General features: G+C 44.0%; 4 protein-coding genes and 1 pseudogene across 4 annotated transcripts; 4 read left to right on the top strand and 1 right to left on the bottom strand.

Annotated features, from left to right (window-relative positions):
* Positions 1 to 6,715: 6,715 nt before the first annotated feature.
* LOC106970168 (olfactory receptor 2A12-like) lies at positions 6,716 to 7,818 on the top strand. Its single transcript, XM_053204220.1, is given in 2 exon segments — positions 6,716 to 7,784; positions 7,787 to 7,818. Coding segments are annotated over 2 exon segments (975 nt in total). The 5' UTR covers positions 6,716 to 6,841.
* Positions 7,819 to 24,122: 16,304 nt separating this feature from the next.
* LOC106970166 (olfactory receptor 2B6-like) lies at positions 24,123 to 25,180 on the top strand (annotated as a pseudogene).
* A 12,622-nt stretch (positions 25,181 to 37,802) lies between these two features.
* On the top strand, positions 37,803 to 39,037 carry LOC106970183 (putative olfactory receptor 2B3). The gene has a single exon (XM_015066759.3). It carries the CDS (start codon positions 37,803 to 37,805, stop codon positions 38,748 to 38,750), a length of 948 nt encoding a protein of 315 aa, XP_014922245.1. The 3' UTR covers positions 38,751 to 39,037.
* A 5,602-nt stretch (positions 39,038 to 44,639) lies between these two features.
* On the bottom strand, positions 44,640 to 46,025 carry LOC106970165 (olfactory receptor 2A12-like). Its single transcript, XM_015066743.3, has one exon. The coding sequence runs from the start codon at positions 45,585 to 45,587 to the stop codon at positions 44,640 to 44,642; it is 948 nt and encodes a 315-aa protein (XP_014922229.1). The 5' UTR covers positions 45,588 to 46,025.
* An 18,428-nt stretch (positions 46,026 to 64,453) lies between these two features.
* LOC106970164 (L-amino-acid oxidase-like) lies at positions 64,454 to 70,485 on the top strand. The gene is made up of 7 exons (XM_053203233.1): positions 64,454 to 64,484; positions 66,120 to 66,334; positions 66,822 to 66,934; positions 67,959 to 68,160; positions 68,679 to 68,747; positions 68,954 to 69,090; positions 69,576 to 70,485. Exons 1-7 carry the CDS (start codon positions 64,454 to 64,456, stop codon positions 70,483 to 70,485), a joined length of 1,677 nt encoding a protein of 558 aa, XP_053059208.1.
* The last annotated feature ends 1,267 nt before the right edge of the window (positions 70,486 to 71,752 follow it).

The raw sequence follows: 71,752 nt of genomic DNA, 5'->3' as shown, positions 1-71,752 counted from the left end.
TGACTGCACCTCACTAAAAGGGATTCTGGGAAAGGAAGAAATAGCGCTGTCATTTGGGCTTGGACCATTCATGAGGTATTGACTGCCTCAAACAATCATTGGCAGCAAGAATGTGGTTCTGAGAGCGAAGAAGGGGGAAATGGAGAGTCAACCAAGTAGCATCTGTCACAATAAAATTGTATGTAAAGTGTGATATGAATGAGATAAGAAAAAAGAAGACACTATCATTTACACACAGAATAATTAGAGAGAAACATCTAGAAGCCATTAGTGACATCGAAGGAACTGAATGGTAATTATTTTCTTCTTTCTACCTTTCTATGTCTATGAAATTTCTCTGATGAACATGGGTTACTTTTGTAATTCAGAAAACAGAGAAGACTCTGTCAGGGATTGTTCCAGATATAAAGGAATCCACAGTAGAATGGCCTCTTGACCGAGAACAGGAATCACTATTTCCCACTCAGATTCTACCACCTTGTAGCTCAGAATCTGACTGTGGAAGTCTCAGAATCTGGACTCCTGGAAATCCTGGGGCCCAAACTGGGGGAATCAGAAAAGCTTAGGGCAGACTCTATCCCCAGAGGAGAGACTTGGGTGGTCCTGGCTTGTGATCCTCCCCCACCCCCAAGCAGTGTATGGTAGAGGCACTTTACGATATGGCAGACCTAGATTGGGATCCCGCTGCCACCAACTTATCCAATGCCTTGGGTAAGTCATTTCTCTTCTCTGAACTTCAGTGCCCTTGTCGATACAGTGGAAATAACTTGCTTCTTGGAGAATTACATGAAACAATGCCTGTGAAATACTGGGCACACAGGAGGTATTTAATAAATGCTGGCCCCTTTCCCCTTTTCTTTCCCTAGCCCCAGGAGAATGTATGCCTAGCAGAAGCCCCTGCAGAGCCTGCGACCCTCAAAAGTGCTGCTCTGGGGTCTAGCGTTCATTAGCCAACCACCTCCCACTGCACATGAGACTGCCCTTCCCCCCTGAGATGCCTCAGCGCTTCCTGCCTCTGGTCTGCCTTGTGCCTGATCACAATACTGGGACCAGCACTGGTTAGGAACACAGCCTGTGTGGTCAGACAAAACTGCGCTCAGTGTCCCAGCTCCACACAGGCTCCTTAATGCTCTGAGTCTCGATTTCTGTATTTGTAAAATGGTGATAATCATGCTGCAAAGGTATCAAATGTCTGGTCCATAATGACTACACAAACCCATACCCAAACAAAACCCAATAGCAGGTATTATTATGATTTAGGGAACACAGCTACATTCTACAGAGAGGAAGCAAGGGCTCTGGGAAGCCAAGTGGCTTGTCCAGGTCACAGTGACTAAGTCTGTCTGACTGCAAATCCCTGGGTCTTCTGTGCACCAGTTGCTTCCCCAGAGGTTGCTCATTGGAGCCCTTAGGTGCTGAGCAGAAGGGTGGGGCCTTCCCTGTGCTGTGAGTGTGAAGCGTCTGCTGGGGGTGCCTCCCCACATTAGAGATGCTGGGTATGACAGGGTTCCAGCTTGGGGAAAATGGGCTGATCAGAGCATGAGGGCTTATCAAGAGCAAGGAAGGCAATGCAGACAGCCCCACGTACCCTCACAAGGAAAAGTAGGGCAGGTAAGGGCTAGCACATTGTAACACAAACGGGGGATTCTGGAGGAGAGAGGAGGCTGTGGTGAGAGGCAGGAGGGTGGAGGGGCAAAGACGTATTTAAGAGAACACAACACTGATATCAGAAGTACTTGCTTTTAGTTCAGTACAAGGATTTCCTGAAGGGCAGTCAAGGCTATGTAAGCTTCCTTGAAAGGTAGTGAGCCTCCTGTCCTTGGGAGATTATGAACAGGAGATGGAGCATCCTTTGCCAGGGAGGCTGCAGAGAAAATGTGTGTCCTGGCAGGGATTAAATTCTCCAAGATCGCCTCCAGTCCCAAGGTCTGGTGAATGTCTGAAGTTGTCCAGAGCAGATCGGTGGGGTGTTGTTGAGGGCTCAGGGAGGGACTGGCAATCCAGAGCATATGATAGCAAGACCCAGAGCCTGCTTGCTCTGGACTCCTGCCCAACCCCACCTTCAGGCACCTGTTGAGCTGGGACTGGGATTGCCCTCCCTGGCTGGGAGGGCAAGACCAGGCTTGGGAGTGCCATGGGCTGGGGCAGGGTCTTACTCTGAAGGCGGCATCTGCCAGCAGTGCTTGGGGAGGCTGTATGTTTCTGGCTTCCATGCTCAGTGTGCTCTGGCAAGAGGGGGTGAGTGAAGGTGGAAGCCTCCTGGCACAGCTGCCAGGGACCCCTGAGGGCCAACACCTGCTCCCTGAGGCCAGGCTCCAGGTTCCTCTCTGACCTGAAGATTCTGTCTTCACTTTCCATCCCTTTCCAGTCTAGTGATACTCTTTCCTGCCACTGTGGTCCTCTGTCTCCTTGTCTGTCCATCTGTGTACACTGATTCTTCCTGATTTGCTTCTACGTCTCTGTTATGCCCAGTCTGGGTCTCTGGTCTATGCCCTCATCCATTCTTGCTGTCCTTAGATAAGGAGCTGCCACTTCAGACCCCTACTCACACCTGCTCTGTCTTCAGTCTCTCAGGATTCTCTGGATCCCACCAGACTCCCATGGCTCATCCCACCCATCCCCTGGTGCAGCAGACTCCAGGCCCTCAGAGAAGGCCCTGATTACCCTCATGCCCCACAGCAATGCTCTCTCCTCTTTCCATACAGCATGGAGGCTTCTGGAGGCTACTTGATGCAGTAGAAGGAGGACATGTGGGGAAGGGCCAGCTCTGGCATCACCTGCCTGTCTGCTGACCTCTCATCAGGGTGCTCATTCTCCTTCTAAAGCTCGTTGGGAGGACAGAGACCATGGGAAGGAGAGCAGAGGGGATGCATGGGCTCAGGCAGGGTCACTATATGGCTGTGTCACTGTGAGCGGAGCAGGCAGCAACATCTTTAGGAGCATGGCTGGCATTGTTGCCTCCCTGCATCTGCTTGCCCTCAAGGGCTGTCTGCCCCAGCTTCACTCACCCTGCTTTCTGGCCATGGTTTCTGCTCTTCCTGTCCCCTTTCCTTTCAGCTTCCACCATGGAGGAGGCAGGAAATGAGAAAGCAAGTGAGAAAATAATTGGTGAGGAGAAAACAGGAGAATCTGTTTCCAGGTGGGTCAGTCCAACTACATTCTTGCCAGAAATGCTCACAGAGGCAGTTATGAGCCCAAGTTATGAACCCAGGCTCTGGAGTCGGCCAAAGCTGTGACTCTGGGCAAGTTGTGTCTCTACTCTCCTCACCTGTAAAATGGGCACAGCAATAGCACCCACTCACAGGGTGGCTTTTCCTGTTTCCTACGGCAGGTGTCTGTTCTGATCAGAGGGTGCCAATATTTATTATTAAATCTTTCAGCTATCACCCCAGCTACAATGCATGTAAAACATGTATTACAGCGTTTGGCACACAGTGAGTTGCTCAAACAATAACAACACTAATATTTTATTATATTAAATTATTATTCATTATTACATAGTTTTGTACATATATACATATATGACATAATATATATTATTAGTTATTACATTAGTTATTAAATTATATTATTTAAAATAATATTATGGTTTTTATTATTTATTAAGATAAGAGTTGAGAGAAACAATAGAGGTTCATAACATTTGGTACAAGCTTTCCCAATCTTTTTCCCTCAACCAACTTGTGCCCTGATTTTTCCCAAGGAGATTCATGAACTCCGGACACAGGTAATTTTCTTCAGATCTCTGATAAACTGGAAAGAAAAGTGTAGGGAGAGAGGCAATGCCTGTAATCTCTTCTTCTCTTCTTTATTTTTCTGCTTCCCAAGGTCTCTCGGTCTGTAGATCATTCAGCAAGCAATTATTAGGTCTTACTATGCTGGGCTCAATATTAAGTAATGAGATTACAGCAGAAAACCGGAACATTGTGCATTGAGGCTGAGCTGCTCATGGGGCTGTGTCTGACCTGCAGAATTTCCCAGTTTGCTTCGGCTCACGTTGAACTAGCATAGAGTCCAAGGTGACCTGCTGGGTTCCAGGAGTTACTCTGTGACAAGCTCCTACTATGACCTGCGATTTATCTCCTTCCTAGGTCTTCTCTCTGCACATGGCATCTTGGGTCACGGGGATGCTTTCTGTGTCAACCCCTGCAGTGGCCAAAGAGCCCTTCAAAGTGTCAGCCCAGCAACTGCCTTGGAGCCTGGTGATCAAAACAAAGTCTGACTTTGAGGAGTGAAGCCAGGGTATTTGTCTAACTATCTTAGACTTTTCCCAGTAGACAAAGGAGCCACTGAAGGATGGAAGAAGTGGCCGAGTCAGAGTTTTGTTTTAGGAAGAATGCTCTGAGGGCTAGTGTAGGGTATGGGCTGGGCAAGTACCCAGCTGGAGGACAGAGATGAAATCAGGTGAGAGACAGGTGCCAGTGTCTGAACCAGACAGTGGCAATGGGGTAGGAGAGGGTTGGGTAGATGTGAGAAGCATCTTGGAGGTGACAACAATAGAACCTGGAATCAGAAAGGATGTAGGGGGATGGCAAGGGAGCTGAGGAGATTTCCCGAGGTTTCTGACTGGCATGACTTCGTTCACCTTAAAAATGCCATCACTGTGTGTGTGTGTGTGTGTGTGTGTGTGTGTACACACTCATGCATGCACACATCTATACCCATACATCAAAACATTAAATTAAGCCCAGCACAAGATTCTCTGCCTTTTGTTTTGCCTTTCCCCCTAAGAATCAAAAACAGAAAACATTTGAGTAAATTGAGGACTCAGATTAGTTTGCTTCTGATTAGCTATGGTTTTGCTACACATAAGAAACCTGTTTTCCTACACATAGGAAACACATATGAGGTATCCAAACCTCATAGGAATGAGTGATACTCCATTTTCCCCATATATTCCCTCTCTGAGCCTCAGTTTCTCATCTGTGAAGTGGAGATAATGATGTCTATCCTATACATCTCACAGAGTCATCGTGAGGCTCAAAGAGGGAGTGAATGTCAAGATATATTGTAAGCTACAGCTCAAAATCCAAATTCTATATTTTTGACCCAAATAGTGGAACAGAGGCCAGGCTCAGGCTCATCATGATAGATAATAATGTCTACCTTTGTTCTTCCTCACATGGGGCTTCTGGTTATAATCACTGAGAGTCAGGCAATTTTTCTTCCCAGGAAAAAAATGTTTTGCCCTCAAGACAGTCAGGGGAAGAATGATGGGGAACCAGGGGTTCAGGGAGCCTGCATTTCTGACCCAAGATCCTGGTTATGGGACAGTATCCTTGGGCACACTTTGCTGGTTTATAGACAGCTCATTCCAGTTGCCCTCAGCCTCCCTGCATGGATCAACCAGATTAAACACTCTTTAACATAAGACTATTAAAGAGTCGGTCCATTCATCAACTGTGTGTAAAAAATTAGAAGTAGAAATGGCAGCACATTTTCCCACTATTGGTCCCAAGGTAGAATATTCCCATCTTGGGTCCTTAGGAAACTTCCTCTCAGGAAGAATTTGGCTTACAAGATAGGTATTTTTTTCCTGTTTTACAGGTGAGGAAACTGAGGCTTAGGAAACAAACTAGCAGCCCAATGTCACATAGCAAGTAAAGCCAGAGCTAAGATTCAAGCAGAGCCCACTGTCTCTACCTTATTCCTTTTTTCCCTGGGGAAAGAATGTGACTTACAAAGACTCTTTCATGAAAGGTAGAAATTTAATAAAAATAGGCATTTTCCAGCTATCTGACAGCTATTGAATAATGTCTGTGAAGACTCTGGAAAAGTGCTTAGCATATAGGAGGTCCAAAGTGTGTGCGGTCCTTTGGTCAAAGTCAAGAAACCATCTGATGTATTGAATGTATACCAGGCTCTTGTACAGACTGATTCATGGTGCTCCAAAGGAGAAGAAGAAGATTAGAGAACAAGTAGGGTTGGTTGGATAAATTGGTGCCAGGAAAGGGAAACACTGACACCATGAAGATTATTCCTGTTCCTAAGAACCAATGATGCACATGACATCACTTTGGTGAGGCTGTCCTTTCCCTGTTCTCCGTGAAGAAGCTGAGGCTCAGGGAAGTTAAGTTGAGAAAGAGCTGAGAGTGAGTAAGAAGCTAAAAGAAAGAATGAGATACTGGCTGTTGTGGGGAGAAGTGACAGAAGGTAGGCGTCTGGGACAGTGAAAATTGACTGTAGGCTTCAATGATGGTGGGGTACTTCTCAGGAAATTTGCTTGCATAGCTCCAACCTGAATCTCAGTCCTGTGTGTGGAGAACCATCCAGGGATGCAGTTAACATTCACCATGCACCTACCCCATGGTAGGCCTTTTGTGTGGTGCTTTTCATGACAAAATATCACTCCTTGGTATCATATATCATGGATATCATATTCTTGCAGCAAACTTGTAGCAAGGAGACAACTACTCTCTAATTTTGTACTTGAGGAAGTAGTCTCAAGGGGGCAAGGGTGTGGGGTAAAGGACTTGCTCAATGCCATTCACTCAGTCAACTATAGAGCCAGGACTTAGAACTCAGTGAGCCTTCTAACATACCATGGCCTGGGAAGGGGCCAGTGGGTAGTCAGAGAGATGGCCCAGCTCAGGCCAGACTGAAGGTAAAATTAAAGTGGAAAATAAATTAATGTCTTCAATAGGACATTTTCTTCTTCATAGATCTCCTGAGAGTAGTGGCAGTGGCCCAAGAGCACGTAAAATAGACAGTCATTGTGTCTAATCATAACTGGACACTGACCACTACTACCACAACCCCATCAGTAACTCTCACCTTGGTGCATAGCTTAGCTAGTTCTCTGTCTGAATTGGTTCCTTTCTTTTTCATTTAGAAGTAGAACATGATGCAGGAGACTAACCAGTCCTTTGTGGCTGAATTCATCCTTCTGGGCTTCTCCTTCAACCCCAGCACCACTCCTCTGCTCTTCTCAGCCTTCCTGATCACCTACCTGCTGATTATTCTGGGAAATGGCTTAATCACCATCCTCATCTGCCTGGATTCACACCTCCACACACCCATGTACTTCTTTATTGGCATCCTTTCCATATTGGATGTGGGCTATACCACTACAACTGTGCCTCAGATGTTGGCACATCTAGCCAGCCAGAAGAAGACCATCTCTTTTGCCAGCTGTGTGGCCCAAATGTACATTTTCTTGGTGCTAGGCATCATGGAGTCGTGGCTCTTTGCCATCATGTCTATAGACAGGTACGTGGCCATTTGCCACCCACTCAGGTACAAGGTCATCATGAGCCCATGGTTATGTGGAGTAATGGTCATTTTCTGTGGACTCTGGGGTGTCATTTCTGCTCTTGTCTACACTGTTTTTGCCATGCATCTGCCATACTGTGGCTCCAACAAGATCAACCACTTCTTCTGTGAAGTTCCTGCAGTCTTAAAGCTGGCTTGTGCAGATACCTCAGTCAATGACCGAGTAGACTTCATTCTTGGCTTTACTGTCATCCTGGTCCCACTCTCCCTCATTCTTGTCATTTATGTCAACATCTTCATTGCCATCTTGAGGATCCGTTCAGCCCAGGGGCGACTGAAGGCCTTCTCCACTTGTGCCTCCCACATCACTGTGGTCACTATGTTCTGTGTGCCAGCCATGGTCATGTACATGAAGCCTGGCTCTGAGGCTTTCCTGGAAGAGGACAAGAAGTTGGCCCTGTTCTACAATGTTATCTCTGCTTTCCTCAACCCCATCATCTACAGCCTCCGGAACAAGGACATACAGAGGGCTTTCCTCAAGGTGACAAGCTGGGGCAGGGCCTTCCAGGGAAGGACAGCTGGGGAACAGAGAAGCAAGACTCATGATGCACAGTCAATGCCCTAAACATTCATTTGCATGACCCAGCAACACCAGGACACACACAGCCCTGGCCCCAAATCTCAACTCTCTACAGCCGGTGGCAGACAGCCCATGATTTAACTGACAGACTAGTCACTGTGACATACCTTCCAGATACATCAGTCTTTCAGCTTCCTTTTGTTTTAAAGTCTCAACAGGTAACAAAAGAAGGGGCATCCTAAGCCATTAAAATCTAATATCAAGACAAAAGGAATAAGCTTTGGGGTATGCCCTGTGGCTGAATCTTGAGAAAGTTTCATTACCCTACAGAAACTGCACACAAGGTGTTAGGTTAGCTGGAGGGAAGGGCAAAGGCGCTGACATTGGAGGTTTCCTGGCCCTGGAAGGAAGAATAAAGTAAATGTCATTGCAGTGACTTGGAGGTGTGGTGTACTTGTTTTGGACATGCAGATTGGAAACAAGCTGGGATCCCTGGAGGCTAACTGCATTTGGTCCCAATGACCTCCCCCTGAGACTTATTTCAGGTCTCTCTGTTCCTCTTTCCCTCCTTACAAGTCAACTGGACTTCTGTCTTTGCCATTTCAGGGCTCCACATATGCTCTTTTTTCTCTCCTCACCTTTAACTCCACCCTACCTCCATCCTATCCTGTTATGCTATTATCTCCTGTTCATCCATCAGATCTTGGCTTAAACTGCAGCTCCTCAAAGAAGTCTTTTATTGAGCTCCCAGAGTGAGCGTTCCAAAGCACCCAGTACCTCTCTTTCATAACAAAGGCATGCAGTTCAACATATGAATTCTCTGCCGGATAGCAGCTTCCATGAGGCAGGACCATGAGTATTCAGTTGATCCCTAGGATCTAGTCCCATGCTACCCACATACTGGCCTTCAACAGGTATTTTATGATTGAAGAAATAGACACTTCACAGGAAAAGCCAGAGAGGGAAGACAAAACCAGTAAGTGGTAGAGTTATTGAATTAGGACTAGCAAAATGTAGGAAATAGTGGCAGGTACAAAAAGGAGAGGATATGAAAAGGAGTAATGTTGTTCAGCTACAATCATATGGAAAAAAGTTTGCTTTCATTATTAATAAACATGGATTGAATAAGTGGGATATCATTTTCCACCTATCAAACTAGCAAAATAAGAAAAATGGTGATACTCAATTCTGGGAAGGACACGCACACTCATTGCTGAAAAGATTATCCTTGGTTCTACCCTTCTAGAGCAGTGCCTTCTACATAGTAGGTACTCAATAAATCTGTTATATGGAGAGTATAATACTAATAATCATGCCTGTATGCATTAAACATTTATGTACCAATACAGTTGTGAAAAATTTATATATAAATTAATTCATTTAATAAAAATATATATCATGAACCTTTACAATATTTATATGCTTGAGTCCAGAAATTTCACTTCTAGGACTTTGTCCTTAGAACAAAATCAGAAATGTAGACAAAGTTGGATATAAAAATATGTTCATCAGAGAGCTATTGGACACAACTATAAATATGATATATCAACTCTACTACATGCTATTCAATCAATACCATATATCATGTTTTGAAGCAATATTTAGTTACATTGAAAAGTGTGATATAATGTTAGGTAGAAAAAAGTCAAGTTATAAAGTTATGTATATAAGGTTAATCCAACTTTTATAAAATACTCCTACATTTGTTTATAAAACCCTGAATGGATATATGTTAACATGTTAACACAAGATATCCCCAGGTAGTAAGATAGTAAATGATTTTTATTTTATTTCTTGCTTTCTCTACTTTATAAAATTTCTACAATCAGTATATATTATCTTTATAGGGGAAAGAAATTAAGATGACTTGAGAAATACTTATCCTGTCAGAGAAAAGAAAGTTAGCTATGACGCTGGCACCATTCATTCATTCATTCATTCATTCATCAAGCGTTCATTGATGCTTACTATCTGGCAAGCCCAGTGCTGGGCCCTGTGGGTGCAGACATGATAATCTAAGTCCCAGTCTAGTGGTGAGAGACAAGTATAAGACAAGGATGCCATAAGGTACTAACTGTGATGTTCCAAGCTCTGAGGAAGTGATGAGGCCATATTTCTGCTGGGTGCTGGAAGCATGAGTAGAAGCTTGATAAATGGAGAAGAGAGCAGAGAGCAGGGGCAGGGGATCCCAGACAGAGGACACAAGCTATTGAAAGCCTAGAGACATGGGATTATGAAGAATGGGCAAGATGGCTGGGACCCAGACCCAGGCAGGGGAGAGAAGATATGACAGATAGGGCCTGGCATGCTATGGTAAAGAGCTTCAAGTTTCCCTTCTAGACAAGTATTTACCAAGGACTGTTACCTGGAACTTTGGTCCTGTGAAACATTGTGAGGAAAAGATTTCTTGTCCAAATAACCTCAGAGACACTGATCTCCTCTTCATGCTTCTCAGTGCACAATATAGGATGTTAGACTCTGAGAAGACCAATGGATAGACGAACAACTAAACACAGGAAAACACCTATGCTAATTCTACTTAACACAATATTTACCAAACTTGTTGGATCACAGAGCTTTTTCCTCTTGGAACATTTATTAGTCAAAGAAACTAGAATTTTCTAAAAGTGTACTTTAAGAAGTGCTATTGGGGGCACCTGGGTGGCTCAGTCGGTTGAGCATCCAACTTTGGTTCAGGTCATGATCTCGCAGTTTGTGGGTTTGTGCCCTATGTCAGGCTCTGTGCTGACAGCTCAGAGCCTGAAGCCTGCTTCAGATTCTGTCTCCCTCTCTCTCTGCCCATCCCCCACTCACACTCTGTCTCTATCTCCTTCAAAAATAAATAAACATTAAAGAAAATTTTTAAATAAAAAAAAGAAGTGCTATTGTATGCATGGATGTATTTGAGGGTGGAAATACAGAAAAATATAAAGCCACTAAAGTATACTTCCAATGTCACCCCTCAGACTTAACTTTCTTAATATCTTTGTGTATTGTTTTATGTCTCCATGTACCACTTGTCACAGTTGCAATCACATGTAAATATTATTCTATAGCTTTTCATCATGGCCTATGTGTCTCACACATGTATTTTCCGTAATTTTATTTCATCATGCTTCAGTTTCTGTATTTTCTTTTGACTTGCTTTCCAGTTTACTAGTTTTTCTATTCATCTGGGTCTAGTGTGCTATGAAACCTAGAAATGTATTTTTAATAACAATTACATTTTTAACTCTAAAATCTTAATTTTAGGGGGTGCCTGGGTGTCTCAGTCGGTTAAGTGTCCAACCCTTGATTTCAGAGGTCAAGCCCCATGTGGATCCTGCTTAGCATTTTCTGTCTCCTTCTTTCTCTGCTCCTCCTCTGCTCACACTCTCTCCCACTCTCTCTCTCAAAAATAAATAAATAAACATTTAATGGGAATTCAAGCTGGTGCAGCCACTCTGGAAAACAGTATGGAGGTTCCTCAAAAAACTAAAAATAGAACTACCTTACCACCCAGCAATTGCACTACTAGGCATTTATCCAAGGGATACAAGTGTGCTGTTTCGAAGGGACCATGAACCCCCATGTTTATTAGCAGCACTATCAACAATAGCCAGAGTATGGAAAGAGCCCAAATGTCCATCAATAGATGAATGGATAAAGAAGATGTGATACACACACACACACACACACACACACACACACACACACACACACACAATGGAGTATTACTCGGCAATCAAAAAGAATGAAATCTTGCCATTTGCAACTATGTGGCTGGAACTTGAAGGTATTATGCTAAGTGAAATTAGTCAGAGAAAGACAAAAATCATATAACTTCACTCATATGAGGCCTTTAAGAGACAAAACAGATGAACATAAGGGAAGAGAAACAAAAATAATATAAAAACAGGGAGGGAGACAAAACAGAAGAGACTCATAATATGGAGAACAAACTGAGGGTTACTGGAGGGGGTGTGGGAGGGGGGATGGGCTAAATGGGTAAGGGGCAATAAGGAATCTACTCCTGAAATCATTGTTGCACTATATGCTAACTAATCTGGATGTAAATTTTAAAAAATAAAAAACAAAATTAAAAAAATTAGGAAAAAATAATAAACATTTAAAATATATAATATTTAAATTTTTATTTTTATTCTTTTTTAGTTTCCAAGTCTCTGCCAAAATTTCCCACCTTATTATTTAATCAGTTATTTTAAAGTTCATGGCTGATATACTCCACTATCTAGATGTCCTATAGGTCCATTTCTTATTGCCTCTGTTTTTCTCTCAATTTTGAGTGAGTTCTTATCTTTTTGTGTGCTTGGTAATTTTTTATTGAATTGCAGACACTAAGTATAAAAAAGACTTGTAGAGATCATTTGAGGCTCTGGATGAGGCTGTATCCCTTCAGAGTACATGTACTTGTGCTGTGACAGGCAGTCTGAGCAGTGGAAAATCTCCATTGGTTATTCAGGGGTTGAGCTGACTCAAAGCTGAGCTTCAGTGTTTGTATTTATTGGTATATTTCTGGTGGACTTTACTCACACTCCCCTGGGAGTCCCAACTAAAAGTGTCTGATGTTTGCCAGGGCCAGCCTCCTTAGACCCCCTTAAGTCCAATTTTTGTCCTTTCATTGCCTGAGCTCAGCTTCTCTGTCCTCCTTTTCTCACAGATTATCATGAGTGTTCCCTTATGACCTGAAGATGTTAGCATTAGAGGGGATGACTAACCATCCTCCTATTTTTACTGTATTTTTCTAAGCAGGGATATAATGATCATCTCTGTACATACATCCTTAGCTGAATTTTTAATTTTTATTTTTTCAGTGAGTATCTTAGTTTGGACTGGAATAGGTTTCCACTTGTGTTTCCTCCTAGGAGTTTTATGGTTTCAGGTCTTATGTTCAAATCTTTGATCCATTTTGAGCCTTTTCATTTTTTAATGTTTTTAAAAGTTTTTATTTAAATTCCAGTTAGTTGGGGTGCTTGCACGGCTTAGTTGGTTGAGTGTCTGACTCTTGATTTTAGCTCAGGTCAGGATCCCAGGGTTGTGGGATTGAGCCCCAAGTTGGGCTCCCTGCTAGCATGGATTCTGCTTAAGGTTCTGTCTCTCTTTCTCTCTTCCTCTGCCTCTCTCCCCTCTCATGCTTTCTCTAAAAAATAAAATAGATAAATAAAAAATAAATTCCAGTTTTTAACATACAATGTAATATTAGTTTCAGGTGCACAATAGTGATTCAACACTTCCGTACAACACCTGGTGCTCATCACAAGTGCACTCCTTAATCCCCATCATTTACTTCCCCTGTCCTCTGCCCACCTCCCCTCTGATGACCATTAGTTTGTTCTTTACAATTAACAGTCTGTTTCTTAGTTTGTCTCACTTTTTTCCCCCTTAGTAGTATTTTTGATAAATGGAAGTGTTTAATTTTGGTGAAATACAGTTTATTAATTTTTACTTTTTGGGAAAGTTTTTTTGTTTTAATTTTTTTTTAAGAGAATGTGTGAGCAGAGGAAAGAGGCAGAGGGAGAGAGAGAGAGAGAAAGGGAGAGAGAGAGAGAGAAAGAGAGAGAGAGAGAGAGAGAGAGAGAGAGAGAGAGAGAGAGAGAGATAATCTTAAGAAGGCTCTATGCTCAGAGTGGAGCCTGATGCAGGGTTTGATTCCATGGCCTCAGGATCATGACCTAAGCCAAAACCAAGAGTCAGACGCTTACCTGACTGAGTCACCCAGGTGACCTTATTATAAATTTAATTTCTGTAATGTACATGGAACAATTTCGACTTTCTATTTCTTTGTAAGCTGTATTTTTAGTAAGCTGTATTTTTCAAGGAATTTGTCCATTTTATCTAGTTGTTGAATTCATTGACATAAAGTTGGCCAGAACATACCCTTATTATTCTTTTTATATCTGTGAGACCTGTGTGATAGTTCCTCTCTTCTAATAGTGATAATTTGTGTTTAATTTTTTTCTTCCTCAATGACCTAGAGATCTATCAATTTTATTGAACAGTTCAAAGAATTACCTTTTGGTTTCATTGATTTTCTTTATAGTTTGTCCATTTCTATCTCACTGATTTTTTTTTCAGTTTATTTAGGTGGAAATTGAGATGTTTTAAAAAGGACCATTCATTTTTCTAACATAAGGACTTAAAGCTATAGATTTTCTAAGAATTGGTTTAGTTGTAGCCACAGATTTTAATATGTTGGTTTTTTTGTTATCAGTCAGTTCAGAATAGTTTCTTATTTCCCTTGTGATTTCTTCCTTGATACATGAATTATTTAGAAATGTATTGTTTGGAGGCACCTGGGTGGCTCAGTCACTTGAGCGACCAACTTTGGCTCAGGTCATGATCTCATGGTTTGTGAGTTAGAGTCCCACGTCAGGCTCTGTGCAGACAGCTCAGAGCCTGGAGCCTGCTTCGGATTCTGTGTCTCCCTCTCTCTCTGCCCCTCCCCCACTCATGCTCTGTCTCTCTCTGTCTCAGAAATAAACATTTAAAAAAAAAGAAATGTATTGTTTAACTTCCAATATTTGGGACTTTTCTAGATATCTTCTTTTATTGATTCTTAATTTAATTCTATTGTGTTCAAATAACATACTCTGTAAGATCTCAAAATTTTGAAGTTTTATAGCCCAATATATGGTCTATATTGGGGAACATTCTGTGTGCCCTTTAAACGAATGCTGTTTTGGGCTATAGTGATTAACAAATGTCAATTAGATTAAAAGAGTTGACAGTGTTGTTCAGATCTATGTCCTTGTGATTTTTGGTCAAATTGTTCTGTCAAGTACTATGACATGAGTGTTACAATTGCCACTACAGTTGTGAAATTGCTCCATTTTCACTTTATTCCTGTCGGTTTTTGCTTCATGTATTAGCTAAATGCACATTTACAATTATGCATTTTAAGATGCATGTGTGTTTGGCTGTGTGAAGTTTTATCTCACTAATATATAAAATAATCTTTTTTTTTTTAGTATTTGCTTATTTTTGAGAGAGAGACAGAGTGTGAGCAAGGGAGGTGCAGAGAGAGAGGGAGACACAGAATCCAAAGCAGGCTCCAGGCTCTGAGCTGTCAGCACAGAGCCTGATGTGGGCTCAAACTCTCAAACCATGAGATCATGACCTGAGCCGAAGTCAGACATTTTATTGACTGGGCCACCCAGGCACCCTGTAATATGTAAAATAATCTTAATAAGACTCAGGCTCAAAAAAGTAACACATAAAAGACAGCCTATGAAAAAGATGACTTGGAAAAAGACTGAAATAGAAATGAAACTGTCTATAGCTTGCTTCAGTTCGGTTTTTTGAGATTCTCCCTAGCCCATTATGAGAACTAATGTCAAGGTCTAAGAATGATTACATTGATGTGAGTTTGGTGTAGGCAGAGTTAAAACCTTTAACTGATGTGAAGCATTCTTTTCTGGTATAGTACAGTATGCTTCAGCTTAAAAGACTTGACTCTAGGGGCACCTGGGTAGCTTAGTTGGTTGAGCGTCCAACTTTGCCTCAGGTCATGATCTCCCAGTTTGTGAGTTCGATCCCCACATCGGGGCTCGCTGCTGTCAGCGCAGAGCCTGCTTCGAATCATCTGTCCTCCTCTCTCTACCCCTCCCCAGCTTGTGCTCTCACCAAAATAAATAAATATTAAAAGAAAAAAAAGGCTTGGCTTTGGATGATCTTCTCTGTAGTATTCAGCTCTATTTGATGCTTCTTGCTTAAGATTTTATCTTCTCCTTTCCTCCTAAGCACATGTTATGGAACTGAATGAATAGATCCTTATAGGCCAATGTAACCCTGGGCAGGCAAGCTGAGGTCCCCTATGGAGAAGACAGAAGGTATAAATAGCTCTGAAAATGAACTGTCTGGAAGGACAAAACTGCTCATCCTTATGTCTGGGTATAAATAAAAATTGTTCACTACAGAGCAACTGAAGTTCTTGCGGTGAGGGCAGAGGTTTCCGGATTCATGTTCAATGTCAGAAAAAGAAGGAATATGTGTGCTGGGGAGGATGAGAGGTAAGATGCAGGGAAATTCTAAAATCCTATATCATTAAGTGAAGTTAATTCCATTTGAATATTTGGATTCAGGTTAGTAAATCTTAGCCTTCTATAGTGTTAAAGTTAATGAACATATATCTGTGTCCTTCTGCTTGACTGACATCTTAATTTAGTATCTCAGAGGCAGCTCAAATTTAACATGTCCAAAAGGAAACTCATCACTGTTTACTTCAAACCTGTTCCTCTCATGGGTTTTCCATTTGAATAAATGGCATCATCATCCACCCAACAGCCCAAAACAACGGATGTCCCACATCCAATTAGTCTCTACTAAATCCCTTTGATTATCTCCAATTTGTTCCCTTCTTTTCATCCCTTCTATTCCTGGACAGTAAAGCCTAATAATCTCTCAATTGAACTCTTTTAATAGACTCCAGTTGGTCTTCCTCCTTCCAGTTTTATTAGCCAAACTGGCTACTAATCTTTCAAAAACTCTAATCTGGCAATCCAATGGTATGCTGGTAAATAGTTAACAATCAGCTCTCTGGGGAAAATAAAAAGCTCTGATTTGTTGTGTTTGCCAATTTCTTTGGTGTGAATGCTTCTACCGTGACCAATTTCAAGCTACCAATGTGATATCGCTGAACACAGGGTTGGGAAGAAGTGAGCACAATTGGCTCTCATGAGCCAAGTCAGCTACAGAATGCCACTAAACCATGTCACTCTCTCTCTCTCTCTCTCTCTTTTTAATGTTTATTTATTTTTAAGAGAGAGAGAGTGTGGGAGAGGGGAAGAAAGAGGGGGAGACAGAGGATTGGAAGGGCTCTGCACTGACAGTGGAGAGCCTGATGTGGGATTCAAACTCACAAACCATGAGATCATGACCTGAGCTGAAGTCAGACACTGAACTGACTGAGCCACCCAGGCGCCACTCTTTAATAATAAATTTCAATAGATCTTTGATGCCCTCAGGATATACTATAAACTCTTCAGGCTGGTCTACAAGACTCTCCATGATCTGGCCCTGATAATTTCTCCAGACTCATCTCCCCCATCTCCCCATTCCTACCCAACACCCACCTTGCTCAAATCCTCACTTTGTGCTTTAATCAATGGGCACAAAGATGGGAAGAGATTTTCCGGACTCCAGAAAGGAGAGCTAAAAATGGATGGGACAGGCATAGAAATGGGAAAAGGCCAAGGGCAGGTGTGCAACCAGCTCAGCCTTCAGTGGGACACAACAATCACTGGACAGATGAGACAACATTACCTACTGAGATCAAGATACCTGACTCCTAGACCTAGTTCTGTCTGACTTTCCACAGCTATTTCTATCACTAGGCCTCAGTTTCCCCACATCTAAAATGAGGGTTTGGGGTGGGGGGGGAATACCTAAGAGCTTTCTAGTTTAGACATTCTTTTTCTATGGAAGCCTTAAATAAAGTTCAAATAAGACCAGCAGAGCAGCTAGAACTTGGGTCCTGATGTTGGCTTCCTGGCTGCACTCACATACGGGCCCTAATCATGGAGGCCTGAGTTAAAGTACCAATTTCCACACTCCTCTTGTAGTTCTAGTTCCCCCAAATATTTGGTGTCCTTTGGGGCACATATAGCCCTTCTCTGCATCCTGATTGCTCACTCTTTGCTGAACCTTCCTGTGAGTAATGGGATCCCTCAGGATTGGAAGGCTCCTGAGGTGATACTGGCATCTATTTGGCTATACCCTTAAGGACTCCTTGGTCCCTAATACCTGTGGGCCTCATTAAAACACCAACCAGGTATCTCCCAGGTTGCTGCTGAGATGCAAGAGCTTCTGGAAAGTGGCTAACATAAGACCCTCGTATAGACCAGTATATGATGATACTGGAGCTGCCCAAGGCAGTTGTGGGACATGTGTGTGGAGTGGTGAGTACTAAACTTGGGATCAGAGTGGGAGGATAGTCAAAGGGCATGAAGGACAAGCCCAGAAGCCTGAGGAGGCTACTCCCACCAGATCCCTGCCAGCCTTAGCTCTGGCACAGTGTCATCTGTAGGTAGTGCAGAAGAAGCAGAGCCCAGTGACACAAGGTCCTTGGCGAAAGACACATCTGGGTTGTGTCCTATAATACCATGCAACATCAGGAGAGTTACTTTCTCTGAGTCTCAATTTCCTTTTTCCTATGAATTTAGATTTTTTTGAAAAACACTTGTCATGAGAGTGAAATACTATACCAGTAACATCTATGCTTGTTGAAGCACTAACTACTCTGCAAGCACTTCACATGTACTAGTTCACATGTTGAGCAACTTCACATGTACTATTTCAACTAATCATTAGAGCAATCCTTTGAGATGAATGTATTATGATCACTAGTTTCCAGAAGAGGATGAAGACACATAACGTTTAGATAACTTTCCCAAGGTCATTATGCAAATTAGCAATGGAATCAGGGCTAGAACCCAGGTCTGATTCTAGTGCCATGCTCTTAACAATTATCCTATCTTGGATGTAAAGGAACTGGTCTGTGGTAAGTGCTCAGTGAAACTGGGTTCCATCCCTGCCTCATCCCACACTTTAATGCCATTTCAAGTGGCACAGACTAAGACTAGAAAAGACGCATATTTAAGGAAGATAATACCAAGAACTATTCATGCGTTACTGATTTCATTTCTCCTATTTTTTCATTTAACTTTATTTGTTTCAGCTAACAAATTGCCAAGAAGAGGATTTTCGTTGTGCCAGGTTACCAGTGGGTAACCTGGGTAGAAGTCATCAGAGAAGAAGACCTTGACATTGGTTTTGAAAGAGGAAGTGATGGAGAAACCACTGGAATTCATCCTTGCAACAAAACTCACTCTTAAACCATCAGTATAACTTCACAAAGTCATTAATCCAATGTTTATTAATCGTTACCCATACCCTGTGCTAAGAACTGGAGATAGAAAGGTAAGACATGGCTCTCCAATTAAGGAACTCCACAAGCCAGTGTTCATACCAGCCTGTGTATGAGGAATAATAGAAGCACATTAAAGGTGTTATCATAGCCCAGAAGTATGGTAAGAATCACAAGAGAAGTATGGTGGGAATCACAGAACAATTCTGTGATTAGGATTTTACCAAGAGGAGGAAACAGAGAAGGACATTTCAACTGAGGAGTCATTTGATAATAGAAGTAATATGAACAACAGATGTTTACTGCTATATTGTTACATATACCTAAAATAATACTGAATCTCCACAAAAACCTTCAAGGTATATGTTATTCTTCCAATTTTGCAAATGATGAAATGAAGGTTTAGTGAAATTAATGACTCTCTCAGTTGTGCTGTTGGTAAGTGGCAGAGTTGGATTCAAACCAAATTTTCTTTGACCCCAGAGCCTCTCCTACCTCCTTGATACACACCACCTCATGGAAAACAGCTTTGTGAAAAGTCCTGGAATATTTGGAGGATGGTGGACAAGTTGGTTTGTCTTCAGCTGGAGCCAGCAAACCTTGCCTATAAAGGGCCAGATAGTAAATACTTTAGGCTTTGCGGGACACATACAGTCTTTATCACAGCTTCTCAACTCTTGTCATAGGCAAAAGCAGCCACAGACATCAATGAATAATTTTTTCAACCATGTTAAAATGTAAAAACCATTCCTAGCTGGAGAGCCATATAAAAGCATGAGGACCGAGCAGAAGCATAGGAAGTAACGGTAGGATGCCAGGTAGATAGGGATCTGATTCCAAAGGGCATTGGGCACCCTGCTAAGGACTTTGGGCATTAGTTCATGAAAAACTGGAATCCTTGAAGGACTTTCAAGGAAGGGAATATCATGGCCATCTCTGCCTTTTTGAACAGTCTCTCTGGCAGTGTGTAGGATGGGATGGATGGAAGAAAAACTAGAACAGGAAAGATCAGGGAAGAAGCTCTTGTTCTTCATCAGTGGAAACACTTTTTTGGGATATTTCTTGTCCACACTTTGTCTTGGATCTTGTATAGTCCTCTTGTGATTTAAATACAGCTGCTACTTAACAACTTGTTAAGTAGTCCATATTTCCCTGATTTGATTCTTAGAACATTCTTTCAAAGGAGACAAGGACCTTAAGAAACTTAACAGAAGACCATGGGGGAGGGGAAGGGGAAAAAAATTACAGAGAGGGAGGGAGGCAAACCATAAGAGACTCTTGGATACTGAGAACTGAGGTTTGATGGGGGGGTGGGGGAGAGGGGAAAGTGGGTGATGGGCATTGAGGAGGGCACTTGTTGGGAAGAGCACTGGGTGTTGTATGGAAACCAATTTGTTGATAAATTATATTTAAAAAAAAAGAATGAACTATTTTAAACAGGAAAACATAAAGATTTAAGCCAGGCTTTATAACAATATTCTCCCTTTAGCTTCTAGCCTGCCCTTTTTCTCAGGGTCCCCCTTCTCCTTCCTGAATAAAGCCAATGTGGGCCCTGCTTAGGAGGTGGGAGAGTAACCCCTCCTGGGTACCAAGGACAACCCCCAAGGGAGGGCCATTTTTGCAAAAAATAAAACAATAAAAACTTCAAATTATCTTTTAAATTTTTACACTACTGTTGACTAATACTGCATTCCCACTTTCTTTCAGGTTTCCTTGGTTCTCATCATTACCATATTACTTTGTTTTGACTCCCAATTGTGTTATGAGGTTGGGTGCATAGTGAGAAGTCACCCCCTAAAATCATAGATTCTCTGAATCTTGGTGTCACTGAGCTTTAGAACCTTAGGGTGTCTGTGGTGAAAGGGACTTTTAAAGTTGTACATTCTGACTTCACTTCTAAAGCAATGATAGTACCCCTGAATGATGTGGGCTCATAATTATGCTTGAACACTTCTGAAAACGGAGCACTTGCCATTTCACCACCATCACCACCATCACCTCCACCACCCACCAGCAGAATGTGTCATTACTGGGAAGATCAATCACCAGAAGCTTTGTTTTTGTTTTTGTTTTTCTAAACTAAACTTAAACTTGCCCCCCTGCAATTTTCACCAATCACTTCTAATTTTTTGATCTTGGGAACACATAACACACATTTCCACCTTTCTCTATATGACATCTTTGGTGAGGTCTCTACAGTTCCTCATAAGTCTCCAAGCTAAGCTTTCCCAGTATCTTCCACTCTTCCCTAAGTAGCATGTTTTCATGGGTCCTTTACTAATAAGCTCTTTTCTCTGTATAGACAAGCTAGGTTGCCATTTTTCCCTTCTAAATTGTAGGTCCAAATATTAAAAACTGCTCTGGGCAGCCCTTGGTCTCTATGTAGTTAATAGCAGGTATTGACTTTGTGGCCTTGTGGGGTGACTATAAATGATGTCTGTAAATGGTCTAGGCCAGTTCCTGTTTAGAAATATGTTGAGAGTTATGTATGTCCAAGGGAAAGCCCAAAATGAGCTCAGCACAATGGCTAGCTTTATAGGCAGCAAAGTTCAGCACTAAATATAGTTCTACCATGAGTAGTATCAGTGGCTTGCCCCCTCAGAGGCTCAGCTTGGATTCAGTCCATCCACTTATCCAACATTTATAATGCCTACTCTGTGCCAGGCATGGTTCTAGAATCTGATGGTACACAATAATCAGGAAGATAAAAATTCCTGAATTCTTGTGAGGGAAACTGACAGTTGAAAAAATTGTATCATACATTAGAAGATGCTAAGTACTATGAAGAAAGAAAACAGAAGATGGGTATAGGGAGTGGAGGATATTTCAGTGTTAAGCAGGATGGTCAGAAAAGACTCAAGTTTTTCCTGAAAAGATGGACATTTGAGCAAATACTCGAAGGAGATGATGGAGTAAAGATTTCTGGGGAAAGAGAATTTCTAGCAGTGAGAACAGTAAGTGCAAAAGCTCTGAGGTAGGAGCATGCCTTGAATGAGGAACAGCAAAAGGCTGGATGGCTGGACAGACAGAGTGAGAGATGGGAGGTAGGAGATGGAGCCCAGGATGTGATGGGGGGCACTTAGCTCCTCTTCTGGGTGTTACCAGAAGCCACTGGAGGGTTTGAGAAGAGGACTCACATGATGTTTAAATGATCTGAACTATATATTTTTTAATGTTTATTTATTTTTGAGAGAGAGAGAGGCAGAGCACAAGCTAGGTGGCGGGGGCAGGGGGCTGTGCAGAGAGAGAGATGGAGACACAGAATCTGAAGCAGGCTCCAGGCTCTGAACTGTCAGCACAGAGCCCGACATGGGGCTGGAACCCATGAACTGCAAGATCATGACCTGAGCCGAAGTTGGACACTCAACCAACTGAGCCACCCAGGCACCCCAATCTGACCTACACTTTAATAGGATCACTCTAGTTACTGTGCTAAGAATAGACTGTAGGGGAAGAGAATGGGAATCCTGGAACTGGTTAGGGGATATCACAATATTCCTGGCAAGAGCAAATGATGATCTGGACCAGAGTAGTAATGGTGTAGAGGATGAGAAGTGATCTTTTTTGGGATACATATTTCAAAGAGAATAGCAATACTGCTGATGAGTTACATGGGAGAAAGAGAAAAGTTAGAAAGTCTTTGAGTTGCTTTTTAAAAGCTCTTAGCCACATCAAAGGATGGAATTGCCATTAATTGAGCTGAATGTGAAAGGAGGAGGTTTATAGGGAAGTGGAAGTTTGACTTTAGAAAAATGTTTAACATGCCCCTTATACATCCAAATGAAGATAGGTGGCAAGTAGGCAACTGGACAGACGAATTAAGAGAAGACATCTAGGATGGAGATATATTTCAGATTTACCAGCATACTCTAGTATTTAAAGCCTATGTCATATCTGCAAATCAGAGTGAGGATTTATTATTCAAATCCCACTAGCCACCATTCTATTGCATTGTCTTCCAACATGAGTATCAATATTATTTTTCTCATCCATCTGAGCCTGAGTCCTGCTCATGGCTTTATATGACATTATATTAACCCAAATGGATAGCTCTCTGCCTTTTCACTACCACTACAAAAATGTCTCAGATATTGAAATCTTGATCCAAGGTTTTAGGGTTCTCTATGAAAAAACCTGGCCATCTGCAATGCTGTGCGATACGCACTTTCTGCCCCTTACAAGTGTGATTACACAGTTTGGTTTTCGCTCACAATGCCATCTAAAGTGGGCCTATTTTTGTGCTTGGTGACCTGCTAAACCCTGCATGAAATCTGATGGTGTGAGAGACACATTTCAGCTTAATGTTGTGGGACTTGGGGTTTGAGTCCTACTCTCTGTCTGACCTTGGATGGCTGGTTGTATGAAATGAGAATAGTGATACTGACCTTGGTGGGTTGGGGTGATAATCTAATGAATTACATTTATTAAAATGCTTTTATAGATTGCCATTCTATAAATAACCATTTCCTTCTTTGGGGTCTCGAAAAGGTGTACAGCCAGCTGTCCATAGTCTGTTGCAGTCATATAGGGACTAGCAGAAGGATTAAGAGAAATGGACTGGTCAGTAACATATTCTGTCATCCCAGCCTGCCCAGGAAGGATCAAGGACTGAGTCCAGGTCAAACCGAAGACCAATCCCACCCACCACCCAACTCTCTCCTGGGAGCAACATGGCCTTGGAGGAGTCTTTACTAGTTTTTAAGAAAAGCTTCCAGATGCATAGGCACCTAATTCCCAGGTAAATATGCTTCATTTTCTTGAGAAATGCCAAGAGCATAAAAGTTTTCTCTAGATTTCAGTCCTTGAGTCTCTGGCAATCTTTACTTTTCAATTTGTTCTTTATAATTGTAATCACAATTATAGTGATTAAGTGACTACAGTGATTACACTATAGGAAGGTGGGGACATAAAAGAGGATATACGCTTCCTGGAAGGTGGGGATATAAAAGGGGATAAAAGTTCTTGGGGAAAGATTCCTCTTCCCCAGAAAGTTTATTTGAGAGTCTCTTTTTTTTCCTGAAAACTTATGATGTGTGGGTTTTCAAAGTGACAGCAGCAGAGAGGAAGAAAGCTAAGAGAAGAAGCTAGGACTTTTGTTTGTTTCACATTTACACTGTCCTTTGCAACACCTCTTAGTCTTGATATTTGAAAGAATGACTTTAAGAACTATAGAGACCTCTAGAACTTTTTGGTTTACTGTAAAACATTTTTTTTTATTTTTCTAGCCTCTTTATTTTGGTTTATGGTGTGTGCGTGGGGGGGGGGGGCGGTGTGTAGTGCATGTGTGCACACGTCCTTCCAAATAGGACTTTGGCTGGTACAATTCCTTCCATAGCACCCATGAAATTTTACCAGGGCTAGTTAGTTAGACAAACCAATTCATATTTATAGAATCTCTACTAAGTGCCACACTGGCCCAATTTGAATAGAATGTTCCCTGGTTGTGGAAGTGCATATCTTAGTTTGATTGTTTAGCTCTGAGATGACTTTGGTCCTTGCATCTGTGGCTCTCACGTGGTGTTCTCTCATTGAGACTGCAAAGGATTAAGGAGTATGTTCTCTTCTTTCCTCAGAAGGAAGGCAATACATAGCCAAGGCTGGAGAAATGAAAGCTCTGTAACTGAGTTTATCCTCCTGGGCTTCTCCAGAAATCCCTGGACCAACTGGATCCTTTTCTTCCTCTTCCTCTTTCTTCACTTATTTACAGTCCTGGGCAATGGGCTCATTGTTACCTTGATCAGAGTAGATGCACACCTCTACACCCCCACGTACTTCTTCCTCAGCATCCTGTCTGTACTGGATCTCAGCTATGCCATCACCACTGCGCCCCAGATGTTGATCCATCTAGTAAGCAGAATAAGACCACATCCTATATCGGGTGTGTGGTCCAGATGTATGTTTTCCTGATCTTGGGAATCACTGAGACCTGAATTTTTGCAGCCATGGCCTATAACAGATATGTTGCCATATGCTATCCACTCCAAGACTAGCCAAACCCTGTGTATAGTTCTGGTAGTCAGCTCTGCCCTTTGTGGTCTCACCTGTGTCCTCATTTACACAGTCTTTGCAATGAATCTGCCCTACTGTGACCCCAATGAGATCAACCACTTCTTTTGTGAAATTCCTGCTGTCTTGAAGTTGGCTTGTGCAGATACAACCCTCAATGACCAAGTGGACTTTATCTTGGGTTTCATCTTGCTCCTGATCCCATTATCCCTCATCCTGGCCTCATATGTTTGCATTTTCATGGCTATCCTAAAGATTCATTCCACTCAGGGATGAATCAAAGCGTTCACCATCTGTGCTTCACACATCACTGTGGTCATTATGTTCTGTATTCAATGCATGGTCACGTATATAAGGCCTGGTTCTGAAGCCTCCCCAGAGGATGACAAAAGTTGGCCCTGTTCTACAATGTCATTTCTGCCTTTCTCAACCTCATCATTTACAGCCTCTGGAACAAAGATGTGAACAGGGCTTTCTTCAAGTTAATTAGAATGAGTAAGGATGCTCAACAGCCATAGACTAGGACAGCCTGCAGTGCCTCTGATCTCTGTCTATCCCATCCATACTTCCACTGAAGTCATTAGACTGGATGAGGAACCCAGAATGAAGGAAATGTCTAGAAAAAAAAAAAACACTTTTGCATTAATTTGGCCACTGGACACATTAGGGAAGGACTCAGAGAGAATTGTGTTCAGGCTTAAATATATCATTGATCTTCTTTGGCTTTGGAAGAATCACCTTAATTCTCTGGGATTTAATTTCCATATCTGTAAAATGTGTTTCATGATATTTATTGTGCTTAAGTAATAATAACTGACTTTAACGTCACTATGTGTTTTATATGCACTTATTATTTTAATTCTTATAACAACTCCAGAGGTAGGTATTATCATCCTCTTCATACAGATAAAGAAACTGAGGCACAAGAAGATTAAGTAAATTGTCAAGTGCTACCCAGCTAAAAAGTAACACAATTGAGATTTGAACCCAGGTAATACGGTTCCAGAGCCCAGGCTCTTATATATTATATTACGCTGTTTCTTGAGTTGTTAATAGAGACTTTTAGGATCAGCTGAGATAACAGATGAGACGGTATTGAGGAAAATTTAAAACACTTAGGATTGTTATTCTAAGTCACAACTATAGAGTCAGACCCATGAAGTCTAGAGTTCTATTGGATACTTATGTTTTTCTCACTAGCATTTGGTAGCCTAAGCAAATAGCATTGTGCTATGAACTATTAACTTCTCAATAAAAGTTTGTTGAGTGAGTTTTCCAAGCCCACCTCTATCCTCAGTCTGCCATCTCCCCAATTTTTCTTTCAGCTCCTCTTTACTTTCATGGGTCTCTCTTTCACTTCATTATACCTACCCCCCAAATGTGGCTTCCAGCAACCTAGAGTTTTATTCACAAGGAGCATGCCTTGGTATCTACAACTAACTTACCCTTAAATTTCATTTGCCACCAGAAAGATCAAGGGAACAATGGGAAGAACCCTGAGCTTTAGTCCTGCCTTAATTTGTTGAGAACTTGGAAAGAACGCCTAATCTACCTGGAACTCAGTCCCTCCAATCTGTAAAATGGAGATAGTGACCATATCTGACCCTGGCTATACCATAATATTATTTTTAAGTTCAAATGGGAACAGACCTTAAAACTTAAATAATTATATAAATTATCATTAGAGAGTCATTACCTTTAAAGCTAGATACCTCAGAAAACGTTCATTATTAATGGTAGCTTATATTTCTCAACTATAAATGTTAAGATCAGGCTTATTGTGAGGTCAGGATGTATGGGTTAGATAGTCATGATGTAATTGACTGCATTTACAGAGTGATGCCTTCAACATACACACACACACACACACCCCCAAAGTTAGTGAAACACAGTCACAACATCAGCTGCCATATTAACCAGGAACTAAAATATTTCTAATGCTATCAAAGCAAATCAAATTTCTACCACTCTGAATTCAGACAAATACTCAACTGCTTTCCAAAAGGCAATAAAAGATACAAATCTCTTCAAATCAGCTGCTCTCTATATATCTTTCTACTAGGATTCCATTAATAAAATATTCCAATTACTCTTAGCTGCTTAGAAACAAGCTTTATTTGTAAACCAAGGATCATCTGAATGTTAAGAAAGCCCAAAAGATTACTAAATGCTAAGAGTGTGTTTTGCTCATTAACAGGTTTTTCCAGAAGACAAGTTTAGGGGAATTGCCAGCCTAGAGTGCTCTTAGCATTCCCCAAGCATGAAAGAAATGGGAGCTTTAAGACTGATGTGGAACTGTGAGGAGGGAAGGGTCTGTAGTTCCAGGGTTTCCCCCATGAAGGCCACAGCCTCTAAGGAGAGAAGCCCTGGGGAGGAAGGAGCCTTGACTGCCTGAAGAAAAAAAATTTTTAACAAGACATGATGATTGTGTTTCTGGGGGGCTTGTTATGAAAATTGCTCTGGGGTCATTAAAGGTGGCAAGTAAGGATCATTTGCTGGAGCTAATGGGACTTCCTTCTTCAGGCTCTCAGAGCAATAGAAACCCATAGCAGTCCCACATCATCCCCCCATATCCTGCCATGATCCCTCTCCTCCAGCTAGTCCTGACTCCTCAGGTCTTTGCATGGGCTGATCCACCCAGAGAGCTCTCTCCTCCATGTCTCTTCTTCAGGAAGCATCCTAACTACTTTCTGTCTAGATGAAAGCTTTTTATTTCCCTTTGCCCTACAATAGAACACTCAGCTGGGAGAGATCTTAAAGGGTCTAACCCTTATGTTGGCCTTGAGTCTCTCTGACATCAAGAACTACTAACATGTCATTCAAATATATTTACATAAGACTCAAGGCATGTGGCTTGGAATGTCCTTTTTCTCATTCATAATTGGAAAAAAAAAAGCAAGATGAAATCTCAGCAAATTGGGAGTAAAAAGAAATTTACTCTCTGTGACAAGAAACACTTAACTAAAACCCTGCAGTTAACATCATACATAATGGTGAAAGACTAAGTGCTTTCCCCCCAAAACCAGTGCCAAAATAAGGATGCTTGCTTTCATAACTCCTATTCAAAATAGTACTGGAAGTCCTAGCCAGTGTAATAAGGTGAGAAAAGAGAAGATAAGAAAGGAAGAAGTAAAACTGCCTCCATTTACAAATAATCTAGTTGCCTATGTAAAAAAAAAAAAAAAGGGCAAAGGGGCACCTGGGTGGCTCAGTCGATTAAGTGTCCCACTCTTGATTTTTGGCTCAGGTTATGATCTCACGGTTTGTGGGATAGAGCCCTGTGTTGAGTTCTGCACTGACAGCAAGGATCCTGCTTGGGATTCTCCCCATCCCTGTTTCTCTGCCCCTCCCCCATTCACACTGTGTGCTCTCTCTCTCTCAAAATAAATAAATATTTTTTTTAATTTTTTTTCAACGTTTTTATTTATTTTTGGGACAGAGAGAGACAGAGCATGAACGGCAGAGGGGCAGAGAGAGAGGGAAACACAGAATCGGAAACAGGCTCCAGGCTCTGAGCCATCAGCCCAGAGCCTGACGTGGGGCTCGAACTCACGGACCGCGACATCGTGACCTGGCTGAAGTCGGACGCTTAACCAACTGCGCCACCCAGGCGCCCCTAAATAAACATTTTTTAAAAGGTGAGGATTCTACATTAAAACTCTTAGAACTAATTAATGGCGGCTGCAACATTACAGAATGCAAGATTAACACAAAGGAAGCAATTATATTTCCATATAGTAACAATGAACAATTGGAAACTAAAATTATATAATGTTATTTACGACAGCTTCTTAGAAATTAAATACTTTTAGGTATAAATTAACAAAACATGTACAGTATCTGTGCTGAACTGTAAAACACTGATGAAAAGAATCAAAGAAGTAAATAAATGGAGAGACATTTCATGGTCCTGGATTGAAAAATGATACATAGCAAAGATGCCAATTCTCCCTCAAATTATTCTGCAGTTTAATACAATTCCAATAAAAATTCCAACAGGATTTTTTGTTGATATGAACAAGTAAATCTGAAAATTTATATAAAAAGGAAAAGGAACTAGATTAAAGAAATTTTGGGGAAAAAAGGAATAAAGGTAGAAGAACCTGTATTCAATTCTAAGACTTGTATAGATGTTGTAATCAGCAGCATTGGTATTGGTACAGATAGACACAAATATCAGTGAAATAGATTAGAGAGTTGAGAAAAGGTCACAAAAGTATTTAAAAGTATTTATTCATATTTAATGAAACTGGAAAAAGTAATTGAATAGAGAAAGGATAGGATAGTGGTTTTTTTTAATGTTTATTTATTTAATTTGAGAGCGAGAGAGCAAGGGAGCAGGGGAGGGGCAGAGATAGAGGGAGACAGAGAGAATCTCAAGCAGGCTCCGCACTGTCAGCACGGAGCCCAATGTGGGGCTTGAACTTATGAACTGTGAGATCATGACCTAAGCTGAAACCAAGAGTCAAACGCATAACCAACTGAGCCACCCAGGCACCCCTTGGTAGGATAGTGTTTTTAACCCATGGTGTTGGAACTATTGGAAGTATAGAGAAAAAGATAAATCTCAATTTAAACCTCTTCCTTATTCAAAAATTAACTTAAAATTGATCAGAGCTAAATGCAAACTGCGAAACCATAAAACTCTCAGAAAAAAATAAGAGAAAATCTTTATGATCTAGTGTTAGGTAAATATTTCTTAGACATTACACTAAAATATGACCCATATAATGGAACTCTGTGCATGACCAAATTGATGGTTCAGTGGGTATGGTAACACGATTTATTATGGGCTGTTTTGTTTGCTAAGTCACATGGTGACTCATAGCTATTCAGTATCCACCAGGCAGGGCACAGGAGCTATTTTTAAAATAATTTATTTGAAATAATTTAAGATGCTCTTGAGAGCTTCAAGAATAGTACATAAAATTCTGGTGTGCCCTTTAAAATTCCAGCTTCCCTCAATGATAACATCTTACATAATCATAGTACATTGTCAAAAGTAGGAAACGAACATTGGTTACAATACTAAACTAGAGACATTATTCAGATTCCACAAGTTTTTTTATATACCTTCAGTTTTTTGGGTAGTTTTGTTACAAACTGAATTGTGTCTCCCCTTTCTTCCACCAAATTCGTATGTTGAAGCCCTCATCTGCAATATAACTACAGTTGGAGATAGAGCCTTTAAAGAGATCATTAAAGTTGAATGATGTCATATGGGTGGGTCTTCATCCAATCTGACTGGCACCCTAGTAAAAAGAGGAAATTGAGACACACAAGAGACACCAGGGATGCTCACACAGAGAGAAGACCATGTGGGAACACAGCAAGAAGGCAGTTGTCTACAAGCCAAGGAGAGAGGCCTCAGGAGAGACCAAATAACTTGACCTTGGACTTTCAGCTTCCAAATCCGTGAGAAAATAAATGTCCTTTGTTTAACTCTTCCAATCTGCAGAGTTTTGCTATGGTAGCCCTAGCAAATCAGTACGAGTTCTATGATATTTTATCACAGACTATTCCATTTCCACAAAGCCACACATATTACCCCTTTGTAGCCATCCCTCCCCACAATTCTCACCCCATTACCTATCTATTTGTTCTCTATCACTTTAATTCATCATTTCAAGAATTGTACAGAAATGAAATCACACAGTATGTGTATAGATGTCCTCAAGTGTGGCTATACATTATTTCATGGGCGGTTGCTAATGGGATGGAAGATTGGCCAGGTAGAAAAAGATTAGAGGATTCATGATGAGGGGTCTAGAAGAGGTTATGTGGATATGCCTCTCACAGACCCAGAATATGAGGATAATCATGTGCTAACACAGTGAGCATCCACTGCGGGGGTGTCTCTCGATAATCAGGTGGACTAGATGATCCACCTGTAGATCAGTCAGCCTCTTTCCCTAACCATACAAGTGCTTGCTCTACAAAGCAGCCACTGTAGCATGACAGAGGATATGTGTGGACTCAGCCATGTGAACTCGGCCTCATCAAGGCTGAGTCAGCCATTGCCACTGCTGTGTGCCAGGCCCCAGCAGCAGAGACAGAGGCTGAGCCTCTGATGTGGTACCATTCCCTGGGGTAGCTGCCAGCTACCTGGTGACACATAAATTACATTAGACCCTTTCCATCACAAAGAGGCTACAATATGTCGTCCCAGGGATAGTCTCATATTCAGGTTTCCTGCTGGCAGCATGTCTGACAACCCACGATCAGTGGTCTTATAGAGTGTCTTATCCATTGCCATAGTATTCCATGCAGTATCATCTCTGACCAGGAAACACACTTTCCCTCAGAGAAAAGTATGACAGGGGCACCTGGGTGGCTCAGTCACTTAAGCGTCTGACTCCTGATTTCAGCTCAGGTCATGATCTCGCAGTTTGTGGGTTCAAGCCCCGCATCAGGCTCCATGGGGGCTCTGTGCTGACAGCGCGGGATTCTCTCCCTCCTTTTCTCTCAGTCTCCCTGCCCCCCACCCCATCCTCTCTCTCTCTCTCTCTCTCTCTCAAAATTAAACTTTAAAAAAAAAGGTGTAACAGTGGCCTTATACTGGCAGAACTCAATGGCCACCCACTGTGCCCAAACACCCAGAAATATCTGGGCCTAACAGGACGAAGGAATTACCTACTGAAGTCTCAGTTATCTTGCCACATGGGAGAAAACATCCTGTAAGGTTGTAATGCCATCATAAAGAGTGCAGTTTATGACTTAAACCAGCAATCATTATGTGGTATTATCTTCCTCTGAGGGGACACACAGGTCCAGGTGTGATGCGAGTGGTCCCTCTCTCTAATATATGAATTAACACTCCAGAGAAATCTCTGCTTTCTATCTCTGCAACTTTGGGTTTGGTGTGTTTGGAGGTTCTAGTGCTCAAAGGGGAATTCCTTTCACTAGGGAAGAAAATCTTGGTTCTGTTTGATTAGAAGCTGAGATGGCCTCTTGGCTGCTGCTGCTAAACCAACAGGCACAGTGACATGATGGCAGTGAAACCTGACTGCGGTGCATTTAGGAGAGAATGTAGGACAGGAAATGCACACCACCCTCCCTAGGAGACTTCCTCCAGAGGGGAGAAAAGAAATGAATGGGTGGTAACTGTCAGGGAAGTGGGCCACAAGAAGGTGATTTTTCTTTAAGACAATATAAAAAAAATTAGTGCTTTCTTCCCCTCCCTCTGCTCTGTCTCATATAACGCAATACCTTCTTTTTCTTTCTCTTCAACAAAACTAAAGGGGGAGCTTGCAGATAGAAGGATGAAAGCCAGTGGAGGGTTCCCCTGGATGAACACAGGCAGTGTTAAGTAGGGGACACACTTTGCTGAGTTGCATTGCACATGCTAATAGAAGGGATGATGAAAACTTCAAGGGGACTTTTGAAACACCATATTAACACCTTCATGTTCTGCTAACCTCCCTCCAGGGCTCATGGCAGGTGTTACTGAACGATCATGGCAGTCCCTCTCCATGAGCCTGAGGTTACTCAGTTTCTGCCTCGATCCAGTGTTCTAGGCAGTTGCCACCAACCAGAGTTTGAAAATAAGATGACTCCATTACCATCTCTGAGTAGCCCAAGTGTTTGACTCCAGCGATGGTGATTTCAAATCAAAGAAGGTAAGTTCAGTCTTCTCACTTCATGTCATCCAAGGGGCTGTCTCTCCCATCTATGATGGGGATGGATTCTGACCACAGTTAGGAGGTACCTGCTGTGTGTCCTGTCCCAGGTAAGAAGCAGAGCTGGTGGCTGAGAAGGACACGTTGTGGTCCCTCATCACTCTAAGTCTCATTATGAAAATATACGTTTGTGGGACAAGCAGATCAACCATCTGATATATACTGGGGAGCTATGTCAAGCATAAATGATATGCACATTTTACTACATCTGTTTCATACTCGATCATATTTAATTCCCACAGCTACCCTATACTGTTATTGCCTCATTTTACTGGTAAGGAAACTGAGGTACAGGAAGGCTGCTATCTTGTCTAATACTACACTATTACTAAGTGGAAGAACCAGGATTTGATCTCAGGCCTTCCGACTATTCAGGGCTTCATTCCCATGTGGAATATTTATCAGTTGTTTCATCCGGAGCCAGATTCTGTGAAATATCTCACAATTGTTGGTATATTGTCTTCAGTGCAGGGAGCCATAGTCTTTGGGGACCACAGGATGTCAGAACACAAAACAGGCCAGGATCCAGCAGGGCATGATGGAGAGAGTGGATCAGGGTCCTGGGGACTGAGAGCAGAGCAGAGATCTTCTCTGCCCTTCCCCTTTCCCTCAAACACCTGTGGATTCTTTATGGCTCATGGAAGCCTTCCCTGGTCTGCATGCTTGGCCTTCACCTCTTGCACTTCTCAATCAATGCACTTACAGTAATTGACACCCACACATCTGTCCCCTTGGACTCTGAGGCAGAGTAAGAAGAAGCCCATGGGGAGCGAGGGGTGCTGAGCTGGGAGGATCAGGGGACCTGGGTGTGTAGGCTTTGAGTGCCAGTCCGGGGAGGTGAAGTGTGGTCAGGGCTTGGGATGGCTGTGATGGGGCCTGGAGAATCCCATGGCACAGAAGCTCATTAAGAAGCTACCTGATTTGTCTTCCCTGAGGATCAGGAGCAGATTATGAAAGAGGGAACCAACAAGCCCCTGGCTCATCCCACACTGAGCCCAGTGACAGGTAAGGAGTAAAGGGGCAGAGGCAGGGGCCTGAGCCATGCAGTCCCACCCCTGGGCATGCTTGCTTGATGCTTTTCACTTGTCCCCGCCTGTCTCACTGGATGCCTGCCTGCCTCCTTTCCATCCACATAGGTCCTCCTGGGCATCTGCTCGATTTCCTGACCTCTGTCCTCCTGTGTTCATTGACTTCTCTCTGTACAGTGATCAGTCTCTTTGTCTTTCTCTCTCCCTCTCCCTCCTTATTTGTCTTTTGGGTGTGCTCCTCAGTTGAGGGGGAGAGAGATGGAAGGAAGTGAAGGCTGCTGCTACAGAACTGAAGCAGTTGGCTCTCCATAGAGGATTTAGGATGAGGCCCTGGTAGGAGAGATAGAAGTGGGGGTGATGACTTATAGAAGGTGGGAGCTGGAGGGAGATGTTAGAACTGAGAAGACCTGAAATGCTCTTATTTGGGAAGGAGAGGGAGGTGATTGCTTCCAAACAGGATACTGATATCCTGTCATTAAACCTCCTGGGGTGGCTGGAGAGGAGGCTCACAGTGGGCTTGGAGCCCCCATTAATCTATTCCTGGCCTTTCTTTCTCTTTCCTTCTATACTCCTCTTTTCTCCAATTCTGTACCATATTCTGGTCACTGAGTATGTAGCAAGGACTGGGGATGGGAGGCCTATTGAGAGCCTACTGCAATAGTCCAGGCATCAGATATCAGGTCCAGGTGGAGCTGCCAGAGGGATGTCAAGGTCTTCAACTCTTCCAAATAGAGTAGACCAGAGACACTCCTTCTCTACCAGCAGGTTGGTCACAATGCACTTTGACATTTTGTTTGATCCTCTCACAGGATGAGCAAGTTCACTACCTTTCAGGACAGTTGATTCTATCTGTGGACTGCCCTCTCTAATGTCAGCTGGTTGTATTACATTGGATCTTGTCTCCCTAGTGTAACTCCCAACTATACTTCTTAAGACCACCCCGGACAAGTCTTATCCGTCTTCCACATGAAAACATTTCAGAGAGTTGGCCCTCAGCTTCCAGAATGCCCTTCACCTTTTATTCCACATGGTAAACATACCCAATTGCTCCAACACTTCCTCATATGATATGGTTTCCAGACCCTTGTTTATAACCTATTTCAACATATCCACACTCCCTTTAAAATGTGGACCCACCATTGAAAAAGATGCCCTACATGAAGTCTGGCTACCCCAGACACATTCCATGACACCTTGTGTCATCTGTTAGCATCCTTTCTCAATGATGTCACCTCAATGATGACGTTTTAGAAAGTTTACTTACACTGATCCACTTTCGGTCCTCAGTTATTGCCCAATGAACTGCTACCCCACCTAAACTGTTGTGGTTGGCTTTTTGAATCCAAGAAAGGGACAGAGGATTTTAGCTCTACGCTATAACATTTCTTTTCTTGACATTAGCTTCTTGTTCTACCATTTGAGACTTGAAATTCTACTTTCAACCACTGGATCAGATTGTCTTCCTCACCATCTACATGAGAGGCTGTGAAGGATTAGAACCCATGAGACCGACTGGTCCATGGGAAGGTGATCTTGAAATTTCTGGTGGTCACAAGTAAAAGATCTGTATACAACTCATTCTTACCTCCTTTCCTTCCATTGTACTTTTCCTGAAGCTGCCTATCATGACTTGGGCACTTAGTCCCGTTGCTGTTGCCTCCTCAGAGACCTTGCAATATCACCTCTTTCTCTCTCTCTTTTGGCTTCCCCCCTCCCCCGTGTATATATCTTTAAAAAACAGCAACATAAATAAAACACTCTTTCCACCTTTTGTCCATCCCAATCTTAGATATCTCTTCATTACTCCATTTTACAGACCAGTTCACTCTTCAAAACCCACTGGTGTCTGATTTTTACTTTCATCACTTCATCAAAATTTCCCACTTTCAAGCCAAGAATAATTTCCACATTATTATATTTTTAAAGTTTTATTCCTCCTGCTCTCTCTGTAGTGTCTGGCACCATAGGCCCTTTTGGAGATGTTAGCTTCCTTGGTTGGTGGAACCAAGTTCCCTGCCTCCCTGATGCTCTTGCTCAAGCCCCAGCTCTTCTACTGCTGATCTCTCTTGTGTTCATGCCCCAGGCTGCATATTTTGATTCTTTGCTCTTTCTCTAGACTGTCCTGGTTAGTTCTCATCCATTATGTGCCTTGATTACCTCCCCAATTTTTATCTTCCACTTAGATATCCTTCCTGAGTTTGAAGGCTATCTGACCTATTCTTTGATAGTCAGATCCCCAAGGATGCCTCATGTTCCAAGCTCTATGTCTGTAACAGAGTTAATCATTACCTTCCAGTCATTTCCTGCCTCACGCCATCTCTCCCTCCTCCACCTCCACCCAGGTTTTGTCTTGTAATGATTCCCAAACCTGAAACCTCAAGCTCATCTTTGTCCCCTCCCTCTTTCTCATCTTATGTACCCCTCAGTTACCAAGTTCTGTTGATTCAGTTTCCCACACCTCTCTCTAATATCTCTTCTCTTCTTTATTGCCTGTAATGCTATGCTGCTTCTGCCTTTTTCCCATACCCCTCAAATGGTCTTCCTCCAATGCCTTCTTCTAACTTCCACCCAAGTAGTGACATTTCTAAAACCTAAGCCTCAATGAATTACTTTTCTGCTTAAAACTTATCTCCAAATTGTCATGGCCTAAATGATCAACTCCATGCTCCTTATTAAAGTACACAATACCCTTTTCTTTTCCCTCTTGCCCTGTGAAGACCATCCTACCCTCAGATTTTATGTCTTGTGCTCCATGGTTGTACAAAACTCTCCCTTAGTTATGGTCCTTTGCACCTGCAACTCCATCTTCTTGCAAAACTCTTCCTTAGGATCTTTGCTTAGCTAATTTTTGCTCAGCTTTTAAGTTTCACATTATGTGTCCTCTTCTTGGAGAAGTCTAGCTCCCAAAGGCTACCTAGGTGCTTCTTTAAGGAAGCACAGCCTATCCAGGCTCCTGTGACACTGTACTTACTCCCATCAGCACTTATCATTTGACTGTCATTTATTGTTTACCTGTCTCCTTCCTGTGCATGCGTTTTGAGGGCAGAGATTTTTATTACTGTATCCCTGGTGCTTAGCACAGAGCTTTGACTGCTAGCCATATTTCCATCATAGTGCTAAGCACATTGGGATGTGGTTTGTGCCTCTACTCTTCTATCTCTCTAACCAGACTATAAGCTCCTTGAGAATTAGGAATAGAACTTATTTGTCCTTGTCTCTTCAGCTCTTAGAACAGAGCCTGATAGGTAGTAGGTGCTCAGTGTTTGTTGACCATTTGATGAATGATACCATGAGGAAGGGGATTTGATGGGAACTAACATTACTGAGCTCCTGCTATGTGCTAATCACAGAGCTAAGCACTTCACACCTATTATGTATTACTTCTCATGACATCTCTTCTGGTAAATTTTATGTAGATTTTACAGAAAAGGAAATGGGGCTCAAGGAGATTAAATTACTTGAGCAGAAGCACAGTTGAAGCATCAAGAACTTGAAGTCTAGTCTTCTGATTCCAAATCCCATGCTCCACTAGAACACACCACCTCCTATGGCATCACAAACAAGGAATCAGCCCTAATTTTTAAGATATAAACTAAATTCATGCAGCCTTTAAATGGGTCTCCCCTCCTGTCATAAATCTCAGCTGCGAAAAGGAAAGGACTCCAAGGGATATATTACCATTGGGAGGGTATTCCTACCACGTTGTAGGGAAGAGATGCCAAAGCTGCCTTTAACCAAAAAAAGATAGCTATTATTCTACCTCTATTATAGTTTTAGGGTGAAGCAGGAAGACCCTTCCCTTCATTTGTGGGTAAGGCCAGGATGAAGCAGAGTGGTGAAAAACTTTGTCTAAAATAAAATTGGATGTGAGGAAGCTTCCAGAGGCCCAAAAGATTCAAGAAACACAGACCTGAGTAAAATTTTTCTAAACATTTTAATGTTTCTGGAGTCATATATCTTTCTCACATTTCTGACTCACCTCCTCTATACTGTAATGATCAGAAGGTTAAAGCAACAAAGGAAAGGGTTCTGAGTGTTTGTTTTTCAAGGAGAGGGATGGGAGAGCTTCAGATCATTACCCCACTCTATAGCCAGGACTAGGGGAGAAGAGCCCCCAAGCAATGCATTATGTGATTGTAGCTCCTGAAAGACAAGAAAACAGGTGGCCTTGCTGGGGCTGATAGAATAAAATGAGACCCTGGTGGTCTTGAAAAAAGATTTGGGCCTGAGAAACAGAAAATTCCATGAAGGTTTCCCTCCCCTCCCTAAATCTGGCCTCACTCTGACTAGACCTCAGTCTTTGAACTTCTATTAGTCCCAAATAGTATCCAAATAAACACCAGCTGCTAGCAACTGAATGGTCATTGTACCTGAATGTGCATCCTAAGCTGGGCCACTAGTCAGTTCATTTCTCTTTCTGCAGCTGAAGGAGAATGCAGAACTTTCCCTGGGACAACCACAGCTCTGTGTCTGAATTCATCCTTCTGGGCTTCTCCAGGGATTCCCAAATTAATACAATCCTCTTCAACATCTTCCTCTTTCTCTACCTCTCTACACTTGTGGGCAATGGACTCATTGTCACCTTGATTCACTTGGACTCCCGCCTCCACACACCCATGTACTTCTTCCTCAGTGTCCTCTCCATTCTGGATATGAGCTATGTCACCACTACTGTGCCCCAGATGTTGGTGCATCTGATCTGCCAGAAGAAAACTATCTCCTATGTTGGGTGTGTGGCCCAGATGTACATCTTTCTGGTGTTGGGCATCACTGAGGGCTGGCTGTTCTCTGTTATGGCCTATGATAGATATGTGGCCATCTGTTATCCACTCAGATACAAGGTTATCATGACCCCATGGCTGTGTGGGGCAATGGCCATCTTTTGTGGACTGTGGGGTATCAGCTGTTCCCTAGTCTACACTGTCTTCACAATGCGCCTGCCCTACTGTGGCCCCAATGAGATCAATCACTTCTTCTGTGAGGTCCCTGCTGTTCTGAAGCTGGCCTGTGCAGACACATCCCTCAATGACCAAGTAGATTTTATCCTGGGCTTCATCCTTCTCCTGGTACCCCTCTCCTTCATTCTGGCCTCTTATGTCCGCATCTTTGCCACAATCTTGAAGATCCGCTCAGCTCAGGGTCGACTCAAGGCCTTCTCCACCTGTGCCTCCCACATCACTGTGGTCACCATGTTCTGTGGACCTGCCATGTTTATGTACATGAACCCCGGGGCCAATGCCTCCCCAGAGCGGGACAAGAAACTGGCTCTGTTCTACAATATTATCTCTGCCTTTCTCAATCCCATCATCTATAGCCTTAGAAACAAAGATGTGAAGAGGGCTTTCCTCAAGTTAACAGGTTCAAGCAAGGCCTCTGAGTGAGGCCATTGGAGCACAGAAGGCTACAACCAGACCTGAAACCACATGTTCCACCCTATTCCCTCCCATCACCCTATGGATAGGCATGAATCACTGACTGAGAGTTATGGGAGATAATATGTAAGGTTGGTGCCTGGGTGGGAGCCGTTGATGGTTCCAGCAGGTGAGCTATCCTCAAACATCAAGAGACCCAACTGTAGATAGGGTGCCAAGTCAGGACCTGTGTCTGATTTATGTGTTTCCCAGGGCTCAGCAAAGGATCTGGCACAAAGTATCATTAACATCTGATGATTGAATGAATGAGTTCATGAAGATTGAGCCTATTAAATCAACTCAGGATGGCCAGGACACAAAGACTAACAGGACCCATATGAGTGACTTTATTTTATCTCAATCAGGAGTACGAACAGATCTAAAGAAACATAGTCTCAAGAGAAAGGAAAAGTGACCTTAGAAACAGGATTCAGGAATTGGTCATTGTCTATCCAGCACTTTCATGGGAGTGTGGGTCCCAGGGTACAGAGCAAGCCCCTGCTGTGGTGAAGAGATATTTTGAGGGTCTCCTGATATACAGATGAAACATCACCCAAACCGTACCATACTGGGGCAGAGCTCATACTTTGCAGCAAACCATCACCTTGTAGGATTGTTATGAGAAGTTAATGTAGGTAAAGTTCTCAAAACAGTGCTTGATGCATTGCATGCTTTACATAAACACTGCCATTCTTCTTGTCATGCTCTACTTCTTTTTCCTAATACCACCATTACCAAGCAAACTATTGAGATCATTTCAGCTTCAAAAGAGGGGCCATTCTGCTCTCTGGAAAGGGATAGCTAACATTATAAATGAATAAGTTGGCATTTGTGTATATCTCATTCTAGTGTGGATTTAGTGAATTTGAGTCTGTCACCAAGAAACCTATGAACTCTGAACTGGCAAAACTGTAGAAAAATTATGACACCCTTTCAAGGTACCAAATGAAGAGGCCCTGATAACAAACAGCCAGAACTCCTCAGATACATTCACTGATATTCTCACATGATAGAGCTTTTTAAATAAACATTTGTTCAAATCTAAACTGAGTAATAATGTGTTACTAGAGTACTTGATTCAAGAAGATACTGACAGGTATAGCAGGATATAGTGATCAGAGTAGGGCTGACTTCTCTTACCAGTGCCAGACCCCTTCTCCCATACCTGTGGCCTCCTAGAGTCCCCAGCACCTTGGAAGAGGCACAGAAAAGTTGCTCCACAGAATCTCAGAAATTGTACTGACCACACAGTGCCTATCATACAAAAAAAAGGCAGACAATACTTCAGTGCCAAGAAAGGTAAGCAACACTCCAGTGAAGCTGGAATTAGAGGGGTAAGCTCTCACACAGAGCCCCTAACAACCTTCACAAAATCTCCTCCAAATTTTGCCTTCACTCTTTCTACCACCAGGGAACAAAAGGGGAAAAGAGGCAGGAGTTCCTGGCATTCATTTTATCCTTGTCATGATTCTGAATTCCCACAGTCCATTGAACTATCCCAGCCTTTTCTGTTTCAAATTTGACTTTGAATTTGAAATTCTAAATCGCCTAATGGATACAAGTGATAGGCATTCAATGAAATGATGGCATGGAAAAATATTGTCAGATTCTCACTTTAAACACAAAGGAAATTTAAAACTATTAGGCCTCCTTGTGATTAATATCAGGCCTCTTTAACCTCAGAGTTATTGAACCTTCATTAACTAATAGTCCTCAATAAAACAGTGAAGGCTCCAAGGAAAGTGGTACAGATTCAATCCAAACAGATGTCATTGAAGGTGCTTTAAACTCAGCAAAGAAAGTAATAGTAATTGTGGTATTAATGGAAGTTATGGTGATTGTAACTTGAATTTGGAAGGAAAATATTTGGCTTTGCATTTCACAGTCGCTTATAGGACATTTGCTGAACCTGTTTTGGAAAGTAGTAAGGAAGGGGGCTTGAGGAGAGATGCTGGGCACTGGGGGAGAGCAGGCAGATACCACATAGAAGGATTAACAGGACACATCAAGCCCCCGAATCACAGGAGCAAAGGATGAATCGCAGAGATATGAAGGGCATTGGTCAGGCTTTCCGCCTAGATAATAACTGGAACAATGGGAAGAGACGGCTTGACAATGAGGTTCGATTAGGCCAGAGAACAGTGTTGTAGGATTAAGGATTAGAGAGAACTGGGTAGAGTTCTGGAAGAAAGGGGGATACAGGAAATTTAGAGCTCAGGGTGGGAAATATTCCAGGTGATTAGGCAAAAGCCCATCTGAGAGTGTTGCCTCTAGAGAAAATTCTAGGAAACTTAGCAGGAAAGGGAGTAAAAACCACAAAAACCACCCCATTGAGACTCAAATTAACAGAGAAATTATTGAACAACAGTAATTTCTAACCCCACCCCTAAGTACATATATGCCTCCTATGAACTGTGCTGGTTTGTAGCCCACAAATTCCAGCAGGACAAGGGCCATGACTTCTTCCTGCAGTGCCACGGATTTGGGAATGACAGTTGGCAATCAGCTGGCTCCCATCAATAAACTGTAGGGAAGCAGAGACAGTGGTAAAGCTGGCTTAAAACCTTGCTAGCTTCCTTGATTTCTCTGTTTTACCAACACACCCAAGCCATTAAGTGTTCTTGCTTCTTTCCTTGTCACATCTTTTGGCATCTCCCCATTCACTGCCACCATCCACTATAATCACCTTCACAAGCCATGCCCAGGTCTCCCTCACTAAGTGCTCTTCAACCCAAACCCTCATTATGTCTCACAAGCCATTCTTCTGAAAATACTGTGTCCCCACCTTTCCTCCACCCCATCCCTCAGCCTTGATGCTTAAAAATACAGGTTGTTCATCATTGTTAAGATAAAATCTACTATCACCCTGAATTATGAATGGTAGCAATCTGTCCTAGTAGAGAAACTAATGAAACCTTATCACACTTTAGCCACAAGACTCATCTCTCCATTACCCTGTCCCCTGACTATCTAGTTGTAGAAGAGCCGCTAGGTGGACTTCCCACCTTCTAGAAGGAACTCCAACATCCAGGAAGACTTCTCCCCCATTATTGAGGCAGCCTGCTTCCCCACAAGGCCAGAAGAACCTCTCATCAGTTAGCAAGTCCTCTCCACCAACCACATAGCTCCTTACTCCCTCCCCAGATGGGGGAAGGAATACCTTAATAATCCATGGGACCCTTCACTTTCTACCTGAATCCCTCTGCCTGGAACTTTGTCATACCAGGTACTGGAGCCTATTGGTGTAGCTGTACCCACCCACCCAAATGCCCTGTTTCACCTCTGAGTAAATGCTTTAGGACCATACTAGCACCCAGCTCCACACTTAAGTACTAGAAACGAAATCTCTATCACCTCAGAAGCCAAGAACTCTCTAGTCATTTATTATTCCCAGACTCTGTTCATCTCCCCACTTGCCCAAGTCCCTACTTCTCCCTTTCCCCAGTTCTCCCTCTCTTTGCCATCTTAGTCCCATATTCAGCAACCACCCCTCCCAGGATCCTCAACCTGGAATTCTCCCTAGGGATGCCACACCCTCTGTACCTCTCTAAAAGGGAGTTCTTTGTTCTCACTCTTGGCCTGTGAGTTCTCAGACATGCTCATCCTGATGACCTTTTATCCCATCTCCTTTCTGGTCACCTCAAGCCACACTCACACTGGAGCTCATCATCCCTAAACCTGCACTGCTCCCCAGTAAGAATCTGAGCATTCCCACAGCACTGAGCAAAAAAGTAAACAGTATCTACAGGGCTCATTAGGACTGTCCTCTGCCTACTTCTCAATGTCATCTCTGCCTCTTCTGCTCACTTTATTGTGACTACATGGGCCTTCTTCCAGCTCTGCAGAAAATACAAAGTTCTTTCCTGACCTGGGACTTTTGTACCTGGCATCCCTTTGCCTGAAATGCCTTTTCTTGGCTCTTTGCACGGGTGACTCTTCTCATCCTCAGGTATCAGCTAAACCTTAATTCCTTCCCAAGTAAGGCCCTGGGAAGCAGCCTTTCCTCCTCCATTTTTCTCTATCACAGAATGCTACTTGTTTCCTGAGATAACTACACCTTCATTTCTCAGTAACTGAGTTTAGTTTCCATTTTGAGCTATCATCCCAGTGGTGGGAGAAATAATACTAATCTTCTTGGGGTTTCCATCCCTCTCTCCCTGACTCCAAGTTCTGGAGAGCTTACAAAGTGGTGAGGTATGCAGTGGTGGATAGGAGTGGGGTGAGGTATAGTCTGGTCCTCTGTGTCTGGCACCCATTGAGAGAACCTCACTCTCGTAAAGTCTTTGGTCCTTCAGAGTTACTGTGGCATCTTCTTGGGTTGTTCCAGAAGCATTGTAATTACATGACTGTAAATCTCTCCATATACCTGTCTTGGTTTCCCCAAGGCCTGACACTGGCTGGACTATAATGGATGCTCACGAAATACTGGAACTGAATCAACTCATCCCTGAGGCCTCTGAGCCACCAATGAAACCTGAAAGGAAGTTGGATGTTCATGCTAACTCTGAGGCCCTTTGCCAGGATTCTTAGCTTCATATGTCATTTAGATTCCTTGAAAGAATGAGAGTCACGGCTATGTATGTATAGTTTACAAATGGCAGCAACTTCTATTCTTCTAAAATTTTAGAGACACAGAGGTCTTAGAAACCATTACATATGGGGCACCTGGGTGGTTCAGTCAGTTGAGCGTCCGACTTCAGCTCAGGCCATGATCTCGTGGTTCATGGGTTCAAGCCCTGTGTCAGGCTCTGTGCTAACAGCTCAGAGTCTGAAGCCTGCTTGGGATTCTGTGTCTCCCTCTCTCCCTGCCCCTCCCCTGCTTGTGCTCTGTTTTTCTGTCCTTCTAAAAGAAAGAAGGAAGGAAGGAAGGAAGGAAGGAAGGAAGGAAGGAAGGAAGGAAGGAAGGAAGGAAGGGCAAGAAAGAAACCACTACATTTAACATGCTTATTTTATAGATGAGTAAGGTAAGATCCAGAGAAAGAAAGTGAATTGCCCAAAGTCATAAAACATGTTATAAGATTAGCACTAGAACCCAAGTCACTTAATGTCAGGTACTTTGTCCTTCGACAACACAATGCAGAGTATACCACATCAGACCCATGAACCACATTGATTCCATGCACCAAGTCAAGCCTGTGGGCAGCCTTGGTTCCATTTCCATTAGCTTAATTTTCAATTTGGCTACAGATATTCGTTGGTTACATGTACCACTTTGATTGTCTACATCATCTTGGCCTTCTACCATGTCCATGTACCATGTCACCTACAATTACCATGTTTCATGTTGATTACATGTATTCTATTCATTCCAGTGCCATTGTGTTAGATAATGTTATCACCCCCATTATTGCCACTCTCACTATAGAAGAATTATATATCCATACCCATTGCCATATGACATGTTACTTTTCTGTAGGAAGAAGATACTTCCTGTCCTTTTCCTATTGGGCTTGACCATATCATTTGCTTTGGCCAATAGGATATCAGCAAAGAGATCTGTGTCACTTCTGAGCAGAAACTTTAAGAGTTTTTATGTGACTTTCTCTCTGTCATAAGAATGGGATATTCCAGATAGAGCCTCCTTTTTCAGATTGAATCCAAGAATCCAATGGCAGAAGGCCACAGTCCACATACAACTGACATGGAAGATGAGCAATAAATGAACTTCTGCTGTTGTAAGCCACTAAGATTATGCAGCTGTTTGTCATTGCACCACAATGTAGCAAGTTCATCAAGATTGTCATGTTGGTTTCACGTACCATATTGGTTCCAATGCACAATGTTGTTTGCATACCTTATAAATGCTGTGCCTTTCTTTAGCATTGGACATTCTACCTCAGGCCTCTCCTGTCTCCCAATTCACCAGGGCACCCTACCCCACCCCATCACTTTGAGAAAAGCCCCCTTGATGTCTTTGTTCCTCAGACTGTAGACCACAGGGTTGAGAAAGGCAGGGAAGACATTATAAAAGAGTGAGATCTGCTTGTCTTGCTCAGGGGAATAGCTGGAGTTGGGCCTCATATAGATGTATGTGGCTGGGGCATAGAAGAGTGTGACCACAGTCACATGGGAAGCACAGGTGGAGAAAGCCTTGCAGCGGCCCTGTGTAGACTTGATCTTGATAATGGTCTGGCCAATACGGATGTAGGAGGCCAGAATGAGGGAGAGTGGGGCAACAACCATGAAGACACTGATGACCAGGTCTACCATCTCAATAAGGTGAGTATCCATGCAAGCCAGGCTTCGTACTGAGGGGCCTTCACAGAAGTAGTGGTTGACCACGTTGGGCCCACAGTATGGCAGCCTCATGGTGAGGAAAGTATGGATCAGAGAGAAGAAGAAACTACAGGCCCAGGTCCCAGCTGCCAGTCGTATGCACAGGCCCCAGCTGAGGATGACAGTATAATGCAGTGGGTGGCAGATGGCCACATATCGGTCATAAGCCATGACTATGAAGAAAATACACTCAGTTAGGCCCAAGGCACCAAACACATACATCTGCAGCCAACAGCTGGCAAAGGAGATGGTCTGAGAGCGAGCGAGGAGATGCACCAACATCTGGGGCATGGTAGTGGTGACACAGCCCATATCTAGCAGGGAGAGGATGCAGAGGAAGAAGTACATGGGTGTGTGAAGCTGTATGTCCAGGCAGATCAGGGCGACGATGAGTCCATTGCCCAGGACTGAGCTCAGGTAAAGGAGAAGGAAGGAAATGAAGAGGATCCTGTTGAACGTGGGATCACCAGAGAAGCCAAGCAGGATAAATTCAGAAACCCAGCTTTGGTTCTGTCCTGGAGGTGTCCACATGGTGGGGCCTATAAGAGAATCCCACTTATTTAAATGTCACCCAAAGTGTGGTAGTCTAGCAAGAATGTCAGCTCTGGAGGCAGGGATTTTAATTCTGGCCCCATTACTCAGCTACTGTCTTGAACAGGTTATTTAACATCTCTGAGCCTCAATCTCCTCAACTGTATAATGTAGCTAATAATACTAAACTCTTGGTTCTTATGAGGAGTCGAGGCAATATACATGAAGCATCTGACATAACGCCTTAACAAAATAAAAAATGGTAAAGTGCTCATATGCAATCTCCCCTGTCTTACTCCCCATCCTTCGGCAGACAGACTGGTTATCCATGTCTAGCAGCAATCAATTACGCCATGTCAGCTCCAGCTCCCAAATCTTTAGAGGTGAAGTTCCTTTCCGCCTTAGAGACCATTTGTCTAGAAGAGCTGCTACAAGCCTCTCCTCACTCTGCAAACTTCTTTTGCCAGCTGTCAATGTGAGGCTTTGTCAATAGAGGGCGCTAGAGGGGCACTGTGATGTGCTAACCCTAGAAAAGTACTTTGGTTGGGGCTTCAGCCCTTTCTCAGTCACGCAGCTTGAGAGCCAATGGGTTGGTGCCTGGAAGGCCCAGTAGTACGCACTTCAAATGACCTCAACGCACCAGCTACAGTCGTACATTCAGTCCACACTCTTCCCACCCAGTTGTCATTTCTATGCAAACTGTGGCCTCTGCCCACCAGCAGCTGAGTGTATTTCTGTGGTAGCCACACTATCTTTGAAAAAGTCTGAATTTAAACTTTCTTTTTTTTAACTTTTTTTTTTTACACTTTATTTATTTTGAGAGAGAGAGAGAGAGAGAGAGAACGAGCAGAGAAAGGGCAGAGAGAGAGGGAGAGGGAGAATCCCAAGCAGCCTCCGCGCTTTGAGTGCATAGCTTGATGCGGGGCTAGCTCCCACTAGCCGTGAGCCGATACCAAGAGCCAGATGCTGGGGCGCCTGGGTGGCTCAGTCAGTTAAGCATCTGACTTCAGCTCAGGTCATGATCTCCAGGTTCAGGTTCGTGGGTTCCAGCCCCGCATCAGGCTCTGTGCTGACAGCTTGAAGCCTGGAACCTGCTTCGGATTCTGTGTCTTCCTCTCTCTGCCCCCTCCCCCACTAACACTCTGTCTCTCTCAAAAATAAATAAATACTAAAAAATAAAAAAAAAAAAGAGTCAGATGCTCAACCGACTGAGCCACCCAAGTGCCTTTTTTTTTTTTTTGACCCGGGTGGGGGTGCCAGGAGAAGGGGGAGGGAGAGAGAGATGTCCTAAATCCTTAGTCCCTTCAATGTTTCAATGTGTACTCTCTTTGAACCATGAGGTAGTAACTGCTTTTTTTTTTTTTTCACTTAATACTTCTGGATGTCTTTCATCCTTTTTAGTAGTTACTCACCTTTTACTAGTTAGTAATTCTTTGTATTACATTTTCCCTGTTCACATTACTGGTGTGCTGTCTCCTGATGACATCCTGACTGGTATAGATGCTGAATCTATGGCAAGTGAGTCTGATAAGAAATAGAATGTTGCACAGTTAAAGCTATCTATCCATAAAGAATTTATTAACTACAGAAGTAAAAAGTAGTAGCTATCAGTGGAGAAACTGGACAATATCTTAACCGAGTGATTAATTACAATTAACATCACCAATAAGGAACAGGTAGAGAGGCTCCTGGTGGCTCAGTCAGTTAAGTGTCTAACTTCAGCTCAGGTCATGATCTCCAGGTTCATGGGTTCGAGCCCTGTGTCGGGCTCTGGGCTGATAGCTCAGAGCCTGGAGCCTGCTCCAGATTTTGTGTCTCCCTCTGTCTGCCCCTCCCCTGCTCGCACTCTGTCTCTCAAAACTGAATACACGTTAAAAAAAAATTTTTTTTTTAAAGGAACAGGTAGACACAATGTGTCTCCATATTTGAAATCCTAACAATATAGCATCTATATATTATTTCAGCCCAAAATGAATCTAATCATAAGGAAACATCCAAGAAACTTAAATTGAGGGATATTATATAAAATAACTAGCTTTTAATCTTCAAAAATATCTACATCATGAAAGACAAAGAAAGGCTGAGAATCTATAGTAGAAGGAAGGATCCTGAAAAAAAAAGCATAACAATTAATGCAAGAAGTAATCCTGGAAGGGAGGAATGTCATAAATAACATTATTGTGACAATTGATAAAATTGGATTAGATCAATGCGTCATGTTAAATTCCCTGAATTTGACAGCTACTGTATAAGAGAGTATTCTTGTATTCTCGGGAACTATTCACTGAAGTATTAAGGGCTAAAGGAACACGATATTTGCAAATTATTCTCAAATAGTTCTCGAGATTATAATAACAGCAATATGAGAAATTGTTAAAAATAAATCTGGATATGGGCCATACAGGATTTCTTTATAGTATCCTTTCAGTTTTTCTGTAAGTTTAAAGTTAGTTCAAAAAATTTTTCAAAAATAAAAAATTGGGGGCACCTGGGTAGCTTGGTTGGTTGAGCATCTGACTCTTGATTTCAGCTCAGGTCATGATCCCAGTGTCGTGAGAACAAACCCTGTGTCGGACTCCGTGCCAAGTGTGGAGTCTGCTTAAGATTTTCTCTCTCTCTCTCTCTCTCTCTCTCTCTCTCTCTCTCTCAGAAATAAATAAATACATAAATACATGAATAAATATTTTTAAAAGAAAAAAGTTAAAAAATTTTAAATGTGAAATAACTTTTTCAGACAAACAAAACATAAGATTCTTCAGGTAGAAAGACAGTGACAGAAACATGAAGATGCAAAAAAGAATGACAAGTCCTCAAGGAATGGGTAAGTATAAATTAATAATGAATGTAAAACAATAATAAAGTCTGGTGGAATTTATTTTGTTAATATTTATTTATTTATTTTGAGAGAGAAAGAGAGAGAGAGCACATGTGGGGGAGGGGAGAGAGAGAAGGGGAGAGAGAATCCCAAGCAGGTTCTGAGCTGTCGTCAGCATGGAGCTGGACTTGGGGCCTAATCCCACCACCCGGGCACCCCTGTCACGATCTTTGTCTTTAATTCCTTTTAAATTTCACAATGGGGTGCCCGGGTGGTTTAGTGTGTTGAGCATCCAACTCTTGATTTCTGCTCAGGTCACAATCCCAGGATCGTGGGATTGAGCCCCGGCTCCAGCTTTGTGCTGAGTGGAGCTTGCTGAAGATTTGCTCTCTCTCTCTCTCTCTCTCTCTCTCTCTCTCTCTCTCTCTCTCTCTCTGTCTCTCTCTGCCCCCTCCCCCACTCACACACACACTCTCTCTCTCAAGTTAATTAATAAAATAAAATGATTGTTTTAAAAAAAGATCATGACAACAATAACATAAGAAATGGAGTAAGTAAAGAAATGGGTAAAGAAAGTCAGAGTTCTAAATATTTAACATAATTGGAAAATTGGTAAAACTAATCATTTGTGTTAGACTTTGATAAGTCAAGATTCATGTTGTAGTATCTATGGAAATCATTAAAAGAATAAATCATGCATTACCTAAAGTAGTAGAAAATGGACTAATAAAAATTGTTTACTAATCCAAAATAATGCTTTTTTGAGAGAGGGAAAAATCAAACAGAAAACAGGTGGGCCAAATACAAAATAAGTGGAGGGGCACCTGGCTGGCTCAGGTGGTGGAGAAAGTCTTGATCTTGGGGCTGTGGGTTCAAGTTCCACATTGGGTGTGAAGATTACTTAAAAATAAAATGTTTTTTTTTTTAAAGGTAAGAAGTGGAAAGAGGGTAAATATGAACTTAAATATTTCGGTAGTTACGTTAAATGCAAAAGGACTACATATTTTAATAAAAGTCCTGTTTTCAAACTGAGTTAAAAAAAAAACCCTACATGTTGCTTACAAGAAATGTACCTTAATCATTTTACAATATTTCAATGGATCAAATCAATGAATTGTACACCTTAAACTTACACAATGTTATGTCAATTATATGTCAATAAGGCTGGGATGGAGGAGAGAAACACATCTTAATACAAGGACACAGATGCACTAGGAAGAAAGAATGAAAAAAATATATATACCATGCAAATACTAACCAAAAGAAACGTGTAGCTTCATGAAACATTTATCAAAATTGACCATATGCTGCACCATAAATGTAAGCTCCAAAAATCCAAAGGATGGAAGTCATTTCAAGTATATTCTCTGATTACCATAAAATTGGCCAGAAATCAATTTCAAAATAAATATAATAGGAAGCACTGTCTTTCCCCTCCTGAAAATCCTTTAAGGGTTCCCCATGCCCCATCACTTTAGACAGATGCAAAGTGCCCTTCCTGAACATCTGCCCCCTTGCAGACTTCTTTAGCCTCAGCACCCAACCCTCTCCCCATGCCATCGCCTTCCATACTAGCACAGGCTCCATACAGGTATGCCCAATTTCCTATATGTGTCTACCTCCATCACACTTTCATGCCTTCTCCAAGGTCTTCAGCATGGAGGAGCACCCCAGCTGCATCCCTGCTGCCCACACACTCTCTGTAGCATGTCCAACGTCTGTTCCTGCATTAGGACTCAGCTCAGCTCAGAAGCTTCCCCTGACCCGCACCACCATCTCCCACTCCAAAACCTCGATTGGATGCTGCCTCTATTTCTCCCAGGCCCCTATGCTTACCAACGAGTTATCACCCTAGCAATTCTAGGGGGTTCTGATACGCAGTTTGAAGAAATCTTTCTCCCTCTCCTGTTAATTCCCACTAACTGAATTGGAATATCTGTAATAAAGTGTGGATATGTGGGAGAATTTATAAGGTCCCTTTCAATAACAATAATATATAATATTTAATTAATAATTTCTGTGTGCTAGGAATTGTTACACTAACTTGTCCTCACAACAAATCACTGAGGTAAGTACAATGACCTCTATTTTACAGAGGAAAAAATAAAGGCACAGACAGAGTAAATGATTCAATCTAGATAACTTGGTTTGTGCAGTGGACCTGGGGTTTGAATGGAGGTGATGTGGCTTCAGAGCCAACTCTTAATTATTAACTTCACCACTTCCAGCAAACAGGCCCTAAGTGGGAAGGGTGAAGAACAAACTTTCTCATCTACACATCGATTTGATCTTGAGGTTTGGCATGAGCTACTATGGAATCGTGGCTGATGAGGTACAGCCAGCCACCAGACAGGACCAGATCGAAATCTTCCGAGGGCAAAGGGCTAAAGTTGCAGCCATGAACTCTCTCTCACGATAAAGCTCCCTCCATCTATGCCATCATCTGGGTATGAGGAGCCATAGGACTGAGTGGGAAGCAGAGGGAATCAATGAAAGAGGATTTTGGAAAGTATTACCACTCTAGAATTTAGTAAATCTTTGTAGAGAGAAGAAACACTTGGTTTCCATGGGATGGGGGCATCATTTAGTTAAATTCTTCTAAAAGTCTGTCAGCCCAGCAGACTCTGTCTTAATAGGCAATACCCAAGCCTGGGGAGAGCATGGGGGTGGGTCCTGGTAATCATGGAAAGCCCTGCCATTCTTGAAGGCTTCTCCCAAGACAACCATCATTGTCCTTTCACAGTTGTGTCTCTCAGCCAGACTTGAAGATCTTTGAGCTCAGGAAATTGTATTCTTCATTGCACTGTTTCTAGCCCCTAGAACATGGCCTGACACAGGAGAACAATGAACAAATATGTATTAAATGAGTAAGTGAAAGAAAGAAGGGGGTGTAGGAAGAAGGAAGGAATGGAAGAGAAACGACGTATGAAGTGGTGAGGAAACAACACCAGCAAATGAGGAAATGGTTCTGGGGGTATGTTGGGGGGCAGGTACAGAGAGGACCTGGGGCTAGGTGACCTGGCTACTTCTGACCTCCAGCCCCTACAGACGCCCGCATCCTGCCCACAGCCCCAAGCCCAGCGACCATCTCACCCCTCTGGTATCCCCTGAGACAAGTCACAAAGAGGCTGTCACTTGATCTTGAGGAAAAGAGACTGAACAGGAAGCCCCCTGGGCGGTTCAGTCCAGTGTACCAGGATTCCAGGCAACCCAGTCTCCAGAAAGGCGCTAGGTTTCTGAGAGGCTGGAAGCTGAACCCCCTGCCTTCTCTCCATTGTGCAGCTCACTGCACCCGGCCAGGGCCGAAGGCCTTGCCTGTCTCGTCTTGGAGCACAGAATAAAGGAGCCTTGGCCATCCCAGGCTCCCATCAGTGGACCAAGCTGCTGAAGCTTTATAGGTCTGCCTCCTCACCAGGCTTTCCCTAGGAGAAGCGGAGAAGGACCATCCCTCTGCCTCCTGCCTCCACCCTGTCCCTGCTGAGGATGCCAAGATGGTATTCCCTGAATGGTGTTAACAAGAACCCTACAAGGAAGAGGCCTTTGGGAACAGAGCAGCAGCAAACAACACCCAGGTTGGGGAAAGGTAGTGATCTGCCTATTTCTTTTTCTAGCCTTCTGGAGGATATGAACAGCCCAGGGGAGAAGGGACTGCACCCAGTCACCTTGAAGAATGCCAAGAACTGAAGGCCTCACTCTGATTCCCCTCTTATTCCCAAACCCCTGTTCCCCCAACTTGTCAATTAGACCATGTTTCAGTCATATCTCTATTGCTTACTGAGCCGCTTTGGGCAAATCACAATCCTCCCCCACCCCCCACCAGTCCAACGCCTTGGACAAGTTACTCAGCCTCTCTGATGATAATTAAGAGTTGACCATGAAGCCCCTACCCTATATCAGGTCTTGCACAGAAGAAGCACTTAATAAAGGTCAATCCCATCCCTATGTCTACTTCCTGACCTCCCCCTTCCTCTAGTCACACCTGGCAGGGAGGTGACACATTCCCTCCTGCGTGGCATCTCTGGAGCTTGCTCTACTGTATGTCCCTGAACTGAGCCTTCCTGGGGTTAGGAGCACCCAGGGTGCTTCGAGTTTTCTTGGGAGGGGCAGGGTGGGGGGAGCTATGATCCCAAGTCTCCCCCCAACCATCAGCTCTTCCTCAGACTCAGCTACACTCTCAGATAATGGCAAACACTATCTGGAAAGTAAGTGGAGCAGCTCCATAATACATATAAGGAAGTTGAAGTCCAGCAGAGTAAGGAACTTGCCCAAAAGCTCACATCCTCTAAGTGCAGAACCAGAACTCACAGCAGGATCTATTAAGTTCTAGTGCCTATCCTCTTAAACTTGCTATTATTCTGCCTCAGCCTTTTCCTCTGTAAAATCATAATAATTTCTTACTATCCCCAACCTTCTGTGATGGCTGGGAGAATTAAATGAGATAATGTGTTGAAAACCCAGGCACAAGTCCTGGCCATGCCTCCATGACTATGCATTCTCGCACCTACCTCCTGTCGAGGCCTCCTATTCCCCAGCTATTCAGAATGGGGCAGTTGAGCTTGGAGACCCCCTCCTGTCAGCCCCGGGCTACAGAACCAACTTGAATTTTCAGAAGTGCCATAAGCTGGTTGTTAAACAAGATCATTATTAAAGTCAATCTACGTAAACAACAATTAAGTAAATTACACTAAAACAAAGGGCAACAGACCTTGAGGTTATTATGCTAACTGAAATAAATCAAAGACAAATACTGTATGCTCTTCCTTATTTGTGGAATCTAAAAACACTGAACTCAGGGGTGCCTGGGTGGCTCAGTTGGTTGAGCGTCCAACTTCAGCTCAGGTCATGATCTCATGATTAGTGAGCTCAAGCCCTGCGTCGGGCTCTGTGCTAATAGCTCAGAGCCAGGAGCCTGCTTCAGATTCTGTCTCCCTCTCTCTCTGCTCCTCCCCCGCTCGTGCTCTCTCTCTCTCTCTCTCTCTCTCTCTCTCTCTCAAAAGTAAATAAACATTAAAAAAAAAATTAAAACACTGAACTCAGAACCAAGAATGGTTGCTAGGGCCTGAGGGTTGGGGGGAATGGAGAAATGCTGATCAAGGGTATAAATTTCCAGTTATAAGATGCATAAGTTCCAGGGATCTAAAGCATAGCCTGTGACTATAGTTAGCCCTACTGTATCATATGCTTGAAAGCTGCTATGAGGGTAGATCTGTAATGTTCTCACAGCAACAACAAAATGGTAATTAGGCGAGGATGTGTTAACTAACTTAATTGCAATATACATTTCGCAATATATACCTGTATCAAATCATCACATCTATATACCTTAAACTTACATAATATTATATGTCAATTATATCTCAATAATTTTGGGGGGGGGGTGGATCAACTTACATAATGAAAAAAAAGGGATGGGGTGTCTGGGTGGCTCAGTTGATTGAGCATCTGACTTCTGGTTTTGGCTCGGGTCGTGATCTCACAGTTTGTGAGTTTGAGCCCTGTGTCAGGCTCTGTGCTGACAGCATGGAGCCTGCTTGGGATTCTCTGTCTCCTCTTTCTCTCTGCTCCTCCCCCACTTTTGCTCTCTTTCAGTCTCTCTCTCTCTTAAAAATAAATAAACTTTTTTTAAGTAAAAAAAAACTCAAAAAATGCTCAAAACTCTTCATATCTTAACTATTCTACATTTTACTGTTCTCCATGTTTGCACGTACTGGATCTGTATAAGGCAAATACTCTCTAATGCAGTAATCCTGTACATCTCTTCACCTCTGGGGGCAGTGACATCATGTTTTTAGCTTGAAATTGGCCACGATGGGTTATTTCCACTGTAGAATTCAGCAAACAATACAAATCAGAACCCCTTCCTCCCTTCCAGGAAGGACTGTTAAACTTTTACCAACACACCACTGCTTCCAGTCCTGAGTCCTAAGAATCTAGACATTTCAGGATAATTCAGTGCCGTAGGCATCCCACTTTGGTATTGGTAGGAGCTGGTAGAGCCCTCCATGAACAGCCTCATCCAGGAGAGGCACAGCCCAGCAGCTCCAGTCCTTCTCAGCCCAATAGAGGCTCCCAGACAGCCCAGCATAGCCCCTGGCCCTTCCTCCCCATTTCTCTGGACCTTTGCCAGTCTCCTCAGAAACTTCAGCATGGCCACCCATGGTTGAGGCCTTCTGATGCAGATGATGTAGCAGACCAGCCCTGCCTATTCAGCTGTCAAGGCAACAGAAACACCTCCCAGGCCCCATTGAGAGCAAAGGCCAAGGTCACTCTGAGCCTACTTTGCATGGGCACCGCTTCAGCCTTGGGAGACAGGGATATAACAGACGAGAAAACAGTATCAGAAAAGAGGAGGGAACTTGCCAAAGGTCACATGGCTAAGAAGCAGAGGAGCCCAGATGCTGAGTCCACGGCTGCCTCACATGGCTGTGTATTCTGAAGCAAGCTCAGTTTCCACTTCTCTAAAATAGGGAAGACTCTCTCGCTCACTGTATTATGATGCAGATCGAGAGATGGCATGCGTGGGCATTGGAGCCCAGGGCTTAGCACAGAAGAAGCACTTAATAAAGGTCAATCCCATCCCTATGTCTACTTCCTGACCTTCCTGACCTGAATGTGTTGTGTCCCCCTTCCTCAAGCCACACCTGGCAGGGAGGGGACACATTCCCTCCTGCGTGGCATCTCTGGAGCTTGCTCTACTGTATGTCCCTGAAGTGAGCCTTCCTGGGGTTAGGAGCACCCTGGGTGCTTCAAGTTTTCTTGGGAGGGGCAGGGTGGGGAGATCTATGATCCCAAACTTCCCTCCAACCATCAGCTCTTCCTCAGACTCAATTACACTCTCAGAGGACTGCCCTGGGAGTCTTCCCCCTGTACCCAACCACATCCCCCCACTTCCTCCAGCCCAGCCCGATGGGCTGAAAGATTCAGGGGAATCGAGAGTTTGGGCCCAGAACTCAGGACAATAAAAATGTGCCTCGTCAATTCTTTTCCTCAGAACCATGACACAAAAGGTACGTGCCCCTTGCCCTGAGCCAAGGCCCTGACTCTCCTTGTCCTGGTCATGTACCTCACGTCAGCTGTGAATAGGTATCCATGTGAGGGCCTATCTCCCCATTGGATGGATGGGGAAACTGAGGCCCAGGGAGGTGTAGTAACTTGCCCAAGGTCAGAAGCAATCTAGGATTATAGACAGGATGAAACTCAGGCCACCCTGATATTTCAAATGAAGAATTACTTAAAGACTGCCAAGCATGGTCCTACCCTCCATATCCCAGAAAATGAAATGTGGCCCAGAAACGCTGAGGGATTTGGCCAAGACCAAGCAGTTAGACAATGGGGCAGCCAGCATGGAAACCCTGCTGCCTGACTCCTGGGCTGGGTCTGTGTCCATAGTGTCACATGCTTCAGCACTCCAGTCCAAATTAAGGTCTATACCTGACCTCTAACTGAAATCCTGTCTACTGCCCTGAGAGCTGATTGTGGCCGCCAGTGGGGGTGGGACCAACTGGGGGTTGACACGAGAGGGAAGGCTGTCTTCTGGATGCTTGATTCTGGACCCAGGGGCCCACAGGCCTCAAGGAGCAGGGGGTGGGCTCTGGAGAAGGGCAAGGCAGGGCATGCAGTGCTAACCCCATGGGCTGTCTAATTGGCCTCAGGTGGAGAAGACCTCTGGGAGGGACCCTGTGGGAATTGGCTCTCATTTGCTAAGACAGGTGCTCCAGAAAGTTTTCTGGGTTTGTGTCTAGGGAAGGAGCTGAAGGGATAGCAGGAGGTGGTGATGATTCTAATGATCGAGATTATCTTAATGGTGCTTTGGGACAGGCTCACAGCACTTTACAGTTTACTGAGCACTTTCACATGTATTTTTTTCACCAGGTCCTCCTAGCAATCCTGTGAGGGAGGAGTTATGGTCCCCTTTTTACAGATGATGACAACAATGGTGATAGACACTTGCTGAGCACTTGTCATGGGCCAGGTCCTGAGGGAGTCTTTGATAGTGGTTTTGGTCACTTCACTGCTGAGTCAGATTTGGCCTTCAAGGTCAGCATGTCCAGCTCCCCACTCCTCTTTTACAGCCAGGAAAACTAAGCCCAGACAAGGAAATTCAGAGGCCCATATGACTAAGCGGAGGAGACTAGAACCCAGACGTCCTGCCTCTTGGCCATGGGCCCATTCCATTGTTCTTTGGGAAGTTGAAGAATGAGCTGTCCATCTGACCAGCAATAATGAGTCACCCACAGGGACCCAACCACGCATCCCTTCAGCATCTTGAATCCTGGGGTGTTTGTATCCCCCAAGGCTATAAATCTTGTGTGAGCCAATGAAAGGATACACAGACACACAGACAAGCAAAAGGGATAGCAATAACAGTAATAACAAACATAATAATAATGATGATGGTAATGATAGTAATAACAGCAAAGCCTTATTAGGTGGTTGTTTCCTGTGTGCCTGGTAAATGCTTTCCTTATAATATTCAAAACATCCCTGTGAAATAGATAGTGTTATCGTCATGATTTTGCAGATGAGGAAACTGAGTCACAGAGATTTAGTAATATGAGAAATGTCCTACAGCCACGAACTGAAAGTCTAGGTGTTAACAAGTGGTAGGATGTTAATAGTTTAACAACCAACTCTTTAGCCAGAAGGGAAGAAAAAAATACTTCCAGCCTGATTTGCAGCCAGACTGGCCTTGGTGAGTCAAAGTCCAAGTTGCTAAGCCCAGGCATATCCTCCATCCCTGCCACCACGGCCATTTTGTTCATGAGCCCATTGGGCAATGCTAGTGGTGGTTGGGGAAAGAGGCTGACAGGTATCCACATTCCATCCACTGTACTATTGAAATCCACTTCTGCTGAAGGCACCCTTTGGTGAGCATTCACACAGGACACAAATATCATCATATTCTGTGTTACTTGAAAGAGGACTATCTTTATAACTTCCCCAACTGTCTTCCAAGTCCCTGGCCACCTAGCCAACCCACTGGTTACAGTCCATTAATTTATATAGATTCTTACCTCTGGCTGTTTTCCCTTCCAGATGAAACAAACAATGAAGTGCCTTGTTGATGTTCTGCCCCCTAGGAGTATTTCTTTCCACGACAGGCCTTCAGGGATGTCCCAGAAAAGAGCTAGAGTAGTACAGCTGTCCACTTTCAGGTGGTGTCTGTGTATCATGCAGACCCATCTGTAAACTGGGCTTGGCTGTTCTCTTCCTTATCAATTAATCACAGGGAACCTCCGTTAGACCATAGGCATTTGGGCCACTTCCTAGTGCAAACGGCTTGCACCTTCAGGGGCTGCTAGAGTCCAATTGCACACATTTCACTTCTGTTTGATGATGTATTGTTACTGTACATGACAACTTTTAACTTGGTAAGTCAGGCAACATCAAGTTTACAATGGGAATTTAGGCCACATGGTGATTTGGTGACTCATGATCAAGGGTTCAGTTTCTACTAGGGCCCAACAGCAAGTCAAAAGCTGTGTCTCAAAAGGAGAGTAGTTATCTTCAGAGGATAGCAAGGCTTTGCTCCAAAATCCTACGGGTCTGTGTTGTGATTCACCTTTCATGGCCTAAGGCTCCAAACAACATCTCTATCTGCTACTGACCCTTCGGGCACCATTAGATCTGTTGAACCATATGGTTCAAATGGAAGAGCAGCTTGCATGGCAGCCTGGACCTGCTGCAGAACCTCATCTTGTCCTGGGCTTCACTCAAAACTATAGGCTTTTTAATCCCCGTCACCTACTTAACCCACTCTCAGATTATCTTCTATGCCCTTACCACTGTTCCCCCAAGACAGTCATCAAGTCAGGCAGTTTAGACAAAACTTCAAGGACAGAATCTCTGTCACTCTGTTTCAAAGAGTGGAGAGAGGGAGACTTACCCAATTCATTTTATGAAGCGAATTTACTCTTGACAGCAAAACTAAATGCCGGCAATGCAAGAAGAGAAAATCATTGACTAACCCCACAAATGAACATAAGCACAAAAATCATAAATATAGAAGTCTGAAGTCCCTCTTCCTTCATTCTAAAAACAACAAAACTGTGAAAATGAATTTCTTTCATGACTTATTTACAGGCAAAACCTGGGAAGAGACTGATCTGACCTAGCCTGGGTGATCATAGGGTGATTATAGGGTGCTGCCCCCCCCACCCACCTGTGTTCTGTAAGTTATGATTTAGAGGAGCCCGAGAGACACGACAACTCAAAGTGTGTGATATCTTGAATGATCTTGGGAAAGAAAAGGGTAATTTGGAGAGGGAAAGAACCCGAAGGAAATCTAAAGTATGGACTTCAGTTAATAGTAATGTATTGGTGCTGGTTCGTAATTGCAACAAACGTACCATACTACTGAAAGATGCTGGCGACAGGGGAAACAGGGTGTGGGGTATGTGAGAACTCTTTATACTATCTTTGCGAATCAGATTTGTTCAAAACAAAACAAAAACATAAACAAACCAAAAAACCTCTTCTGACTCTTCATGCTGTCATCCTGCACATACCTACTTATTTTTCTGCTATCCTTTACTCTCCTGTCCAAATTTCCTCCAAAAAAAAAAGCTGATATACTCACTGTCCCAAATTCCTCCTGTCCTTCTCTTTTGAATCCACTGTAATCAGGCTCCTGTTGTTAAACCAACGATCAGTTCTCAATCATCACTCTAGTGGAAAGCATTTATACAACCAATCACTCCTTCCTTGAACACGTTCTTCACATGGATTCCAGTACACCTCACTTCCTGTGTCTTCCTCCTACCTCTATGGTTCCCCTGCTCAATCTCCTTTATAGTTCCCCTCATCTCTCTACCTCTTAAAGGTGGTGTGCACCTAGGCTCAGTCATAGAACCTGTTCTCCTCTCTCTCTCTGCTGAACGCCTTTTGTGTCTTCAAACATGTGCTACCCTTCAGGAAAGAATGACTCCAAGGGCAGAGGCTGAGGCTGTAGCAGAAGCAGAGGGCAGAGCTGCAGGCCCAAAGCATGGAGTGGTGAGGTAGCAGGGCAGAGCATCCAGCCACAGAAGGGTGTTCTCCAGCCTTGAAACCTAATGGAATTTGCCCTGCTGGATTTCAAACTTGCTTGGCTCCTGTGACATCTCTATTTCTTCCACATTCTCCTTTTTTCAATGGCATGTTTACTCTATGCCTGTTCACCTTTGCATTTTGAAAGCATACGACTTGTCAGGTTCTGATGACCACAGATGGAAAGGCATTTTGTCCTAGGATGAATCATACCCAGAGTCTTCCCCGTACCTGATTTAGATGATTTAGATCATCAGGTTTGGGACTTTGAGCTGACAATATTTAGATGAGATCTTGGAGTAAGATGATACTGTAATGGATTGAGACTGAGGGATTTGGGGCTAAATATGTTTGGCATGTGAGACAGACACGAATTTAGAGGGGCCAAAAGGTGAACTGTGATGAGCTGAATAGTGGTCCCAAAAAAGATATGTTCAAGCTTTAACCTCTGGAACATGTGAATGTGACCTTATTTGGGAAAATGGTCTGTTCAGACACAATTAAATGAAAGATCTTGAGACAAGATCATCCTGGTTTAAGGTGGGACCTAAATCCAATGATGTCCTTATAAGAGAAGGCAGAAAGAGATTTGAGACACTCAGACACAGAAGAGGAAGACCACGTGAAGGCAGAGATTAGAGTTAGGCAGCCCCAAACATAAGAACACCTGGGGTCACCAAAAGCTGGGAGAGGCAAGAAAGGATCCATCCCTGGAACCTTTGCAAGGAGCATGGCCCACACAACAATGTGACTGAGGACTTGTAGTCTCTACAACTGTGAGAGAGTAAGTTTCTCTTGTGCTAATCTGTGATGGCAGCCCCAGGAAATGAACAGAATAACAGAAATGATTGAAAACAAATGCTCAAATACTTGTAAACAAATGTTCATAGCAGCACTGTTCACAATAGCCAAATGGTGGAAACAACCTAAATGTACAACAATGAATGGATCGATAAAATATGGTTTATACATACAATATTGTTCAGCTATAAAAAGTAATGAAGTACTAATACGCTCTACATGTGGGTGAACTTCCAAAACATTATGTTAAGTGAAAGAAGACAAATACAAATAGTTACATACAGTGTTATTCCATTTATATGAAATATCCAGAATAGATAAAAGCTTACACAAAGAAAATTGCTGGTGGTCAGAAAACGCAGGGAGGGAGGAATGGGGAGTGGCTACTTAATGGGTACAAGGTTTTCCTTTGGGGTGATGAAAATGTTTGGAACTTGATAAATGTGGCAGTTACACAATACTGTGAATGTGCTATAAATACATAGCAAATGTGCCACTGAATTGTACACTTTAAAATAGTTAATTTTATGTTATATGAACTTCATCTCAGTAAGAAAAAAGTTCTTTAAAAAGTACAAAAATCAGGGGCACCTGGGTGGCTCAGTCAGTTGAGCATCTGACTTCAGCTCAAGTCATGATCTCACAGCTCGTGAGTTTAAGCCCCACATCGGGCTCTGTGCTGACAGCTCAGAGCCTGGAGCCTGCTTCAGATTCTGTGTCTTCCTCTCTCTCTCCCTCTAACCTACTCGCATTCTGTCTCTCTCAAAAATAAACAAACATTTAAAAAAAATTTTTTTAAGTACAAAAATCATACTCCAAGAACTTCAAAACATTGTTGAAATAATTAAAGACTATGTAAATAAGTGGGAAAACACCCTACATCTATGGACCAGAAGATAATATTGTTAAAATGGTAATACTTCTTGAAGTGATCTACGGATTCAATGCAATCCCTACCAGAATCCCAGCTGACTTCTTTGTAGAAATTGACAAGCTGATTCTAAAATTCATATGGAAATTCAAGGGACTTGGAAAAGCAAAAAAATTTTTAAAAAGAAAAACAAGGTAGGGGGCACCAGTGTGGCTCAGTTGGTTAAGTGTCCGACTCTTTGATTTCAGCTCTGGTCATTATCTCATGGTTCGTGGGTTTGAGCACCACATCGGGCTCTGTGCTGGCAGCGTGGAGCCTGGTTGGGATTCTCTCTCTTTCTCCCTACCTCTCCCTCTCTCTGCCCCTTCCCTGCCCGCATGTGCATGCTCTCTCTCTCTCTCAAAATAATAAATGAACTTAAAAAAAAAAAAAAGGAAAACAAGGTAGGAAGACACACTTCCCAATTTCAAAACTTACTACAAAATGGTCATCAAGACAGTATGGCAGTACAGGAATAAAACCACATGTACATGGTCAACTGATTTTTCACAAGAGTGCCAAAATCATTCAATGGGGAGAAGAATAGTCTTCCCAACAAATAGTGCTGGGACAACTGGATAGTCTCATGCAAAAGAATAAAGTTGGAAACCTACCTCATACCATATATAAAAATTATCTCAAAATGGACCAATGATCAAAATAGAACAGTTTAAAATATAAAACCACTGGGGGCGGGGGCGCCTGGGTGGCTCAGTCAGTTAAGCGGCCGACTTCGGCTCAGGTCATGATCTCGCGGTCCGTGAGTTTGAGCCCCGCATCAAGCTCTGTGCTGACAGCTCGGAGCCTGGAGCCTGTTTCAGATTCTGTGTCTCCCTCTCTCTCTGACCCTCCCCTGTTCATGCTCTGTCTCTCTGTCTCAAAAATAAATAAACGTTTAAAAAATTTTTTTAAATAAAATAAAATAAAATATAAAACCACTGGGAAAAAACATAGGGGTAAATCTTCATAATCTTGGATTTGGCAATAGGATTTTAGATATGATACTCAAAGCACAGCAATTAAAGGAAAAAATAAATGATGTGCACCTCATCAAAAATTTAAAATTCCATGCTTGAAAAAACATCATCAAGAAAGTGAAAATCTTCAGAATGGGAGAAAATATTTACAAACATATGTGTATATATATCTGGTAAGAGACTTGTATCTACAATATATAAAAAACTCTTACAAGTCAATAATAAAGAGACAAATAACCAAATGTAAAAATAGGCAAACGATCTGAATGCACATTTCTCCAAAGAATATCTACAAATGTTCATTAAGCTCATGAAAAGATGTTTAACATCTCTAGTCAACAAGGAAATACAAACCAAAAGCACAATGAGATACCACTCCACACCCACCAGGACAGCTGCAATCAAAAACAGACAGTGACAAGTGTTGTTGAAGATGGGGTGAAATTGGGGATCTCATTTGTTGCTAGTGGGAAAGTAGAATGGTGCAGGCTTTGTAAACCAGTCTGGCAATTCCTCAAAAGGTTAAACACAGAGTTAACATATAACCCAGAAATTCCTTTCCAAAATATATACTTAAGAGAAATGAAAATCTATGTCCACATAAAATCTTATAAAAGAATGTTTAGAGTAGCCCCAAAGTGGGAAAAACCCAAATGGCCATCAGCTTATACATGGATAAACGAATATGATATAAATAAAATATTATTCCGTCATAAATGGAAAATTGTTCATCCATAAAAAGGATGGAGTACGGATACATGCGACAACATGGGTGAATCTTGAGTACATTATGCAAGCAAAAGGAGCCAGTCACAAAAGACTACATATCGTATGATACCTGTTCTGGATATATGTAATGTCTAGGGTGCCTAGGGCTGGGACAATGAGAAGAATGGGGAGGGATGGTTCATGGGTACTGTATTTCATTCTGGAATGATGAAAATGTTTTAAAATTGATTATGGTGATAATAGACAACTCTGAAAAGACACTAAAAATCATTGAATTTCTCTTTTTAAATGGAAGAGTTGTGTGGTATGTGAATCTTATCTCAACAAAGCTCTTTCAAAAAATAAGAGGCAGGAGAGAGAGAGAGAGCCCTTGATCTATGCTTAAAGCCTAGCCATTCACACTGTAACCCCCATGTGTTATTTTATTTGGTTCATCCAGCAACCATGTAGTGGAGGAATTACTTCCATTTTAAAGATACTATGATTGTGTGTGATCTGGTGTCAAATCAAACCCTATCTCCGAAAGGAAAAAAGGAAGCCAGTTTAGAGACCTAGAGAGTGCAAGGTACTATGCCAGGCTCTTCACACACATCATCTCATTTAATCCTGAAGCACCCTATGAAGAAGGTATTATTGGCCCATTTTACAGGTAAAGAAATCCAGGTTCAGAGAAGTATCATAAGCCTTATGTCCTAAGCCACACAGCAATGATGTAATAAAGCAAGATTTGCACCCAGTTCTGTTGGATTCCATTGCTGGTGCCCTTTCCCTTATGCCACCCTGGTTCCCAGAATCTGAGGCCTGTGCCCCTGACACTGACTCCCTCTCTCCCTAGCCCCATGTTGCTTCCCCCGTTCCCAGGCCCATGTTGCTTCCTGTCCACTTGTCTCGCCAGCCAGCCTATCTCCACCTGCACTGTACACAGAGAACAAAGAACTAGTCTTGGTACCACAGCCAGCTGGCCTGATTCCCCAGGAGAAGGAAGTCCAGTGCCAGAGGAGTGTCCAAGGAAGCCCCCAGAGGACTCAGAGGAAGAGGGGAAAAAACCCTCCCCACTGCAAATGGGCCAACCCAGCCTGCCAGGGGAGCCCCTGAGAGGGGCAGGAAAGGCACATCTTCCATGGGAGCTCCTGGCCAGAATCCCCACCTTGGACAAACTCACAGTGGAGCAGAAAGCTCATGGTGGGACAGCAGTAGAACTAAACATTCTCTAGTGGAGGCAGTTGGGAGCTTTGACTGGGCTGGGAGCCCAGACACTGGCCTTCCAAACCAGCCCAGACACTTAGCCCCAGTCCTCACCCATTCCTGGGAGGTTGGGGATGGCTCACCTGGCTCCCACAGCCCCTTCTCCCAACTAGTACCCAGGTGCTGGGGTCTGAGCTGGGAGAAGGGGATTTCCCTAGGAGGAGAGATGGGCCAGGAGGAAGGAAAGGCCAGGAGGCAGAAGATGAGGCCAGGGATGGGGCCGAGTCACCACGGTCTTTTCACCATGAGGGCCGGGCTTCTCTGCTTGGCTCAGCCCTAGGGGCAGGCCGGTGGGAAGAGGCCAGCAACTTCTGGGGAGGAGCTGGCTCCTCATAAAGAGAGAGAGAGCTGCCCCGGGCTCAGCATGAGCTGTAAGGCCAAGGCCAAGATGAGGGGTAAGTGGGGCCCCTCCACTAAGTCTGAGACAGAGGCACCTGGGTGAGAAAGTGTTGGACTCTGAAACAGGGAAAGGAGATGGAGGGATGGGGTTGAGATGGGTCAGAGAGGGAGTCTGAGCATGGGGCCATGCAATAGGAAAAGACATGGGAACTGAGATGGGTCAGGGCTACGTGGGGGGCTATGCATAGGTCCAGGTGTTGAAAGTGAGTCAAGAGAATGGGTCCAGGTCCAGGTAATGAGTTTAGGGGTTGGGTCCATTCAGAGGGAAGGACATGGGGACTGAGACAGGAATGCTGGTAGCTCAGAGAGACGGGAGAGTTTGTCAGGGGTGAGAACGGATTCGGGGGGTTGAGGTAGGCTTGGACGGTGGGGAGAGGGGGTGAGGCTTGGGGTTCTCTACCATGGTGGCTGGTTACTCCCTCTTCTTTTCGGAGAAGTCACCCCTGCAGAAGTCACCCCTGCGTGTAGTCTCTACAGGGGTTGGCACCTGAAGATCCCTTGCCTTCTATGCATCTCGGGTATCCCGCATGTACAAAGACTGGACTAAGGGCATTCTCATCCACCCAAAAATCCTAGGGCTAGTGCAGGGGGGCACATTGCATCAGCACTCCTGGACGGTCCCCTTCAGATCAGGTAACACCAAGGAAACCACACAGTCTCTCGTTGGAGACTCCCTCCTGGGTGAATTTCTCGGTGCATCAGAGCAGTCAATTTGGGGGACGAAAACCACCACGTCACTCTGGACTTATTGTGTGTTACATATTAACTACAGTTTCCAATCTTGGCTGCACATAAGAAAACGTGGAGGGATTTGAAAAACTACTGTCAGGCTGGAGAGGAGCAGTAGGACTGCCAAGGTCCACGGGGCACTGGTAATATCGCTGAGAAACTGGTCACAGTTCCACCCGAAGAGAACCATGCCTCACACACTCCCACTTTCACACATACCCATCCTCTCACAAAAGCACACATTCGCAAAGAACACAGACACCCTCCGGCTCTGCCACCCAGCCTCACGCTCAGACGCACTCACAGCATCACACACAAGAATGCCAGCAACCATTTCCCTCACAAACTCAAGCACAAGCATATATGCCTTCCTCACTCTTCAGACCCAGACCACACCCACCCACTTCGCTCTCCCATACAGATTCATCCACACATTTGCTCAGGTGCCCACACTGTCCCACAGACACACCCCCTCCTATGAAATCACAGACAATGCACAGTCATACAGGGCAATGATCACAAACTTACAATCACTGCAACTTCCATCACAGACAAGCTCACACACACACCCACCATCAGAAGCAGGCATATTCACATTCATAGATGGCTCTGCACACACTCATGGGTTTCCAATCACATGCATACACGTGAACACATGCATTTGTATTTACAACCACACAGCTGACACCAGCACGGTTCGCACATACGTCCACACCCCACACAACACAATCGCCCCCACACAGACACAATCACAAATATGCATGTTTACAACCACACATCTGACAGGTGCTGCCTGACCTCACCACCTGCACACGTTCATACAGCCAAGCTCATCCTGGGTAGGGCAGGGTGCAGAGCCCGGGCCCCAGACAGGCAGTCCCCAATTCCCCTCTCTACCACAGGAATCCTAATCCTGGGGCTGCTGTTGGCTACTCCCAGCTGCCTTGGCTACTTTGAGGACCTGGTCAAGTGCTTCCAGGACCCCGAGTATGAGTCCATCCTTGTCACGGCGCAGAAGGGGCTCCACGCCTCCCCGCTGCCCAAGCGTGTGGTAATAGTGGGAGCTGGCATGTCAGGCCTGGCAGCTGCCAAGGCCCTACAAGATGCTGGCCACCAGGTAAGCAGGTCTTGAAGGGGCTTCAATCCTTTGCCTGGGGTCTGAGGAGGGGAATCAGTTTGCTTCCTTGGGTGGAAAAGGAAAAAGGGAGAAGCTACAGTCAGCTCTTAGATGGCTGCTTATAATGCACTGATCTCTTAGCCCTTAGTTATGGTTCCTCAAAACCCCAGGCTCCCTTGAGATTTGACCCTAGTTACACCTGCGTTCTCACAGAAGCAAAAGCGGAGAAGGGTTATGCTAACAAGAGCAGGCCAAGAGGCACTTGGTCCCCCACCACCACGGAGCACTTCTGCCCCACTTACATTACTCAGGACCCTCCTGGAAGAACTTCCTCCACCACCACCCCCAACCCACCGTGTGGTTATCCTGCACATGCAGGGACCTACTGCTAGGAATTCCAGACGAGAGCCTGTGGCAGGATGGGGATGGGTGTACAGGGTGGGAGAAGGGAAAGCATGACTCCGGCAACAACTTCTCTGGACTCCAGGTAACCATCCTGGAAGCCAGCCACCACATCGGGGGTCGAGTTGTCACATACAGGAATGAGGAGGAGGGCTGGTACTATGAATTGGGGCCCATGCGAATCCCAAAGTCCCACAGGTAAGTGCCAAGGAAGGGATGGGTGAAGGGAAGGCAAGAGGAATTAGGTAGGGGTTGGGTAGGGGGGGCTGCTGCCATAGGGTCAGAGCCTCTCACATCAACTGTCTCATGTGGACTCAAGACTAACATTGGTCTCCCACTTGACATGGAAGGCTGAGGCCCAGAGACCAGGGTCACACAGAAAATGGTAGGTCCCAAACTAATAATAATAGTTAGCGTTAATTCATCAAATTGTGTACTTTGAATATGGGTAGCTTCGTATGTGTCAATTATACCCCATTAAGCTACAAACTAATAATATTTAATAATCATATTAGCTGCCATTTCTTGAGCACCTCTATGTACCAGGCACCACGCTGGTTACAAATCAAGAAACGGGGCTCAGAGGTATTAAGTGACACACCCAAGATTCTCCCAGGAGAAAGTGACAGAGCTCCTCCTCAAAATCAAGGAGGCAACAGGCCCAAAAACATATGCTCGACCCCTAAACTGTAACTGGCTCCTGGGGCAGAACCCAGCCACTGGTTCTGTGGCTTCTAAAGACAAAAGAGATCCCTCACCTGGTGTCGACATACCTCCAAAAATATGACTTCTGTTTTGCCTTATGTGTAAACTGAACCCAAGACTTCCCTACAAACACCACCAAAACAAAAACAAAATGAACCAGCCTAAACTAGGAGTCTTTAGATTTGGCCTCAACTTACTTAGAAATGGAAGGTGGGATTTCAAATACTGTCTGAAACAAGAGGCCTTTGCCTCTCCTTAAGTCTTGTACTCTGGGATTTCTTAAAGAGCCTTTATTGGGTGATGGGTGAACTCCCTCCTCATGATCTTCCTTGTGGGGGAAGAAAAAACAGAAGAAAAAGAGTTAATACCACAGCAAGAGGAAGCAGGGTTAGGAAGAAACAGTCAGCCCTCTCTGGGCACATGAAGAAACTGGTTTTCCTGGAAATGGCTTCTACAGTGAGGCCAGCAGGAATGAGGTCCTGGGATGGGTGCCATGTTATACCTGTATCTGCTCCAGGCTAGTTCATACCTACATCAAGAAGCTTGGCCTGAAGATGAACAAGTTCATAGAATATGATGGTAACACCTGGTACCTCATCAACGGACAACGTTATCGCACCAGGGATGTCAAGGACAACCCAGAGCTCCTAGGCTACTCCACGAAACCAATGGAGAAGGGCAAGGATGCTACTAATCTCTTCAACCAGTCCATCACCAAGGTGCCTCCTGCCTCACCCCTCCCAGGGTTGGAAAAAAACAAGTTCTGGCCCAAGATCACCTGGAAAGTTGTGGATGGACCCAGCTAGCCTGGTTCCTATCTGGCACTCTTGTGATTGGTCCCTCCTCTAATATCCCCTAAGAATGTTGTCACCCCAACCCTAATGCCCAGACCCATCTACTCTCCTGTACTTGGTGATCCAACGGCCCACTGCTTGATGATGACAGTGGAAGGAAAGGGAATCACCAGATAACCCAATACTCAGTAATGAATCAATTCTCTTGGATTGCAGTGAATGTCTTCCCCTTAAATATTAGTCTCCAAAGGTCTTTAAACGAAGGGGAGATTTGGGAGGAAAGAGGAGCATTTAGGAGCTCTTGGAAACACACTTCCCCTGGTCTTTCTATCCCCCACCTCCTTGCCCCCACCGTCTTCAAAGGGACACCCATAGAACCCAGGAGTCCTGCCACTGCTCTATGACTTACATCTAAACTTCTTCCCCTCCCTCCCCTTCTGCAGCTCAAACAAAATCTGAAAAATTTCAACTGCAGCCACCTGGTGTCCTTTTATGATTCCTACTCCACCAAGGTATGTGAGTCAAAGGATAGGGGTAGAGGAGGTCTGTGCTCAGCCTAGCCCACCAGGGTTGTTCTCTGCTGACCAGGACTCTCTCTTCCCACTGCCAAAGACATCACCTCCCTGGAGTCCAGTCCCACCCCCTGCCTGCCCTAGGCCCCTGCTGAAGCCCATTCCTACATGCTGGGCCCTCCATCTGGCACTCCTACCTCCCACAGGCTTACTTGCTGAAAGAAGGGGCGCTGAGCCAAGGAGCGGTAAAGATGATCGGGACTGTGATGAATGAGGATTCTGGATACTACAAGTCCCTCCTAGAGTCCCTGCGGACAGACTTCATCTTTTCCAAGAAGGACGAGTAAGGCCAATTGGGACCAGGGCTGGAATCTGCCCCTCCTCCAACCCCCAGAGCAGAGAAACAGAACTATGATTATTGAGTAGGTCACTATGTGCCAGACACAATTATCTGCACTTTCCAAAAATTGTCACTTTTCATCACCTAGAAGGTCGATACTATTATTCAGAGCCCTTTTACTGGAGAGGATGCTTAGGCTCAGAGGGGTTCGATGACTCATCCAAATTCACTAAAGTGGGGTGAGGGCTGGAGCCAGAATCCAAAACCACGTTTCTGGGACTCCTTCTGGGACACAGGACTGCATGGTAACTGAATCCACAGGCTATGGGTCTAGACGGGGTATGTCATCCTGGGACAGTCCCTCTTCAACAGGATTCGGTTTTCCAAAGTATAATTAAACAATCATCCCTCCCTCACAGAGACTAGTTAAGGACATGGAAGGAAGCATCCAGCACAGGCTGCAGGAAGCCAGTTTCCTTGCTTTTCAGACCAGGAGGGCTGCCGGAAACCCAGCAAGGGGGCCTGGTGCCCACACACTCACCCCTGCCCTCCGCTCACCCCTGCAGCTTTTCTGAGATCACTGGTGGCTTCGACCAGCTCCCCAGGGCCCTCAGCACCAGCCTGAAGCCTGGCACCATCCACTTGGGCTCCAAGGTGGAGGCAGTGGTGAGGGACGGGCCTGAGGTCCAGGTTTCCTACCGGGCAGGTGAGCCCAGCTCCGCGAAGCACAACCTCACTGCGGACTTCGTCATTATCTCGGCCTCAGCCAAGGCCACGCGCCTCATTACCTTTAAGCCACCGCTCTCTCCAGACAAGGTGGAAGCGCTCCGCGTGGTGCATTACACCAGCGCCACCAAGGTGGTTCTGGCCTGTAAGGAGCCCTTCTGGGAGCGGGAGGGCATCCGGGGTGGGGTGTCCGTCACCGACCGGCCCTCGCGCTTCATCTACTACCCCAGCCACAGCCTCCCCAGCGGCAAGGGCGTCCTGCTGGCCTCCTACACCGTGGACGATGACTCCCTCTTCTTCATATCCATGACGCACGAGCAGGTGGAGGATGTGGTCCTGGAGGACCTGGCGGCCGTGCACCAGATACCCAAGGATGAATTGCGGCGCATGTGCCCCTCCTCTGTGCTCAAGCGCTGGTCTCTGGACCCCCTCACCATGGGCGCCTTCGCTGAGTTCACACCCTACCAGTTTACGGACTATTCACTGCAGCTCTTCCAGCCTGAAGGCCGCATCCACTTTGCAGGCGAGCACACCTCCATGCCCCATGCCTGGATAGACACTGCTATCAAGTCCGGCCTGCGGGCAGCCAGGAATATCCAGGCTGCCGTGGACGAGGAGGCCACCGCGAGGCAGAAGACCTTCACTCATACCCAGAATCATTTCTCACCCTGAAAGAAATCTCTGAGGAAATCTGGCAGGAAAGGGGCTGGGGGCTGGGAGTTGGAGGCAGAGACCCAAGAGAGAGGTCACCATTAGTCCCCTGGCCCACAAGCAAGAATCCAAAAGCGCCAAAGAATCCAGTTGGCCAGTCCACAAAGAATCACCCCCTTCTCTCCCCTGCCAGGCCTTGAGGAGAGAAGCAACAGAATCAGAGTAGATGGAGGGTAAGGAGTAAATCAAGGATGGTGAGTGCTAGAATCTGCCCTTAGCTGTGAGGAAACTGTCTCCTGCTGCATAATAATAAAAAGCAAAAGAGAAAGGTTCCAACAATGCCTTAATTTCTGTCATATACAACTAGAAGCTTCTAAAGGAACAGACAAACCCTGAACCACAGCAATATTAAACCACAGATTAGTCACACACACTTCACAATGCACACAAACCCCATCATTGTGTGCCTCCGCAGGGCGAGGAGGGAGCTTACATCCTGGCCCAACATGGAGTCTACATGGATGGAAGAGATAAGGGCTCTTCTCAGTTCTTTCTGAGCCTGTAAGAGCAGGATCTTGGCTTCCTAGAGACACCTCCTGGCCCACAGACTTTTCCACTCCACCCTTACCTCCCCATCACCAACCAGACCCTCTCCCCACCTCTGCCTGTCAGCCTATACACCCCTCTGGGAGGACACCAAGCTTGTTCTCCATACTCACTCTGCTCTTCTCTAACACCTGCCCTGCCTTCCAGACCCAAATAACTTATTCCCTCTCCCTGAATCCTCCCTTAACTGCCGTACCCAAAGCCTAGGGATCTTCCTCTCTCTTTTCAACCCCCACCCTTCCTCCCTAGAGTCCCAAATATTTGGACAATGGATCTTCTTATGCTATGATGTAATGACTTTGTGAGGGCATATTATCTGTCCAACTACACTGAGAGCCCCCAACAGCTGGGATTATATTGTGTATGCCTCAGTCGATTTCCCATAGACACTTAAATATACGTTATTTCCCTCGCTCTCTGATTAAATATTTATTTCTCATCTACCATGTGCCAGGCACTATGCTGAGTGCCAGATACAAAGAATGAACAGCAGGGGTGCCTGGGTGGCTCAGTCCGTTAAGTGTCCAATTTTAGCTCAGATCATGATCTCATGGTTCATGAGTTTGAGCCTGAAATCAGGCTCTGTGCTGACGGTGCAGAGCTTGCTTGGGATTCTCTCTTTCTTTCTCTCTCTGTCTCTGTCTCTCTGACCCTTCCCCATGCATACTCACTCTCTCTCTCT

This window comes from Acinonyx jubatus, chromosome C1 (genome assembly GCF_027475565.1).
Source record: "Acinonyx jubatus isolate Ajub_Pintada_27869175 chromosome C1, VMU_Ajub_asm_v1.0, whole genome shotgun sequence".
In the NCBI taxonomy this organism is placed as follows: domain Eukaryota; kingdom Metazoa; phylum Chordata; class Mammalia; order Carnivora; family Felidae; genus Acinonyx; species Acinonyx jubatus.
The sequence above is the reverse complement of the archived record's forward strand: the minus strand, read 5'-3'. Positions and strand labels throughout refer to the sequence as shown.

Coding starts and splice junctions, on each gene's coding strand:
- LOC106970164 (XM_053203233.1), top strand. CDS start 64,454: ATGAGCTGTAAGGCCAAGGCCAAGATGAGGG. Junction 64,485..66,119: donor GGCCAAGGCCAAGATGAGGG/GTAAGTGGGGCC, acceptor TCTCTACCACAG/GAATCCTAATCCTGGGGCTG. Junction 68,161..68,678: donor TCAACCAGTCCATCACCAAG/GTGCCTCCTGCC, acceptor CCCCTTCTGCAG/CTCAAACAAAATCTGAAAAA.
- LOC106970165 (XM_015066743.3), bottom strand. CDS start 45,587: ATGTGGACACCTCCAGGACAGAACCAAAGCTGGGTTTCTGAATTTATC.
- LOC106970183 (XM_015066759.3), top strand. CDS start 37,803: ATGCAGAACTTTCCCTGGGACAACCACAGCTCTGTGTCTGAATTCATC.